General features: G+C 35.2%; 2 pseudogenes; one reads left to right on the forward strand and one right to left on the reverse strand.

Moving 5' to 3' along the window:
* The first annotated feature begins 39768 nt into the window (after positions 1–39768).
* On the forward strand, positions 39769–40706 carry LOC120224897 (annotated as a pseudogene).
* A 21660-nt stretch (positions 40707–62366) lies between these two features.
* Positions 62367–62522, reverse strand: LOC120224898 (annotated as a pseudogene).
* Between the last annotated feature and the right edge of the window lie 9567 nt (positions 62523–72089).

Below are 72089 nucleotides of genomic sequence, written 5' to 3' on the forward strand. Positions count from 1 at the left end.
CACTCCAGCAGGGTCCAGGGGTCCCTGAAAGATGGATGGTGTTGGTGAGGGAGGGATGAGAGAGGCACGAGATTCTTTCTGGTCACCAGACAGGCCTTTCCACACTGCCTGAGACTCAACTTTATTTTATGGTTTAGTGTTTGGGGGAGGGCACAGTAGTGACCTTCTGATGATAAATCCCTTGATCAGTAAAGATTCTCCAGAACATTGATATGCCAAAGGATGGGGAACAGCGCAGAGGTGGCATTAGCAGAGTAAAGGCAAAAGTTAGTTCTTGTGAGCAGGGGTCAACAGCCCACTCATTACTTAATGGGAGGTATTAAGAAAAACAGGTCTTTCAGGAACACAATGTTGCTCCCATAACCACAAAAGAAAAAGTTCCTTTATTAAGTTCCTTCACAAAGTACAATCAGCATATCAAAGCCAGAATGAGTCACTCCTAATACCAATTAACAAGGTGACTTGGGGGTCAGTACTAAAGCCTAATTGGGTGGGGATGGATATCGGGGTCACCATCTGACAGTAAGAGTCCGTGCAACTCACCTTAACTATAAGGAGTTCTTACTCAACCTATGAGTTCAGAAAATGGCACCCAACACCTCCATAACAGAATAAATGATGTAATCCACAAAATTGATGGTGATTGTTAGAGTAGACATAGGAAACTAATACAATACCAAATGAAACTGCAGACAACTAGTGTGCTGTCTCTATTCCCCCTCAGTTACTACATAAGGTATAAAATAGTGTGAGCTATATTTCTTTCTTCAGTGTTGAAAATTAAAGAAAGATATCTTCCCCAGGATGCAGGGGAAAATAATATTAGCTAATTTATATTCAGCTTGTATTTTGTGCCTGGATCTGTGCTTAACACTGTACAGTTTGTCTTATTTAATCCACCCACCAACTCTATGGGGATTATTTCCATTGTAAGTGATATAAACAAAGCATTCAGAGAGATTAAATAAATTGCTTAAAAACTGTTTAGGTTTACCCAGCTGAGCCTGGAACTCACTTCTGTCTTTAGACCATGTTTAGTTTAATCACTACATTAAAATGACTTTTAATCAGATGCATTGTTTCCTCACAACCCAGCCATGGGAAAAATCTGGGTATAATCAGAAAAACAATGATGAAATGTTGTTGAAAAGCCCCTGATCATTTGCCTTGTTTGTATTTTGACATTTAAATAAAAGATTTCCAATGAGGGATATGGGAAAAGAGAAAATAGAATATTCTTACTTACTATCCCTTCCCACCTAGCTAAATTCTCAAAAGGAGATACAGAAATGAGTCTCTGAAATTACTCACCCAATAAGTCCCATAAAAGATAAGACTTTCAGACATTTAGATAGATAAAACTACAGATGATAGTTGGTAGAGACAGAAAGCTAACTTGCTAGCTAGACTCCTTAATTAGATAAGTAGGTATGATTCCTTATTTACATTCCACATTTTTTTGACTTCCAATAAAAACATACTTATCTTTCCTTGTGGAGATGAATTCAATATATTGGGGACTATTCTGTCCAACATTCTTTAGTCTATGTTCAAAAGTGTACTTTTAAACTCTGCTGATGTGCTCTTTCTTCCACAGAATTTGACCTAGCACAATGACACCACACATAAAATGGCTGTGAAATCCGAGCAAGAATGATATATTAAACAGTAGGTTTTTAGAGATTCTAAATTGCAAGCAAAAGAAAAATGTTATACTCTCTTCAGAAAGGAGCACTAGAAGGAGGGTCCTGCTTTCTTTAATCTATGTGGGTTAGACTATAGATTATAAGCATTTGCAGTGTCCTAGAATGTTCTAATAAATTGGTAGAAATACAAACCAATTTTTAAATATATCTTAATGTATATGTACGCATATGTTATATCCTTATAAATTAAAAGTATTACTTTGGGGTGAAAAACAAATAACTCAATTTTGTTTAACAAAAGTAAATATTTCTCATGCTGGGTAGGTGTAATTCCTGTTATATTTGTGGATCAGTAATGTGTGAGAATCACTAAGTGGTATGCTACAATTTAAGAAAACTGGTACTGAGATAATTTAATTAGTTAATTAATTAATTTCAGCTTTAATTGAGATACAAAATTGTAAGAAAAATAAAGTGTATATCATGATGATTTATGTATGTGTCCCTTGTGAAAAGTCTTACCATCTTGTTCATTAACACATCATCACCTCACTTATTTATCTTTTTTGTGTGTAAGAAAATTAAGTTCTACTCTGCTACATATTTCAGTGATAGAATACAGTGTTATTAGCTGTAGTCACCATGTTTATATTAGATGCTAATATAATATTCCTCTTACAACTGAAAGTTTGTACCCTTTTACCAACCTCTCCTATTCCCACCCTTGCTTTACCCTTGGCAACCAACAACAATGTTGTTTTGTATCTTTTAACTTTACATTTTTATTACATTTCACTATGTATATTGGTTTCTAATTTGCATTTTCTCTTAATATAATGCTTTTTAGTCTTTCAGCTTATTGAGACATAATTGTCATATAGTATTGTGTAAGTTTAAGGTGTACCACATGATTTGATCTATGTATACATATTACAAAATGATTACCACAATAAGTTTAGTTAACGTCTATCTCCTTTTGAAATTACAACTTTTTTTTTCATGTGGTGAGTACTTTTAAGATCTATCCTCTTAGCGACGTTATTTTTAAAACTTATTTATTGAGAGAGAGAGAGCAAGCACAGGTGGGGAGGGCAGAGAGAAAGAGAGAGAGAGAGAGAGAGAATCCCAGAATCCCAAGCAGGCTCCATGCTGTCAGTGCCCAACACGGGGCTCAGTCTCACCAACCATGAGATCGTTACCTGAGCTGAAATCGAGTTGGTCGCTTAACTGCCACCCAGGCGCCCCAGCTTTCAAATATACAATGAGACACTATTAACTTTAGTCACCACACTATACATTACATCTCTAAAATGTAATTGTCTTATAACTGGAAGTTTGTACTTTTGACAATCTTCACCCATTTCCCCTGTCTCCACCTCCTGCCTCTAGCCACTGCCAACCCATTCTCTGTATTTATGAGTTCAGGTTTTTTTAGATTTCCCGTCTGAGATTATACAGTACTTGTCTTTCTCTGTCTAACTTGCCTAATATTTCACTTAGAAGTATTTCAAAATATTTCTTTTAAATAGTCTCAAACATATACCAAGTTCATTTTAAGAGATGGGGTGGTAAATAATTTTAATGATCTTTTATGGTTTTTTTTATGCATCTGATTTTTCTACAATAAGGACCTATGTTACTCCTAGCAACTATAAAGAAATTTATTAATTGTTAATAATTCAAGTTTAGCCTTAGTAGGCTAGTAGCTTTAATTCACCCTTTCTAACTGATGAATAGTAAGCCATTGAATAAATGTATCACAATTGGATTTTTTTTCTGTTAGGCAAATTAACATGTTTTCAAATTTTCTATTGCAGTCAGTGCTGCTATGAACATGATTGTACATTTTTCCAGAAACTTTTGCACAGAATTTTCTCTAGGGTTTATAGTCTGTAAGTAAAGGTTATAGTCAACTTTATTAGATAACATTAAATTGCTGTACTTTCTAAAATGGTTGTGTGAATTTACAAGCTCTCAATTGAGACAAATTCTCATTGTTCTATTATCTCATTTACTTTGCCATTGTATGACTAACATTTTTTCCAGCTATGGCTGGAGAGGTGCTATCTGACCCCTATTGTCTCTGGCTTTTCTTTATTTTCTTTATTTATAATGATACAATACTTGCTGATTCTTGTTTGATGTCTGGTGTTCTGTATCTAGTACCCAAGTCACTGAAACAACCGATTCTTTTACACCCAGGCTTTTGTACTGCTTTCAAGTGGTGAAGTGGAGGAAAAGGAAAGCATCTGTCTCATTGTCTACAATGAGCCAATCACTTCCAGGCACTTTACACATATTAGCTCCTTTAATCTTCACACAGCTCCATGAAGTATGTTTTATTATTCAACTCTTACCTACAAAAACCAGAAGCCCTCAGAATTTGCATACAACACCACAAATTTCACAACCAGTGAAATGGAGCCAAAGCTTATGGCCAGGTAGAGCTGTTACTAAAGAGCAGGCTTTCTTCAGGAAAACCAAGTCAAGGTATTGTGGTCTTCCTCTACTCTATTTTTACTGGTAGCACTTCTATAGTTCTTAATTTGCTCCTGAACTGAATCTTGCAATGTTTTTGCTGAGACAGATTAATTGCCCTCACTTTGTTGACCTCCCTGAGGGCAACTGCCACCTCTCCAGGGATGGTATCTCTCACTCCATAGTATGGTAATGATAGAAGTGATGTGAACTGAGGTAGCTTTTGATAAGTGTCACCAAATTAAGAAACATGTTTCTCCTACCTGAGTACATCTCTTTTGCAACTTAGAATTTTTGAATGCATATTACTTCTGGGACTGGGACAAACAAGGTAATGTTTAACTATTTTATCTCCACTATGTTTGGACCATACTAGCAACTTGACTCAAATGAAAAGGGTTGAGATATACCTCTACTCCATTTTCATGAATTTGATGAAGTCTTTTCATTCTAATGCTTTGTAAAAAAACTGTAAATAATAAAGCAGTGATGGTTTGCAGTCTAGTTGGACAATTTTCTATAAGTGAGCTTGCAGCTTTGTGTATAAGTGAGCTTGCAGCTTTGTGTATAAGCATGCATATTTCATTTGTGTATATATATATATATATATATATATATATATATTTTAGGAAAAAATGACCCTCATGACCCTGAGATCAAGGCCTGAGCTGAGATCAAGAGTTGGATGCTCAGCTGACTGAGTTACCCAGGTGCCCCGATACCTATTATATTTTATATAATCTTACAGTATTAGTCATAAAAATTTTAAATTATAATTCTATTTTATTAGTATCAAGAATTAATTGTATTAATTAATAATGAGTTATTAATAATGATAATTATTATATTAACTATTGTAAATATAAATTAATAATTAATAATTCAATTAAATTCATTGGCTATAAAATCATTAATTGAGCCTCCAAATGTATATCAATATGCAGCACAAAAGATCTCCAGTGAGTATTTAAATTCAACCTGCAAATTTGCTTAAACTTGTGAAATTAAATTATATTAAACTAATCCATTCTATTACATAGAGATTTGCTTACAGTAGGCAAAACTTGGGGTTCAAATTTTACTTACTTTTATAACCACATTTACAGTTTATCTTGATTTATATGAGCATAAATAGTTTAAAGCCTTTTTAAAAAATATAAGCACTTTTTGAACTTAACTACAGACTACATTTCTAAAAGGTACAGAAAATTGAAATGATGACTTTGCTTTTCCTCAAAAAGTTAATGTTTATAACTGGAGATTCTATTTCTGTCCAAGGACCCTTAGGCAAAGTTTTTAAAGATCAAAAATACCATATTCAATCAACTCTAAATAAATACTACCCACTACATATTATAACATTTCCCAAAATATATATAACTAGGACACATACATCTTATCAAGTGTCACATAGCCTTTCAAATAACATTTCTCAAGAATATTTAAGAAAGATTTTAAAAAATTATATAACAGAACAGACTAGAAACATAGAAAAAAACAGACTTTAAAATTAGATGGTCTGGATTTCAGTTTTAAGTACTTACTAAAATTTGTCTCTAAGCACTTACTAGCTGGGTAAATTGAATGAGTTGCCTAACCTCCTTGTACCTTATCCATATTTTTATAATAGGGGAATTTATAGATCATATCTCAAAGGACTACTGTGATCATTCACTGAGATAATATGTGTAAATACATAGTGAAGCCCCTGACACATAACTGCTATAAAATGCTAACAATTATAAACTTCTTTCAAAAATTTCTTTTAAATAATGTCAAACATATACCAAGCTGTTTTTTTTTAATACCAAACTCTAAAAAAATTGTTCATTTTAAGGAGATGGGATTGTAAATAATTTTAATTATCTTATGTAGTTTTTTATGCATCTGATTTTTCTATAAGAAACACCCATGTTTACTTCTTCTAGCAACTGTAAAGAAATTTATTAATTATAAATCATTTAGTTCATTAGCAAGTAGGCATGAATCAGTTCATTCAACCTATGGATTAAGTTCTGTGAAGTCTTAACTGAGTCTGTTTAAGTGTGCCAAAATCAGTGGTCTTTCTGTTTGACAACCAATGATTAGACAGAGGACACTCAGGAATCAATTAGTGAGTATAAGATATATACATATATACTCAGGCAAAAATGAAGAGTGTCATCCAGTAAAAATTAACAGCTAACTCTCCAGAAATGAAAAGTTCTAATTTTTAGCATTTGCTCATTGCTGTGGTATAAATATACCCACCATGGCTGATCTCAAGCTATCACATGATGTCACTGAACACAAATTTGGGAAAATATGTGGAGTAGTACACTACTGTATAGTATTTCCACCAAATAGTTTTAATATATGTAAATAAGCTCAAAAGGATAAGTAATAATCAAGTGCAGAAAAATAACTAAAAATTGATGAGGTTTGAGTATGTATTACCTTTGTTTTTAATATATTTAAGTTCAACTTTATGTAATTTAATTTTTAATCATGGTTGTGTTTAATAACTGACTCAGAAAACTCCTGAAAATTTAATTATCTTTCTTATCAGCTGATATGAGTTGACCCCAACAAGCCATTAAGAGTATCTTTAAAATATGTTAGTCTATCCACGTACTTTTTTCTTTAAATGTGAATACTTTTCAAAAAATGTTTTCTATTAGCTAAGAAACAATTTTCATACATACAGAAATGAGACTCATTGTGCTATTTAACAGTATGAGATTTGCTGATTGACATACTGATTGAAGAAGTACTTGTCATTTCCTCTGAATTATGGCTCTTTTATATAAAATGCTAGCTAACCACTCTGAACTGTGAATCTTTTAAAATTTGACTCATAAATACTTCTTGGGGTGACTCAAGAAGTTTATGACTATTTTTAATTAAAATTTGTATTTCTCGATAATTATAGATTTATGTACCATTGTAAGAAAAAAGAATCCAGAGAATCATATAGCCTGTACCCCCATTTGTCTCAATGATATCATCTTGCAATATTCTAGAACAATCCCACAACCAGGATAAGGCATTTATACAATCAGGAGACATATTTTTATTACAAGATTCCCTTCTGTTGCCCTTTTATAGTCACATACACATCCATGTTATACCATCCCTCCCCCCAACCCCTAGAAACTGCTGATCTGTCCTCCGTTTCTGTAATTTTGTCATTTCTATAATGTTATATAAATGGAATAATACAGTGTGTAAGTTTTTATGTTGCTTTTTTTTTCACATAGCATCACCATTCCCTAGAAGTCTGTCTAATTTTCTGTATGCATCAATAGTTCATTCTTTCTTATAGCTGAGCAGTATTCCATAGTGTGCAGGTACCGTAGTTTGTTTGCACATTTACCCTTTGAAGGATGCCTGGGTTGTTACAAGTTCTTAGCCATTATGAATAAAAGATCTATGAACATTCATGTGTAGGGTTTTTTGTGAGCATAAATTTTATTTTTCTGGGAAAAAAGTCCAGGAGTGCCATTGCTGGGCCATATGGCTGTGCATGAATTATTTTTGTTTTTTGTTTTGCTTTGTTTTGTTTTATTAACAGCAGGCAAAAGTTTATTAGGTTATAAGATTAGAAAGGAAGAATAGTAGCAAAGCTCACTTTACAGAGAGGGGACGTTTGAAAGTGAATACAATACCTCTCATAGTTTTTAAAGAAATTGCTAAACTATTTCCATAGTGACTATATCATTTTGCATTCTCACCAGAAATTATAAGCGGTCCAGTTTCTTCACATCCTTGCCACCATTTGATGTTCTCACTACATTTTACTTTGGACACTGTGATTTGGATTTGTAATTTCCTAAAAGCTAATGATGTTGAACCTCTTTTTATATACTCCTTTGCTATCTGTATATCTTCTTTGGTGAAATGCCTTTCCATGCCTTGAGTGCCATTTTCTAACTGGATTGTTGGCATTTTTTTAGTATCTGTATTTTGAAAGTTCTATTTTATATTAGAGATGCTAATTCTTTGTCAGGCATATGCTTTGAAAATATTTTATTCCAGCCTCTGGAATTAACAGGGATTTTCACAGAGCAAACATATTTAATTTTGATCAAATCCAATTTCTTAATTTTTTCTCTTATGAATCATTTTTGAAGGAACGTTTGAGATTGGTTTATGTATAGATCAGAGGTTTTTTCTTGTATGTTCTTTTTCTAAGAGTTTTATATTTTTTAATTTGCTTTTAAGTCTAAGATTCATCTTGAGTTAAATTTTGTAAATGTGTGAAACTTAGATTAATATATACTACTTGGCTAAGTTTATCCCTAAGTATTTTATTCTTTTCAATGCTACTATAAATTAGATTATTTTTTTGTTTATTCATTTTGTCTTTATTTATATGTTTGTTTACTTATGTTTTAAATTTTTATTTAAATTCATTAATTAACTATAGGGTATTATAGTTTCAGATGTAGAATTTAATGATTCATCACTTACCAGTGCTCATCACAAGTGCTGTCCTTAATACTCACCACCTGTTTAACCCAACCCCTGCCTACCTTCCCTCTGGTACCCTCAGTTTGTTCTCTATAGTTAAGAGTTCATTTTATTGTTCATCTCTCTCTTTTACCTCCCTATGTTAACTTGTTTTATTTCTTAATTTCCACATATGAATGAAATCATATGGTACTTGTCTCTTTCTGAGTTATTTCACTTAGCATAGTAGTCTTTAGCTACATCCACATCTTTACACATGGCAAGATTTCACTCTTTTTGTTGGCTTAGTAGCATTCCATTGTGTAATGTTTAATTTATTTTTGAGAGAGAGATAGAGACAGCGTGAGCAGGGGAGGGTCAGAGAGAGAGGGAGTCACAGAATCTGAAGACAGGCTCCAGGCTCTGAGCTAGCTGTCAGCACAGATCCCGACACAGGTCTCAAACCAACTAACTATGAGATCATGACCTGAGTGGAAGTCAGACACTCAACTGACTGAGCCACCCAGGCGCCCCAGCATTCCATTGTATATGTATCACTTCTTTTTTATCCATTCATTAGTCTGTGGTCATTTAAGCTCTTTCCATAGTTTAACTATTGTTGAGAATGCTGCTATAAATATTGGGGTGATGTATCCCTTCAAATCAGTATTTTTATATGCTTTGGATAAATACCTAATAGTGCAATTGCTGGGTGGTAGGGTACTTCTATTTTTACCTTTCTGAGGAACCTCCATATAATTTTCCAGAGTGGCTGCACCAATTTGCATTTCCACCAACAGCTTAAGAGAGTTCGGCTTTCTCTGCATCCTCGCCAACATCTGTTGTTTCCTGTGTTGTTAATTTTAGCCATTCTGACAGGTGTGAAGGAATAGCTCCTTGAAGTTTGATTTATAATTTCCTTTTTAGATAACTCATTGTATTACTGTATAAAAATAGAATTGATTTTTGTATTTTCATTTTGTATTCTACAACTTAACCTAACTGGTTTATCATTTCTAACTTTTTGTGTGTGTGGAGCATCTAGGGTTTGCTGTGTATAATATCATGTACTCTTCAAGCAGAGACAATTTTACTTTTTTCTTATTTTGGTGCCTTTTATTTCTCTTGATTGCCTCATTGCTCTGCCTAGTATGTCCAGGACTATGTTCAGTAGAAGTGGTGAGACTGGGCAGCCTTGTCTTATTCCTCATCTTAAAGGGAAAGCTTTCAGGTTTTTACTGTTGAGTATGATGTTAACTCTGGGTTGTTATATATAGCTTTTATTATATTGAGGTACATTCTTTCTATACCTAATTTGCTGAGAATTCTTACTATGAAGGGCTGCTGAATCTTGTCAAATGCTCTTTGTGTATCAATTGAGATGATCATATGATTTTCTCATTAATTACATTAAGGCAGTATATCATGTTTATTGATTTCTCTATGTCAAGCTATCTTTACATCCCAGGGATAAATTCCGTTTAATCACTGTGTATGATCCTTTTAATATACTGTTGAAAACAACTTGCTAATATTTTGTTGAGGATTTTTACATCTATGTTCCTAAGGGGTGTTGGACTGTAACTTTCTTTTCTTGTGTCCTTGTCTGGCTTTGGTATTTGGCACTGTAAAATAATGCTTATAAAAAGGGTTTGGGAGTGTTTCTTCCTCTTCAATTTTTTGGAAGCATTTAAGAAGGATTGGTGTTAATTCTCCTTTAAATATTTGGTAAAACTCACCAGTGAAGTTATCATGTTGTAGGCTGTCTTTCTTTAGGAGGTTTTAGATTACTGACTCAACCTCTTTACTTGGTTTTGGTCTGTTCAAGTTTTCTATTTCTTTGTTATTCCGTCTTGATAGAGTGTATGTTTCTAGGAATTTCTACATTTCTTATAGATTACCCAATGTGTGGGTGTATGACTATTTGTAAAAGTCTCTTATATTTTTTCCGTATGACGTCAATTGTAATGTCTTCCCTTTCATTTCTGTTTTTATTTATTTGAGTCTTCTCTTTCAATCTTTGTCTAACTAAGGGTTTGTCAATTTTGATTATCTTTCCAGAAAGCCAACTCTTGCTTTCATTGATTTTTTTTTCTTTCCTTTTCTTTCAGCCTGTAGTTTGTTTATTTCTGCCTTAAGCTTTATTATTGTCTTGTTCCTGCTAACTTTGGACTTAATTTGTTATTCCCTTTCTAGTTTCTTGACATGTAATATTACGTTGTTTATTTGAGATCTATTTTTCTTCTCCAATATAAGCATTTATCACTTTCCTCTTAATATTGTTTTTGCTGCATCGCATAAGTTGCTGTTATACTGTGTTATCATTTCCATTTGTCTCAAGCTGTTTTCTGATTTTTCGTGAGATTTCATCTTTGACCCAATGGTTGTTCAGGAGTGTATCATTTAACTTTCACATGGTTTTGAATTTTCCAACTTTCCTTATGTTACTAATTTCTAGTTCTGTATCATTATGGTTAGAAAAGACTTGAGGGGTGGCTCAGTCAGTTAAGGGTCTGACTCTTGATTTTGCCTCAGGTCATGATTTCACAGCATGTGAGTTTAAGCTTCACATCAGGTTCTGTGCTGACAGTGCAGAGCCTGCCTGGGATTCTCTGTCTCCCTTTCTGCCCCTTCCTTGCTTGCACTCTGTCTCTCAAAATAAATATTAAAGAAAAAAAGAAAAGATACTTGATATGATTGAATCTTCTAAATGTATTATAATTTGTTTTGTGGCCTAACATGTGATCTATCCCAGAAAATGTTCCATGTGCACTTGAGAAGAATCTTCATTATGCTGCTGTTTTTATGGAAAATTCTATATGTGCCTGTTAGATGCATTTGATCTATAGTCTGCTATTTCCTTGTTGAATTTCTCAATGTTCTCTTCATTGTTGAAAGTGACATATGAAATGTTCTATTATTGCGTTCCTATTTATTTTCCCCTTCAGTTCTATTAATATTTGCTTTATATATTTAGCTACTCTGTTGTGGGGTACATATATATATATATTTATCAGTTTTATATCTTCCTGATTATTTGAGCATTTTATCATTATGTATAGTACTCCTTAGTCTCTTGTGACCATTTTTTATTTAGTTTGTTTTGTCTGATGTAAGTATCATCACTCCTGCTCTCTTTTGTTTACTCTTTGCATGGGATACATTTTTCCCTCCCTTTACTTTCAGACTTAATCTAAAATAAATCTCTGTAGGCAGCATATAGTTGGGGTTTTTTTTGTCTATTCAGCCACTATTTGTTTAAAGTAATTATTGAAAAGGGAACTGTGCATTGCCATTTTGTTAATTATTTTGTCTTTTTTGTTTCCTCTTTTCCTGTTTTTGCTATCTTCCTTTGTGTTTTATTAATTTTTGTTGTGATATTCTGTGATTCTTTTCTCTATTTCTCATATTTATCATATATATGATATATATGAAGTACATATATATCAAATGTCATATATCATACATATCTCGGTATTTGTGATTACTGTGAGGCTTAAAAGCATCTTGAATTTTTTTATTTCAAATTTTTTCTTTCAGCACTTTGAGTATATCATCCTATTTTCTTCTGGACTACAAGTTTTGTGTTGAAAATTTGCTAATAGGAAGATCCTTTATATGTGATGAGCCAATTTTCTCCTGCTGTTTTCAATTTTTTCTCTATTTTTAAAAATGTTTTTATTTATTTCTGAGAGAGAGGAAGAGGCAGCATGAGCAGGGGAGCGTCAGAGAGTGAGGGAGACACAGAATCTGAAGCAGGCTCCAGGCTCTGAGCTAGCTTTCAGCACAGAGCCTGACACGGGGCTGGAACCCACAAACCATGATATCATGACCTGAGCGGAAGTTGGATGCTTAACCGACTGAGTTCCCCAAATATTTTTTCTTTAACTTAAATAATTTTATTATCTGTCTTGGTGCAAACTGCTTTAAATTTCTCATATTTGGAGTTTCTTGGGCTCTTTGAATCTGGATGGCATTTCCTTCCCCAGATTTGAGAAGTGTTTGGCCACTATTTCCTTAAATGACCTTTCCACTCCTTTATCTCTCTCTTCCTCTGAGATTCTTATGCTACCTATATTCTTTTAGTTCACTTGATGATTTCCCACAAGTCACTTAGGTTTTAGCACTCTTATTTTTTCCTCTTTGTTCTCTGACTGGATAATTTCAATGACCTACCTTCAAGTTTGCTGATTCCTTTGCTTCATCAAGTCTTCTATGTAACTCCATTGAATGAAAAAATTCTAGTTATTGTATTCTTCAGCTTCATACTTTCTCTTTTATTGTTTTGTATGGTTTCTAATTTTTTGTTAGTATTCTCATTTTGTTCACATATTCTTTTTCTTACCTTGTATAGTTGTCTGCCTGTTCATTCTTGCAGCTCACTGAGGTCCTTTAAGACAATTGTTTTTAATTCTTTGTCATATACTTCATAGATCTCCATTCCTTTTGTGTTTGTTCCTGGGGATTTACTATTTTTACTTGTTAATATTGTATTTTCTTGATTCTCTGTGTTTCTTATAACTTTGAGTTCTTGTTTGCACATTTGAAGAAGCAGGAACCTTTTCTAATTTTGAGGACTGGCTTCAGCAAGGAAAAACCTTAACCAGTCAGCCTGGCTAGATTCTGGGAACCTCACAAGCCTTATTATGGATGTGAACATTCTATTCCTCTCCCTGGTTTCTGGGAGAGAAGTTTTAGGGTTTTACATCTTCTCCTAGTCTTGCTGAACCATGTTGGACACTGAGAGCTATCCTTCTTTTTTTTTTTCTCCCGTGGGCAGTACACTGAGATACTGGGATATTGGGCACAAGTACTACTTCTGTCCCCCTCTCCTGAAGAAGTCTCATGGTTATGCACCGCATTCCAGTCCCACAGATCTGATCCAGCTGCTGAGAACTGCACGGTCTTCTGAGATTCATGCCTTCTGTTGAAAAATGCGTCATCTGCTGAGATTTACAGAGGCTGCTGAGATCTGCACTGTCTGCTGATTTCCTTGCCAGCTGCCAACGATTGCGCTGGCTGCTGGGTGCTGAGCTGGCTGCTGAGGGCCACACCAGCTGCTGAGAGCCACCCATGCCTCTTCTTTGTTCTTAGCTGTTCCTAGGCATTCTAGCTATGCCAAATTCCTCAACACTCTGGGTGAAGCAAGACGGGAGAAAATTTCTCAGGCAGCATTCCAAAAGGCTGGCTATGTTGGATGCACCTTTCACTGTCTCTTTTGCCTGCAGGAGAAGTCATTGGAAAATGGGATTTTTCTTGATGCTTAACTCTGCCAACTTGGAGGAGAGGGAACCACAGGTAAAGGTAAATTGCTCTTCTTACTTGTTTCAATGAAGCTGTTCTCAGTCTTGTGCTTTTCTGGGGTACTGCAACTTCTTAACTAGATTCTAGGAATTTTGTAAAGGTATTCTGGCCCATACATGGCTGTTATGTCACTGTCTCTTTGGGGGGATGGCAAGGGCCAGGATTTCCTTTTCTGCCACCTTGTTGACACCAGTCCCTCTCCTCAAAACTTCTTGAGATATATTCTTGTCAAGACCCTTGTCCCACTTAAATCTGAAATGTCATCCTTTTTTACCTCAGAGTTCCTGGTCAAATAAATGTAAATACTCTTCTCAGCAGTATTTCCTCATAGTGCTCTTTCCAGTCACTGAGTATATTGGGGGGCCCTCTGGACTTAGGATATCCAGCACATTCTGATTGTCTCATCTGCTTACAAGGTGGAGCCTTTGGAGCCCCTCCCAAATTTGTCAGGTGGCTCACTCAGAGTGGGGAAGCCCTTCTTGTAGAAATGAAAGCTTGTTGGGAATTTCTGTTTCCTAGATCTTAAATCTGTCAGAAGCCCTCTTTGTCTCTCTTCTGCTTTTCCCACACAGCTTCTCTTCCTATGCAGGTTTTTATACTACATTGAGTTGGCCTTGCTTGCTCACTCTCTGAGGCTCATAGAAATATCTTGTCAGCAACTTTTGTGATAGTTAGTATTTCTTTGCTCCTAGTTGGCCTATCTCTTTTTACGAAGAGACTGGGAAGGTTCATGGTCAGCACTACTTCACCATTATTCCTGCCTTCCACATATTGCTTTTTAAAATAACAATATTAAGTATTTAAAAGCAGCATAAAACATATATGATTAAATAGCACAATACAAAAGTACAATTTGTTCCATCAAAAAACTTCTCTGGAAAAGAGCTGCACAGATCCGACCAGAAGTTGTGAAATTTTAAGCAAAAAAGTGAAGCAATATGAAGATGGATGGTGTCAGAGGCCAGAAAGTTATTAATTCCAAAGGAAAGACTGGGAGATTCTACCTAACACAGAAAATTTATAATTGATTTTGTGTCAGAAGCAATAAGATAGTAATCTGATAGAAGTCTGATGAATTAAAGACAGCCAGAAATAATGTGGGCATAATAGGCAGAGCCCTATAACAGTAGGTCTTTATAAACTGAAATTCAGAATGCTGAAAATAATCTATGGGTGTCAAAATACTCTACCCGAAAGACCTTGCCTAAGGATGTCACCCGTGTGTTAATTCTCTTTAGTCCTAAATACTTGTCACATCATTCAGATTATTGTACCACTTCACTGAGTGTTCACACTGATTGGCAGTCTCCCTATTTTATAGTCTGTTACATCCTGCAGTATTACATATATTTCTAAAATGGGAGCATCCACATGGAGTTAGCATTACAACTGATTATAAAAAATTTTGATTTATTGTGCCAAATGATGTATTGATTATTCTTCATTGTTTCCTTATTCCTCAGTAATTTATATCAAATTGGAAAAGCCCATGAGATTATTTATGGGGTATTTTTTTTTTTTTTTTTTTATTTCTAGGAGAGAGAGAGACAGACAGAGTGAGCAGGGGAGGGTCAGAGAGAGAGGGAGTCACAGACTCTGAAACAGGCTCCAGGCTCTGAGCTGGCAGTCAGCACAGAGCCCAACGCGGGGCTCGAACCCACGAACCGCGAGATCATGACCTAAGCGAAAGTCGGACGCCTAACGACTAAGCCACCCAGGCGCCCCATGAGATTATTTATGATTATTATGTATGTATGGAGGAAATACTATAAACTATACCTCTTCCCAACTTTATGTTTAGTGATATCACATTGGTAACTTGAACTCAGCCATAGTGGTACTATTTATACCCCAAAAACCAGCAAATGCCACAGACAGGTTCCTTCCTTCCTTTCTCCTCTGACCTACCTTCCTTCCTTCCTTCCCTCCTTCCTTCCTTCCTTCCTTCCTTCCTTCCTTCCTTCCTTTCCTTCTTGTGCTGGCAATCTAGTTGTTAAATATTTACTAACAAATCACTAGTGGTTATTAGTGAGGACCAAGAGTATCAGATAGCAAATGACAGCAATTAATTGCCAAAGACAAGGTTGACTGATTTACCATAAAGAACAAAAGGGATATAACAGTAATAAGAATTTCTTGGTTTTCAGGGATTTTTGACAGTGGCTAATTGATCCTGGTGTCCTTAGAAACAACATAAATGGTCATTCAACTAGAGCATTGTATGATCTGTGTAACAGAAAAACAAAACAAAACACTCTGTATCAGGTAGTGAAGAAAATGACTTGAGCTTAACAATGGAGACTCACAGCCATATAAATTTTTGGACCCAGAGCTTTTTGATTGAAGGGGAAATTGAGTTCCTTTGAGGGAAAACCCTGCACTATCATTGCCAGTACATATAGTAAATATTTCAGACCTTGTCCAAAGAGACCCGAGACCACAATAGAGTGACAGTGAACTAAGAAAAAGGAAATACTCAGATCCTTTAGCTCATACCACACATTAGTTCTGAATCTTTGACAGTCCACAAAATTTTACACTAGGCCTTTTTATTAACTTCATTATGTTGATTGGATCCTATGAATAGGAAGCACAAGTACTTTATATGCCTTAATAAAACATATCCAAACTACATAGTAGGAAATAAGCTGCACAAAAGTTTTGGGGCTCTCCAACTCAATAGCATTTCTAGTGTTGTGGGTGGGAGAGTATATGTCTGGAATATGTTGAAATATTCCTCCAAAGTGAAAATCAAATTGGTGTACTTCACACAATCTACCTTGAAATAAGAAGTATGATGCCTGATATGTTTTTGTGGATTTTGGAGGAAACTTATGCCACATTCAACACTGCTACCTCAATGAATCAACAGACTTATCTGTAAGACTACCAGTTTCCACAGAGTAGAACAAAAGAAAGCTTTGAAGGAAGTTAAGGCTTTAGTAAAAGTTGCTCAAATACTTGGCTTTTTGATCCTGCCAATCCAAGGATACTCAGAATGTTCATAGCTGTGGGTATGGTGAATGAAATCTCTGTCATCACCTAAAGGAGAATCACAGCACAAACCTCTAGAATTTTGGAGCAATTCAGTGCATTTCCCTTAGATAACTAATCTCATTTTGGGGAACAGTTTCTGGCTTGCTATTAGGACTTGGAAAAGACTCAGCTCAGCATGGGATCTGAGATTGCTGTTACTAACTAAGTGTTGTCTGCCCCACTTAGCTATAATTTGGGTATGTTGTAGCAATCCATCATCAAGTGGAAGTGGTATATTGGACATTGAGCTCAATCAGGTCCAAAAAGTATAAGTTGTGTCAGGAGACTCAGATTCTTTTGACACTGATTCATCTTCTATCACCGTCTCTCTTTCAGACTGTACCTATGATCTATTGCTGTGTTCCTGACAACTGGTTAACTTAAGAAAACAAAAACAGTATCTTGAGTCCAGTGAACAACGGAGTCTATGCAATATGCTCTTATAATCTAAAAGGGGAAAGCCATAGCATTACATCCCCACTCAGAAGTGATTCTAAAGGACATTGGTTAAAGAAAATCTTACCAATGGGCATAACCTCAAGCAGAAATTTGGTTGTCCACTTTACCTGGAGTGAGAGATGGTCAGAAATATGGATCTACAGAGATCTATCACCAGTTGTTAATGCTTGGATGAATGGGTGGTGACTCAGAAGGAATAGGATTGGAAGACTGGTTACAAGGAACTCTGGGTATGAGGTCAGTGGATGGACTTTTCCAAATGAGTACAGATTATGAATATAGATGTGTCTAATGTGAATATGAATCAAAAGGATCCACAACAGAGGATAATCTTAATTATCATGTGGGTAAACTAACAGATTCTATGGATATGTCACTTTCTTTCCAGTTCTTGGTTAAAGAGTCCATGGAAGGAAAAAAGTAGCCATGGAGATAGGAGTAAAGGCTAAACATGAGTTCAACAATGTGGGATTCTCCTTACCAAGCCTGACCTGACTAACATTGCTGCTCAGTGCCCAACCTATTAATAGCAGGGACCAACATGGAGCCTCTGTTATGGCACCATTCCTCAGAGTGACCAGCTAGCTACCTAGTTAATTACATTATGGATGTGAATTTATCTTACTTGCCTATAATACTTGCATCAGCGCAGTCATCCATAGACTCACAGATCACCTTAATCACTCTTATGGGAATCTCCATAGCACTGTTCCTGATCAAGAAAACTGCACAACAAAAAAAAGTCCAGCAGTGGGTTCATGACTATGAAACTAACTGGTCTTATCACATACCTCATTACCCAGAAGTTGCTGGAATAACTGAAAGGTGGAATAGTTCTACCTCTCTGCTGACTTACCCAGTATCCCCTTCTGCACTAATAGTTTTGAAATTTCCATGAATAAAGGATAGCAAGTAGAGATGAATTTGTTATGTCACTTGGAGTCAAGTAATTATTACTTCCAATATAGGTTTTGTAACCTCTTCCTCAATATATTTTAAATTCTATTTGTAGATTCCTGTCCTCTTTTGCTCACAAACACTCAAAACTGGTTTTAATCTTTTTGCATGTGTTTTAGCTTCATTCTTTTGGCTATCTCTACTGAAATCTGTAGCAATACAATAGTGCCACAGATCAGTTGACAGCTTTCTGTAGAAATTTCATGTTTGGCAGGCTTTCACCTAGAAAAGCCTAGAGGACATTTGTCATCTACCAAGTGAGGTCCTCATAGCTTCTCTTCTCCCACATTCAGAAATAACTTACTGTGAACTTGTACCCTCCTACACTCCATGATTTCAATAAGATTCTCACCCTACTTCCCCAAGGGTTGTTGCTAATCTTAAAACTGTATTAACATTTTTCACATTTAATTTTTTCTGTCTGTTACTCAAGTTATTTTTAAATATTTGTTTATACCCTGTGTTCACATCTCTAAGGACTCGCCATGGGAACATCTGTGATTCATGTACTTGAATGGATTTGGGGGAAAACTGAGCCAAGTAAAGGGAATCATATTTATCTGTCATGTTAAGAATGAAGGTACTTATGTGTTATTATTTTTATCCCTTTTTGTATTTTTAAAGTAGAGCTTACTGGGTATCACATATTAAAAAAAAACAAAACAAAGCACTTTACTGAGGAATGCTTTATTTCTTGCAAAAGGCTTATGATCTTTTGATATAAAAATTTTAACAGTCAAGACTTTTTTCCATTTAAATGTGTTAAAATATTTTTTCATAACATCAAAATCCAGTGGCCTAGTATTAATTTCATATGAAAATAAAACACAGCCATGATAACTTTTTATTGTAAAGGCTAGACATTTCCTATATTTAATATTTTAAACATGCATTTCATTTTTGTTAAATTTTTAAAAGGCATATATAGCTAATCACTGTGCTTATGAGAAGCGCATAAATAAATCCCACAGATTTATTGCTATGCTAATTTTAGTTTAGTTTTATATATAAATCAAGCCTGTACTCTGGGTTTTTGTCTAGTTTCGAATGATAAACATTATAGGAAATATTAGTGTTAAGCTGGCCTGCATTGCCAAATCTTGGTGACTGATTGGATACATGCATTATTCGAACGCGAACACTTAGAGTACTCGAACCTTAGAGTAAAGGAAAGCTTTAACCTGAGGATGACAGAATAACAGGTGTACACTGGGAAATGCCCAGACCAACTGGGACATAAGTTTACTGTAGAAATGAGGGGTAAACGACCCATGAATGTTAAGGATGAAGTCTGGAATTATTTATGCTAATAGACCTGTGTATCTGTCCCAACACTTCTCTGATTTTGTTGGGTATAGAGAAAATTCCTTTCTTTTGACTACACGCTTGAGTCTCCATAATGTTCCTGTCACTGAATTGATAAACAATAAAGACAGTGAAGGAAACATTTCATATCCAGGGGTCATTTAAACTATTTTCCCCGGGCCTTGACAGGGGGAAATTTAGAGCCTGTGGCAAGGAAAGCACTTCTCTAAGAGAATTTGTTTGCACCAGGATTAGTTTAGACCTTCTACTCTGGAAGCACTTATGCTTCATCTATGAGTTATCTTTTTAAAGTGGTGTAGATCAAGTCAGGAAGAGTCCAAGCAGACTTTTGCACCCTCTCTCCTTCCCCTGTCCCAACTTAACATCCTTAACCCATTATTACAAGCATTTCGTGGTAACTTCTCACCTTGCTCGCCCCTTCCTTGCTTCATATACTTGATGAATAAACACATGACCAACTGAATTTCTCTTTTCACCTGTCCCTCACCCACAAAGTGAGAAGGACTACAGAAAATGACACAAACCATGCTGCTTTTCAGTTCATGGTGACAAACCTCAAATGAGCTCATAGAGCTGCCCAGAAATCATTATTATCTTAGTTTGTTCTTCTCCAACTCTATTCAGTATCACAGACTTTTCTCATTACACTTTCAGCATGTTCTGCCCCTCATTCAGTATTTGCTAATGATCTTGCTTCCTAAACTACTGTGCAATCAGAGACAGTCAGAAAAGGGCTTCCATAAACTTCTACACCACGTCCACCCATCTAATATTCTGTACCCCCTAATGTTGCCTTCCTTCTTCAACGTGTAGATAACGCGTCCATGTTTTCCCCATGAATACTTGATCCCCTCTCCTATTACATATTCAAGACATTTTTGTTGAAGACCAAGCTCTGTGCTAGGGAGCTAAAATATGTAATGTAAAGACAGAGTCTGGATACAAAGAGGTAAGATAATTTATTACTTTGCTTGGCAAAAGAGGCTGCAGTCAATAAGGTTTCAAAAAACTGCAAGCCCTCCCTGAGAAAGCGGCTGGGGGTTTTATAGAGAAATACAGGATCTAACCAGTTGTGAGAGGAATTGCTTATGTGCTGCAGTCTTCCTTTCTCACGTGATCTCATGGTACCTGGTTCCTGAAACAAAAGGGAGGGGAGGTTTATGGAAGGAGGAAAAAAGTTACCTTAAAATTGAGTTTCACTGAAATATTAGTGCAGCAATTTTGGTTTTTGTTCAAGTTTGTGCTTTTAAGCCATTTCAGTATCTCTGTAGCAATTCTCATCAACTTTGTCCATTTTTCTCTAAACGAAGCTCTTCCTCAACTGTGCTATTATTTATTGAATCTCAAAAACCAAGATTTTCTTGACTTCATTTACCCCTCCAGCAACTGTCATAATCTATATGTAATTATTGTAGTTTATACTTAGGAAAATAATCTGGAAAATTATATGACCAAACTTTTAAAAGGGGCATCTAAGGTAATGGAATTATCAGATAATTAATTTCTTAATCATATGTGATCTTAATCATATGTGACTATAAGTTTTAGTGTCTTTCAGTTATGTTTTTGTGTGTGTACACATGATAGTTATGTAACCATGAAATGGAAAATATATGTCCCATTATGCTTTGAAATATAAATACACTTAAGGAATATCATTTACAAATGCTGAGATGAGAGTTCTTTCAATTAACAGATTCATAAAGGTAGTGCCTTAATGGGATGACTCTGCATCAGATGGGAGCCACCAAATGTGGGGGATGATCCAGTGGAAGCTGGTGGCATGGGGGGGTGAAGGTATTCACCTGAGGCAGAACACAGGAGATGGAGGTTTACAAAATTCACACCAAAGGAGCAGTGGACAGGACAGCAGAGGAGAGGCTGTCTGTAAGGACACAGTTGGAAGGGGTTGCTTTTAAGGAGAGAAGATGAGGAAGTATCTTGACCTATGGAATTTCCCCCGTTTTTGGTAACTGTGCCTGGTTGTAAGTAGCCCATTAGTCATTTAGGGCCAGTGGATATTCTGAGGTGGGTCACCTGATGGGCCTGACTGTATTCAGCCAGGTGGTCACTGTGGCCCTTTCCATTCCATTGCTCAACCCTACTTGCCTGAAAGTGATTTCCACGATAAATTTATACTCTGTCAGGTTATTATTAGCTAAATGACCTAGGCAGGAAGGATCATTTTTATGAAATTAAGATGACCAAAAATAATAGGACACCAGTACCTCCACGAACGAGAGCAGTTCTTAAGGAAAACAGAATTTGTCATCCCAAAATATGCCTCTTTGACATAAGGATTATTTTAGGCAAAGTATTTTTCAGAAAGAGCAAACCTAGGAGAAGCTCTGAAAACTAAGCAGAAGTTCCCTGTGGTATCTAAATAGAGGATCTGTCTAATTGGATGGAGACCCCAAATGCGGGGTGATGATCTCGTGGAAGCCAGTGCCGCAGGAGGTGAAAGGATTCACCTGAGGCAGAACTAAGGAGCTAGTTTACTGAATACACCGCAAGGGAGAAGTAGGCAGGACTGCAAAGGCGAAGCTGTCTGCAAGGAGGCAGTGGATGGGGGCTGTATTTAAAGGGGGGAGATGAAGAGGTAGTCACATCTGGATCACATCTCTGGTAGTCACATCTGGTAGTCACATCTCTGGAATGTTCCCTTTTTTTGGTAACTGTGCCTCATTTGAAGTAGCCCATTGGACATTTAGGGCCTATGGATATTTTGAGGTGGGTCCCCTGTTGGGCCTTTCTGTATTCAGCCAGGTGGCTCCTGCGGGCCCTTTCCACATTCCATCACTCAATCCAGTTTGCCTCAAAGTGGCCTCTACATTACCCTTTTGTAAGAGACACTTACATTTAGAAGGGAAATCTGAGAGTGTCTCTCTCTACCGGGAAGAAGAGGATGACTAAATTCTCCAGAAAGTGTTATCATTGGAGAAGGTAGAAACTTAAATCTTCTTAACAGCCATACCCTGGTTTACTGTGCTTTGCCTAAAAATGTCCCAGAACTGGCTTCCCATCCCCCAATATGTTCTATTTGGCTTTAGCTGGAGATAGTATTTAAGGTGGTGGCTTGGTCCATTTTGAAGAGTTACTCAGCTTCTCTGGGATTCTCCCATGTATACAGGAGTAAAGGGATGCAGGAAGAGACACCCCAAAATGTGCCACATTAGCATAAAGATTATTTCACATTTAAAGTAATGAAAACCAGGGCGGTTGGGTGGTCTCTGTCAGTAAAGCATCCGACTCTTAATTTTTGGCTCTGGTCAAGATCTGAAGGTTTGTGAGATGGAGCCCCATGTTAGGTTCTGCACTGATAATGCAGAGCCTGCTTGGGATATTCTCTCTCATTCTCTCTCTCTGTTCCTCCCCTAACTCTTTCTTAAAAAGAAATGTAATAAAAACCCACAAATGCAGGAAAGGTGCTCTCCCACCCCCATAACTGCCTAAATTTACATTGGAAAGGAGACCCTGCAATAGGAAGAGAAACATTAACAGAGGCCTCTTTACTGAAGGAACTTATCTGAATAATAGAACAATCTTGTTTTTCCAAACATCTCCTTTCACTTCCTTGTTAATAAGTTTTCTCTCTTTTTGTGTTCTCAGACCCCTACCCCTTTCCCTTTTTGTGTTCTCAGACCCTTACCCCTTTCCTTGAATTATATAAGGTTCATGCTGCCTCATTGTTAATGTCATGTCTTTGAGGATTCACAGTATGTACGTGTATTAAATTTTATTTTTGTTATGCCCAGAGCGCGATCCCCCCCCAATCCCAAGACCACCAAGGAGTCTGAGTCACATCTGCAAAAGCAAAGGGCGTTTATTCGGGTTTAAGCTCGGGCTCAAGCTCCGGCTCCCAGACCTCACCAACGCAGTGGATCCGTGCTGAGCGCCCCTGACAATGGAGGGGTAAGGTTTTTATTTCAGACAGGGCAGGAAAGGGGTGATGGGCGGAAACTACAACGTGATAGGACAGGGTGGCAGCGGAGGTCGTGCGGCGCAGAGGGATTCGTGAGTTTACAACTAGGTGGGCCCGAGAAGCGCCCTGAACGACCTGTACTTCCCAATCCCCAGTGATTGGTTTGGGCAGGGTGAATGGCGATTGTTTAAGCCTGCTGAGTCATGCCTCAGAAATTTGGGCCTCTTAATTTCTGGGGCCTCCTGAAGCCGGTCATGGCGCTGGTTTGATTCTTCAATTTTCTCCTATTAAAATTATGTCAATTTGATTCTAAGTTCAGCTAGAAGGACCAAAGGGCAGAGGAAGGTCTTCCTCCCCAACAGGAAGTATACATGTTACCAAATTTCTGTTTGTTTTTCTCCTGTTAATCCGTCTTTTATTGCATGGAGGTTTCAGCCAAAAACCTAGAAGGATAGAGGAAAAATTATTTTTCTCTCTCTATAATTCTGTGGAATAATAAGACAGGTTTCTTTGAAGAGTTAACATGGAAATTTTGCCTTTATTATTACAATATTATCATCAAAAGGAAATGGCTTGTTTGTTTTGCCCTGAAGGTCAATTATTTGTGATACCCTCCAGTACCATTTAATTTAAACTAGGCTTATAGTATAAGAAACTAGCATTGTTCCAGACTTTACTAGCACTTGTTTCAATTAAAAATCTGTAACTACTATTTATTTTAAAATGCTGAAAAAGGTTAATAATCAAGTTAACTTCTTAAATTGCATTGTTTTTTGAAGGTTTGTGTCAATCTTTAATTGTTACTTCAAGTTCACATGATGAATGAAAGTTGAATAGGCTTTATTAGACACACATTTGAGACTTCCCTTGTCTAAACACATCAGGAACACTTATGACTTTGAATAGTAATCATGGATTTATGTTACCTTAACAGTTTTAAGTGTTTACTTGATTTTTTATTTTGTATCCAGTCGAACCAGATGACAGTTGTCTACACATAATTCAAGTAACCAAAACATAAAAACGATTAGCTTTATTCACATCAAAATAGAATATGGAGCCCTGTCCAGAGAAAAATTTGATGACTGAAACCTACACAACCATGACCTGTATATTCCGAACAGAGAAACTCATGAGAACAGGGAAAATAAGTTTTCATGCAATCTTGTTCTCACAACTGCATGTAAATGTAAATTTACCTGAAAATTAAGCTGAAATATATTAAGAAGATATATGGTATTGTACTATTGGAGACAATTTACATTATTATTTCACATAAAAAATGAGGACATAATTTTAAACTATTTTTATGCTCCAAATATGATCTACTAATAAAATGACTTGTACATCTGAGGAGTATTACTACTAAATAATTGCTATACTGTGTAATCTTAAGAAATCTCATTTGAAAAATGTTTAAGGAAGTAACTGTATTCCTGTGTGATCTGTTTATTTCTTCTGAGCAATACCATGCTATTAAGAAGCATTATCATAAATGCAAACATAATTAGCATCTTTAACATGTGTGCTACAATTAACCAATGATACTGGATCTGAACACTTGTGATTTCACTTAAAAAAAGTGGAAAAGTAATTCATATAGTAAGCTTCTAAGTGCTATAGTAAGGCTTTATTAATTCCAAACTCCAACTCTGTATTTTTGTAATTGTTGTTGCTGTTTTTTAATTTATTGCTTTCATAATGTAAATAGAGCATCCCAAACCATACAACATTGGATGACAGCTTACTAAGAAACATTTTAATACATTTTATTGCACAGAATTCTATAACCTTTATCAGACTAACCAATGATAATTAAAATTTAGAAGTAAATGTTCAAAGCTAGACATGAATATGAACAGGAAGGAAATAGGTAAAGAATCATTCAATGCCTCTGTGGAAGAATATTCTTGCTTTACTTGTGTGAAAAAAACTTGCAACATTTTACCAACTTGGAAGCAGAAGGCCCATGTTTGTTTCCAATTTGGGTAGGATCAAAATAGGACCCCAGTAAGACCTCACTCATCACTCTCAAACAGTATTTATGTAATGACCACAAGAGTAAGCCATCACATCAGGAAATTATTATCCTCAAGTTAATCCACCTACACAAAAACTTTCTGAGATCTAGTTTGTATTTTGCACCATTCCAGAAGGCATTAAGAAAAAAGGAGCAAACATGTTTTAAAAGAAATACTTTTTCAAAAGGTCTTGATAACTTTCAATCTAATGAGAATACTTTAAGCACTACTTTTCAGCTTTTGGCAATAGCCATTTAAATAAAAGAATATCTAAACCAATTCTGCTGTTACGTAGTATCCACAAAGGCATCTTTTGAGCTTTAATTTGATCATACAAACTTTGGAGATTAGCAGGTGAAAACATTTCTATTTTTGCAGACAGATTCACTAAACAATGTACCACGTGGGGAGAAAAACACTTAAGTTTTATAGATACATCAGTAAATGCAATCAAAATATATTTCAGGCAGTCTTGCAAATGTCTTACATGCTTTTCCAAGCTCTAGGCTATTGGTCAATCTCTCCCTTTCTGACATTTGAAGAACCTGTTTTGAAAATACCATTACTTGGGGAGAAATACCTGGGAAGATATTGAACAAAGTCCAGAGCATTCAACCTTTGTGAGACATAAGCTGTATCTGCCCACTTGGGTATATTCTTTACCTCTAGTCACTACTCATTATTTCCTCTAGTCCTACAGGGAGGTTTAAGGATGTCCTAGCCTGTATTACAGCTCAAATAAAGCATATTCTCTGGAAGAACTGCTGCACTTGATGTGAAAAATGTTGGGGTTCGGAGCCAATGTTTAACAAATAATTCTGGAGGCATCTTCAGTGTAAAAAAGATGTTCTATTAAGGCACAGGGACAGGACCCATGGGCACGAAAAGCTGCCCTGGGGTTGTGAGGAGTGGCCTATTATATACATTCAAGTTGGAAGGGGGTTAGGGATAGCATAAGTGTCTAAGGAATTTGGAAGCAAGGTTTCCAGGACCTTGAGGGGCTAGCTGTTATTAGGATAAGGCCATTTACTACTGTCTCCTGAACCTTTAGTCATGAGACCCTTCAGATGTATATCAGTGGACCATATGTGCAGAGGATGATGGCTAACACAGCTTGGGAAGTAGAGAAAAAGGAAGTTTTGAAAGGAATTGTATATGTTCAAGGAGACTTACAGGATCTGGAGGGATCCTGGGCTAATGTTTAAGCTAAGATTGTCTTTGCCTTTAGCAAAGTATTCACATGGAGGCAGTTGAGTGCCTCCAGGAAGGTCACTCCGCCTGTCTCAAGGACTTGCCAATGGGCAATAGGTTGTAAGGAAATGTAATTTTTTTTCTGCCTTTGTTCTCCATATTACACTTAACTGACTTATGCACTCTGGTGATTCATAATTGTGCACCTGTTAACAACAGAGTAAATTAAATAAAAAATAATTAAAAATAAAAGTAAACATGCCAATGAATTTTTGAGGAATATTCCAAACTACAAGTATATGAAAAATAGATCAAACCTTTTTGATGGATGAGCGCAAAACATTTAGAGTTAGAATTTTTTTTTATATTTAAAAAAAAATTTTTTTTTAATGTTTTATTTATTTCTAGGAGAGAGAGAGAGAGACAGCGTGAGCAGGGGAGGGTCAGAGAGAGAGGGAGTCACAGACTGAAACAGGCTCCAGGCTCTGAGCTGTCAGTCAGCACAGAGCCCCACGCGGAGCTCGAACCCAGGAACCGCGAGATCATGACCTAAGCGAAAGTCGGACGCTCAACCGACTAAGCCACCCAGGCGCCCCTAGAATTTTTTTAAGACAATTATCCAAATTGGTTGTGTGGAAATCTATGTTGTTTGCAAACTTCTATATCTTCACCTATGCAATAGAAATAATTTCTTTACCTATTTTTCAGTGATGTTCAAAGAATGAGAGTACATAAATACAAATCATTCATATTTAAAAGAGTATAAAATAAAATGAAGCATCGTTTGGGTTTTGTTATAGAATGAGGTGTATTCATTCATCTAGGTGAATAATATGATCAATCAACTTTCTTCCCTTTTGTATTTTAATAGAAACATTTAAAAACTGCATTGCATGCTCTCTACAACAAATGGATTGTGGAACACTTTGCACATTTTAAAGTATCAATGTCATCATTAAAAATATCTTCTTATTGTTTGTTCTTCGATGGAAAGATGTCCAAAGGGACTATTAGACTTCTAAGATATTTTGCGTCTATGATTCTGAAGTCTATTTTGTACAACTTTCTTTCTTTTCTCTCACATTTATGCAATGAACAATTTTTTTTTCACTGCATGTGTACTTAGGACCTACTTTTAAAATCTCTTCTCTAGTAGCACTTTTGTACTATGTAGCTTCAAATCTACTGTGAGCAGGAAAAAGAGAGTTAATTTTACTAAATGTGTGGCCAAATAAGAGAGAATATATGTTAATTAAAAACAAAAGAACTGGAGCATCTGGTTGGCTCAGTCAGCGGAGCCTGTGACTCCTGATCTCAGGTTTGTGATTTTGAGCCCCACTTTGGCTGTAGAGATTACTTAAAAATTTAAAAAAAATACTTAAACAACTAAAAGACTTGTGTATGAAATAAGGTGAGATTTAGAACTTCATATGCATCCTGTTTTTGTTGACCCTTTTGATGTCTCATTTTCTAGTTTATATTTCTCAACAGACTTTCCTATAGTTGATAATGTTCTATATATTAAATTCTATTTTATTCAACAATCTCTGAGGTCACATTCTGTTTAGCAAAACATAATGTTAAGGTCTATGAATGATGGAAATATGACAAAAGAAATCACGCAAAGGATTTATAATAAGGACAGAGATAAGCTTCCTTAATAATAGAATATTTATTGAGTTATAATATATAATGCCTTCTTTCAGGAGGTCACAATCTATAGACAGAAATGTCTCTTAACCACAATAAATAAATATTAAAACAGACATATAAAATAGTGGTCTGAGGAGGAGAGATAAGAGTGAAGATAAGCAAGTAGAATTTTAAATTCAAAATGAAAAGCGAGGATATTTTAGTTTTAGGGATTAATTCAGAAATTCATAAACCAGAGGGTGTTATGCTGAGCGAAATAAGTCAGGCAGAGAAGGACAGATACCGTATGTTTGCACGTATAGGAGGATTAGGAGGAACTTGACGGAGCAACAGGCGGAAATGGTGGGGGAAAGGGAGAGAGGCAAACCATGAGAGACTCTTGAATGCTGACAAAAACTGAGGACTGATGGATGTGGGGGGGAGGGGGGGATGGGCATGGAGGAGGGCACTTGTGGGGATGAGCACTGAGTGTTATGTGGAAACTAATTAGACAATAAACTATTTGTAAAAAAAACAAAAAAATAAAAAAAAATAAAGAACTTTGTAAACTGGGAAAAAAAAATAAAAAGCCATAGAGTAAGTATAAAAAAAAAAAAAAGAAATTCATAAACCACCTAACCAGTGCACAATTAAGTGATTTTCTTTCTAGCTGTGCATGTCCCACCCGTAAAAAACTAGGATTTGGCCACCTTTCTTTTACAAACCCTAGCTAGATACTTTGAAGTATTTATCTTTTGTCAGGGAAATGAACTCATTCATGTTCATTATAATTTTCTCATTAGCTCAAATATTTTCTACTACAAATTTCTTATTAGATGTTTTTAAAACATATATTTGGCTTAGCAAGTTTCTTTTTAATTACATCCTCACTAATTTAAATGTTCCATCATGTACCTCTATTTGTCTACTATTTATCATTTTATCTTTAAAGGAATATTAAATCTATATTTTTCTACCATTAAATTTCTTTATGAGATTGAGTTACTTACATTCTTCTCTTTTCACCATTGAGATGAAACTTTTACATGGCTTTGATTCTCCCAGTGATGTTTAATTGCAAAAACTTTAGGACTTTTAGTCTAAAGTTACTGTTTTTTCCCTAACTTTAGTGTGTGTGTGTTTGTGTTAGTGCGTGCATGTGTGAGATCTTTATTTAACACATTTTACCAATCCTCAGTTGTACTATCATGATTATATTCATATACATCAATCTATCATTCTTTCTATATTTACTGTTCATCATTATTCATTATGACCTTTGTCTTTTCTTTTCTTGGAAATTTTTCCTGATTTAATTCAATTAGAATAGTTTCCTAAGGAATTTCCTCATGTGGGGTACAGAAGTGACATCCATTCTGAGTCCCTCTATGTTAACAAAATATTTATTTAGCTCTCAATATGAGACTACTCTGGGTGTAGACTACCTGAATTGCACTGTTTTTCTTCACTGAGGTCTATAAGTTCTACTCACTTAGATTCTAGCAATGTAGACAGTAAATGAAAACAAAGGTTTCATTTTCTTAAGTCAAATATTCTTTCTGTCCATAAGCAGTATGTATTATTTACAGTTAGGCTCAACTTTAAGAAATATAGTACAGAAAAATAATAGCTTAAAACAATAAATGTTCATTTTTCTCTCATGTAAAAGAAATTGAGAGATGAAAAGTCCAGTGATATCTCCTTCTAGATGTGTATATCTCATCTAGATATATGTGACTCATGTATACCTATCATGGGTACATATCATTTCAGGGACTGGAAGTCTTTCATGCATTTCTCTAGTATTCCCTAGGAAACAGATCTTGCCCTCATGGTCCAGTATAGCTGCTAAAGCTCCAGTTATCAGATTATCATTTCAAGAAACAAGTAGAAAAAGGAGATGAAAATGGCATTTTTTTTTAAATCAACCTTATTAAGGTACAAATTTCATGAAATAAAATGCACCTATTTTTAGTTTTCAGGTCAATGAATTTATCTGTATGAGCACCACTACAAGCAAAATTTCAAACATTTCCATCACTCCAAAAGTTCTCTAATGCCTAACCACTTAGCTACTTCAACCCCAGTTCAAAGCAAATACTGATATGATTTTTATTCATATAGGATAGTATTGACTATTCAAGAATTTCATACATATGAAATCATACAGTATGTATTATTTTGCATCTGATTTCTTTTTCATGTAATGGTTTTGAGATATATCAATTTTATTATATATTGGGAGTCTGTACCTTTTAATTGCTAAATAGCCTTTTTATTTTTAAGTTGTTCCATTTACATTCCCCCCCCCCCCCCGCCCCGGTAATTGGTTTTTGCCTGGTGCTGTGGTGTATCACCCTATGAAGTTTAATATTCAACCTATGACTCAAAGAAAATTCCATGCAGAGTTCTGGAGTTATTTTTTACATATCTCACTCCTCTCTAGAATAATGCTCTACAAATTTCAGATACCTAACAATTTCTATCTTTTCAACTCAGTGAGATAGCTGATGTCTGTTTGAATTTTTCCTTTCCACACTAATATCTACATAGTACTCCCAGGTAGAAAGCTGGGACAATTGTTGGACTTGCCTTATTTGTTTTCATTCTCTCTGGGATTATAATTCTATGGTGCCTCTAATTTAATGTCTACAAACAGATGCTTAGTTATTTAATTCAGTTTTCTAGTTGACTTTGTTTGTAAAGCTAGTTTGTTACTAGTTATTGCATATTGAATAGAAGCTAAGAGAAAACCCCTTGCCATTTAAGTAGATGTTCTGGAAGTTCCATTTAATGTATCAGCTTATATTTCATTGATTAGAATTTAATTCATGGCTACATTCAATATACAAAGGAGACTTAGGCATAGAGTAATATATGTAGGTGACAATATACTCAGCAGAAATATAAGGTTCTTTTACTAAAGAAGTAGGGGAGAGAGGAAATTAAAAGGCAATTGGAAGGCACAATTACATGAAGCCTATATGATTTTCTGTTTATTTTAGGTTACGTATATAGGAATATTGTCAAGGAAAATATATATAAACCTTTTGGAAGAGTGGAGAGAAAATAAGAAGCAATAAAATTATAACACACAAAGAAAGCTCAACTATCTCATCTAGTAATCAAAGAAATGAAAATAAAACCACAGCCGTATAGGGGCAGACATTGAAATGTCTGGCAATAAAATATCAGAAAGGATATGAAACAGTGTAAACTCTCATAAACTTCTAGTTGAAGTTAAAATTGGTACCACCATTTCGAAATACAATTTAGAAATATCTAGTATAGATGAATGTATGCATAATATATATTCCAGCCATTCCATTTCTAGGAATTTGCCTGAAAGAAACTCTTTCACAGGAATACAAGGAGACCTATATGAGGACATTAATAGCAGCATTCTTTGTAATAGCCAAAAAAAAAACCCCAAAAAACAAAACAAAAACAAAAAATTAAGTGCACACACAAAAAGATAAATTGTGGTATACAATTGCATTTCAACCAATGAAATACTTGGTAACAGGACAAATGAACTAAGAACTTCCATGGACCATAATTTTCTCTGTTAACTCATGTTAGTATGTGTGAAACTTCTCAACACAGAGGTAAACTTATTGGTGTTTCGTGGCCAGCATTGGTTTGAGAAATGGTGGAAACTGGGATGAGAGTTTCTTCTCCAGAGGGTCAAGGTCATTAGTTTAGGAAATTGTGTTTAGGCTACTCTACTCCCAGGTGCAAATGTATCAGTTATTCTCAGCCAACTACTATAATTCTCCTCCAGTGTTTCCATTTCTACTAAGAGCTAGTCTCCACAAATCCACAAGAGTAACACATCATCCTTGCTCCAAATAAACTGTCATGCAGATCAACTCACTCCCTTCCTCCCACTCAATATTAATATAATGCTTCTATCCATAAATTTTGCTTCAGATGCCATTGGCAATATAAGACTTTTAAAGTACTGGAGGCTTTTCTATGTGCTATCTACCAAGTTTTATTTTAAAGATCTCAACCATATGCAACAAATGCCATATATGCTATTTCCTTCAGGCTCTAACAATCAGCCATGATTGGATAAGCAGTGGGGAGTGGTAAGGGACAAGGTACCAGGCTTTTGTTGAGGCTGCCATCTTCCTACAGTTTATAAATTTATAACTCTTATTCTGCTTTCTAATCTATAGATGATACCAAATGTAAATCATCACAGTCTCCTAAGACTTCAGAGATGGCATTTTAGGCTTTTACTAAATATTATGAGAAATCGTTATTTTGAAAGTATCAATGGTATTAAAAACCCACATCCTCCTAAGTATCTGTTTTACTAATGACATGCCTGTACATTTTTTCATGTGCATTCTCAGCCATGCCCACTGCCAAGTGACACTCCAGTGTCTCTTTGCCCAAGCAATTTTATAGGCAGTCTTCAATGATTATCTAATGATTGCTGCTTTCCCAATTTCATCCACTCTGCATAATCACTGGAAAGATTTAGTTTTAATGTCAATAATAGAGATCTAGTTTCACCAAGAGCAATGTAGTTCACACAAATCACTGTATTTTTTGCATGCCCAATATAGATTCTCCTAAACAAAATAAATCAAAACATAATAACATACAACCTCCAAAAGTGCAGATAATCTTCCAAAACAATTCCAGAAATATACAGCAAGACTTTATGCTATCTACGTATTTAAAATTACTGATGGAGAGGACCAATGAAAAAAAATCTGTTTTGGCCATTACTGAATAGCATTGGAGTTGTTAAAAAAAATAAGCCAACACATTTTTTGAAAAGGAACATCCATTGGCATTAGCTAATCTGAATCTATCCTTCAAATTTCAAATCAAGTAAGTGAAAATAATAATCCAGATGAATTCGCAATAAAAATTAGGCAGTATGTCTGTTTTTAACATTGACAGCTCCCAATATTTCCAATTTTATGAATAGTTTACATCACAAATGTGTTGAAAAGGTAAAACACACACACAAAAAAAAACACAATGCCATATATATTGAAAAAATAGATTTATGGAGAAATGGCATTTTGTGCACCATGTCTGGAGCAATACTTGAGTCTCATAAACCTGGAATACTCCATTCTGAATATCTTCTATATAGCTTCTCTTCCGAGATCTCTGAATAGTTCTGTTTTATTTTTATTTTTTTAACACTTATTTTCTTAATGTTTATTTATTTTTGAGAGAGTGCAAGAAGGGGAGGGGGAGAGAGTGGGGGACAGAGGATCCAAAGTGGGCTCTGCACTGACAGCAGCGAGCCTATGTGGGACTCAAACTCATGAACCATGTGATCATGACCTAAGCCGAAGTCAGACATTCAACCAACTGAGCCACCAAGGTGCCCCTTCTGAAGTTATGTTTCATACTTTCACACTTTTAATAGGTAATTATTATAAAATAGCAAAACCTATTGATATTAAAAAAGCATTGTTTCAATGCAGTGGTTTCTGGACTTTGTTTCACATTAGTATCAAATGGTTTTAAAAACCTAGTGCCCATGCTGAACCTCAAACTAATTAAATCAGAATGTGTGGGAAACAATGCAGGTATCAACAGTTTCTTTTTTCTTTTCTTTTCTTTTTTTTAGGTATCAACAGTTTCTAAAGGTTCCCCAGATGATTCCAATATGCAGTATGGTTTGGGAATGACTGTTTTAATGTCTCTATCATGGAATAGTTCAAATATATGGCATTTTTATTTTAGGTATACATTGTTGCCCCTAACATAATGTTTCAAGAATTTCTGGGGACTACTGGGTGGCTCAGTCAGTTGAGCATCTCATTCTTGATTTTGGCTTAGGTCTTGATCCCAGAGTCATGCGATCGAGCTCCATGTGGAGCAAGCTTAAGATTCTTTTTTTCTCTCCCTCTGCCCCTCTCCTCTGTGCTCTCTCTCTCTCTCAAAAAAAAAAAAAAATTCTGAATCAAGTGTTATGAGGTAGAGCCCAGCTATTAGTATTTTTTCAAAGTTCTCCAAATTAGCCTAGTTTTCAAAATTGAGTTTGAGAATTCTGCCCCAAAGTGCTCAGTAACATCCTCCAAGGCTACGCAAATGACCAGATGCAAACAAATGATCAAGTAAACTTAAGTAATTTGAGTATTATTTTCATGTACCTAATTTAGTATAATATACTAAATTATCTTCAAATATTTGTTTCCACAGGAATGTCTCTTGAAAAAGTATTAATATTATATATATATATTATATTTAGATGATTATATTTTCAGTGATGGGACAAACTTCAAATCAACACAAGATAAATAAATACTCAAATCAAAAATGAAGTTAAAATTCTACTGAGAGAAATGAAGAGAAATTCTCTACAACTGCTCAATGTGTCTTGGACTATTCCACTGCCTCTTACTGCCTGCTGGAACTGAAAAGTTAATAGCTAAACAGCAAGGCTTATAATCTCCAGTGAGCACAGAATTTGATGGCTATGAGCTTGAATTCAGTTGAAAGTCCTGAGATTCCAGCACATGATCAAAATAGCATTAAAAATGAATTCTCCTTTTTTTCATAATGCAATAAAGTCTGTATGTCACATCTAGAAATATCTGCCTTTATTTCAAACATATTTTCAATCAAAGAATTAAAGTCACTTGAATATTTACAGATAGGTAATTTGAAATCCTAGGTTTTACAAGAAGGGAAACAGAGTTACAAAAGATATGATTAATTTGAGATATGATTAATCTAGGACCCTGATTTTCTGACTCTTCCTATGATAGTATCGTCATAGGCCAGACAATGGAAGATTATAAACCGGGCACAAGCTGATGGAAAATGATGTCTTCCAAATTATACATGCTATATTTATAATGCAGCTGAGCCTGAAAAATCCATCTGAATTAATCGATGAACGAGGAGTACACAATAAATCACCAAGTGCTTCCCTTACACTTTGGTTCAAAAAAAAATTATTTTCTTTGAGAGACATTAGGGGATTTATTCTATTGTCATTGTGTTTCTAGACATCCAAATACAAAGTAGAGCATCCCCTTCAGAACATGGGTAGTATGACTGTTGTGCAACCAGAACACACCTGGTCAATTATGTTGGCTTTTAATGGCAATGATTGGATTAGCTGTGGCTTCTGGGGACTAGTTAATGAATACAGAGTGACTGGTTAAAGCTCTCACCTTATCATTTATTAAATATTTTGTATATTACTCCTGCTAACAAAGTTATTAAAAAGCACATGACTACAAAAATGCTCTAAAGAATACACAAAAATTTAATAAATAGAACAAAAAAAAAACAATAAAGACAAAAGGTTGACACCCCTGAAATTTTAATCGTTAAATTGCAAGAAGATGCTAGGCCTTGTTGAAACAAGTATGTGCTAGTAGTTAAGAATTTAAAAAGTAGGCTTTGAAATATGAAATAATTTACACAAAAAGGGGAGAGGATATTATAAGGCATTTGCATTATTTTTACAGTGTAGTTAAATAGTAATCACATTTAAATACACACAGTGCTAGAATGCATCCAAGCTTTTCAAGTCAATGCTTACATTTATGGTTTCTGAAGATTTCTAAAGCATAATAAACTACTTTGACCCTCATAAATGACACTTACAAATGTAGTACATAAATTGAACAATTGCATGCTTAGAATTCATTTTATTTTGTTACAAATGTATCTCACTCTGTACATCATTTGGAAATTTATTTAGATTTTATAGTCCTAAACACCTGATTGATTATTCTACACAATGAATGGTTGATAAACCATTCATAAAGTCAACAGAATTTATAATAATAATTTGGTATCGCTAAACAAGGTCCAAAGCTAACCAGGAATAAATGAGAATCCTCTAACTAATGTCTTTAATACCACAATATCCTATGTCATAATATAATTATGTGACCATTAGTGTGGTGTTTAGAACAGTGTAAGATACCAGCTGATACTGATAAATATTTTCAAGTGTTGAAGATTAAAGAAGCATCATTGTGACCCAACTGGTAAGAACTTTTGGGCCGCTGTAGTGTTATCTGTTTCCTGCTTAAATTTTCACCATGTTTTGTTTTTAGATCAATCAATCAGTGTCATATGAACTCTAAGCAAAACCAGACAAAACTTGTTGTTTTCAATACTTGATGGACTTTACAGTAACATGTGGTAAATAGTGCCCCACAAAATGCTCCTTGATTCCAATACTCTAGTGACTTAAGGGCCTACAGGCATCTGGTCTTCTATCCAGTTCATTAGATGGCTCAATTTTAATGCAGACTTTATTTGTAAAGTTCAATTTGTTGAATTAAACTAAAGTGAAAATGAAACGATATCTGTGGTAAAAATGCTATTCATAAATATGAAGCTGATGATGATGAGTGGTAAGATTAAAGAAGGATTGTCTCCAGGTTCCAGTGGGAATTGTAAATACTTGCTGAAATACTCACAGAACTGGATTTTCCAGAAGCAAAAGTGGAATGTTTCAACAAATTTGTGATTTCACCTGCTAATCAATCCAGCAAAGTATTAACAATGGGATGATGTGATAGTGACAAATTATGCTTAAAATAAGACAATATTTCTCCATCACTTCCCACTTCTATTGAGATGAAACTGTGTCATTTTTAAAATGAAAAAAATTCAGTCTAAACTATCTTGTTGGCAAGTTAGAAAATGTACCTTTGTTGCCAACCGGCAATACAAGTTAAAACTCAAACTTTCTCCAAGTGACATATTTCCCAAATTCTCAAACATCAACACACACTTCAAGATCCATGATAGCATTCCAAGCAAGGTCAAGGTAGGATATTGACTGGAAGAAAAGAGGGAGGCAATTCCATCCCTCATAGAAGAAATGACACAAACAAGGGCTTAAAGATAGCTAAGTGGAAAGTACATTTGGAAACTGGAGCACGATTCAGTGTGCCCAATGGGTAGGGCTCTCATGGTTGGAAATAAAAATGAGAAAGCAGTTTCTGTACTGATAGTCAAAACCTCACATGTGAGACTAAGGAATTCTGAGTTTATTTTGTGGGATATGTGAATCATTGAAGGGTTTTGAATAGAGTGAGGAAACAAATCTGAACAAAGTCAGGGTGTCTAGAGAGATCACATTGGCTTGAACCATGTATGAAAGATCAAAGAAGTCTTGTATTTTAATCTTGTCAAATGTTTGCTAAAGGTTTGAAGTACTCGATGAAGATGTAACAAAAGCATCATCCCTAGTGAGAGGATATGGCCCATCTTGACTCAGCCTTTATTTAGCATTTGGAATCACAAAGTAGAAAGGGGTTTCTGAAGAGAGTGATGAAATTAAAAAGCTGTATGATTACTAGAGAATATTTTTGGTTTCCAACTTAGTATCAGTGCAAGGTTAATCCTAATATTGAACATAATACTGTCTTTTCAGACTTGTGATTCTAATAACAGACCTAATAGATGAGTTCCCAAGGCAACCTGAATATAAAACCAAAGATACTTCTAAATAAGTTCTCTTCCTTTTCTCATATAGGAAAGTGGCATTTATAGCAGAGATAGAAAAAAGAAAAAATACCTAACATCTTTGAGCTTTGAGAGTTGGAAATAAAAGGTTCACATTTTAAAACAAAACAAATAAGCTTTACTTTCATATAGTTTTGCATCCAAATACATTTCTTATTAAAAGAACTTAAAAACTGTTCTAAAGAATGAAACTATTAATGATATCTAATAGGTATGCTGTAAAAGCTTTAGGAAGGTAATATACAGTGACCTTGGATTAACTGATGAACTAAGAAATTCTAAAAGGAAACATGGTAATCCTGTGGCATGCAAATATGGAGATGTTGGTTTTATTTCAAATAAGCTGACCACTCAAGAGAAGTAAAGCCTCTGTAGTAAATGGTCCCTCTGAAGAGGCAATGTGATTTGGAGGTCTAAGACTGAGATCAGGATCACCACATTCATTAACAAAAGTTTTTCTTGGTCAAGGACAATGTCCTTCCTATCTTCCCAACAATGTGTTAAAAGGATCAAATATTTGAATATAAAAGTGATATTTCAATTATTATATTCTTTCTTTAAAAATGTTTATTTTGAGAGAGAGTGTGTGTGTGTGGGCATATGTGTACACAAGTGGTGGGGAGGAAGCAGAGAGAGAGCAAGAGAGACAGTGAGAGAGAGAATCCCAAGCAGGCTCCACTCTGTTAAAGCAAAGCCCATTGAGGGGCTGGATCCCGCAAACTGCGAGATCATGACCTGAGGCAAAAACAAGAGTCAGATGCCCACCTGACTGAGCCACCCAGGCACCCATCATTTGTTATATATTCTTGAGTGAAAGTTAATATTCCATAAGAATATTTTTAAAAGAAATAAAATCATTACTATTATTAATAATAATAGATATAAAATATATACAGCTATATATTTTATAGATTTTATATACATAAAAGCTATTATGACAAGTGCCTTTCATAATGTATTTGTCTAAACCCATAGGATATACAACATCAAGGATGAACCCAATGAGGGATGCCTGGGTGGCTCAGTTGATAAGCGTCTGACTTTGGCTTAGGTCATGATCTAATGGTTCATGAATTCCAGCCTCATGTCAGACTCTGTGCTGATGTAGTAAAGTCTCTACCCTAAGGAAAGAAAAAGAAAACTCCCTCAAGGCAACCTGGCTATACTGGAAGTACATGACAACATCCCTCACGACCCTGTAACATGAGACCACTTAATCAGACTGCCTGTTTGTGTGTTACCATATATGGGAGACAAAGAAGTAAAAATATATATAAAAAAACTATTCGTTATGTGGTGTTTGGGGCTCAGTTCTTTGGGTATGAACCCAACTGAGTGGTGCCGGCAGGAATAATGTTGCTTCTTGGAAAGAAAAGCCTTTGTGTCACAACTCTCTCTGTGAGAATCCTGTTACACCAACAGCTCAGAGCCTGGAGCTTGCTTCAGATTCTGTGTCTTCCTCTCTCTCTGCCCCTCCCTTACACATGTTCTGTCTCTCTTTCCCTCAAAAATAAATTTAAAAAGACATTAAAAAAAAGAATGAGCTCAATGTAAACTATGGACTGTGGATGATTATGATGTATCAATGTAGGCTCATTAGTTATAACAAATGTACTCTGGCAGGGGATGTTGATAATGGGGGAGACTGTACATGTGTTGCGTTATAGCCTACATTGCAAACTTTCAAAGTAATTCTTTCCTCAAAATGCATAATTTTTTCCTTCAAAGTTTTCAACACCAATATCTGAACCATTAGAATCTTGGCGTCAGACGTTCCACCTTCATAGTCTTAATGTTCACTTTAAAAACTTTCTATGATTCGCTTTCTGCCTGTGGATGCTGCCGAGTAAGCATTGTTAAAGTGTCCCCTCCTACTGCTGTCATGTCTAAGCCAGAGTCTCCTAAGGAGACTGAATAGCTGTGGAAGCTCTTCATCAGAGGTTTGAACTTTGAAACAGAGACTCAGGCTCTCATCCATTTGAGGGGCCATTTTAAGTAATGGGGAAGGCTTATAGACCGTGTGGTAAAATGAGAGAGCCAAACAGCAAACGCCCCAGAGACTTCGGTTTTTTTTCACGTATGCCACTGTGTAGGAGGTGCGTGAATGCAAGGCCGCACAAGGTGGGTGGAAGAGTTGTCGAACCAAAGGGGGCTGTCTCAAGAGAAGATTCTCAAAGACCCGGTGTCCCCTTAACTGTAAAAAAGTTTTTTGTTGGTGTCTTAGAAAAAAACACTGAAGAACATCTAAGAGATCATTTTGAACAATATGAGAAAATTGAACTGATTGAAATCATGACTGCCTGAGGCAGTGTCAAAAGGAAAGGTTTTGCTCTTGTAACATTTGATGACTGTGACTCCATAGACAAGACTGTCATTCAAAAATACCATTCTGTGAATGGCCACAATAGTGAAGTAAGGAGAACCCTATTAAGCAAGAGATGACTAATGCTTCGTCCAGTCAAGGAGGTCCAAGTGGTTCTGGAAACTTTGGTGATGGGTGATGAAGGTGTTTTTGAAGGGAATGACAACTTTGGTCATGGAGGAAGCTTCAGTGGGCAAGGTGGCTTTGGTGGCAGTGGGGATGGCTGTAATGGATGCGGTAAAGATGGAAGCAACTTTGGAGGTGGCAGAAGCTGTAACAATTTTGGTAATCACAACAATCAATTTTCAAATTTTGGATCCATGAAAGGAGGAGATTTTGGAGGCAAAAGCTCTGGCCCCTATGGTGGTAGAGGCCAATATTCTGTCAAACCACAAAACCAAGGTGGCAATGGGAGTTCTAGCAGCAGCAGTAGCTATGGCAGTAGCAGAAGGTTTTAATTACTGCTAGGAAACAAAGCTAACATGAAAGAATAGCCAGAGAAGTGACAGGGAAGCCACAGGTTACAACAGATCTGTGAACTCAGCCAAGCACAGTGCTGACAGGGCCTAGACATATTTTTAGAAAATACTCATGTGCATGAGCAAAACACTTGAGGAGTGTAATTATGATTCAATGTATAACAGGTTATCTCATTTTTTGTTCTGTGGGAAGTGTAGAGCATTCCAAAAGAGGGTTTTAATGTAGATTATTTTTTGCACCCTCCCACTCATGCTGTTGATTGCTAAATGTGATACTCTGATCATGACGCTAAATACATACACACACACACACACACACACACATATAACGTGCTGTGTAAAGTTAGTCTACTCTGAAGCCATCTTGATAAACTACCCCAACAGTGTGAGGTTAGAATTCCTTCAGGGCCATGCCAAACTTCATTTGAAATTTATTGGCAACCTGCTTGGGCACTGTCTCCAAAAACCTTGCTGTAGTTGAAATGTCAGTTAATGTGTTGTGACTTGGCATTTACCATCAAAAGGGTTACCCTAGCAAAGTCCTGGAGTTTATTTGGTTATCAACATGATTTTGCCACTTCCTATGCAATATATTGAAATTGAATTATGGGATAAGATAAAATTCAGATAGGGAAATAAAACTTTCTATGATTAATTGAATATATCATAAATTATTATCTTTGCCAATTTGTACTAGCTAACTGTATCTACTTATTTACTCATGATTGTGCATTTAAATTAAGAATCTACTGACTGACTGCAGGCTGAACATAAAGAAACTTTAGAGATTCAAAATAGAAAAAAACATTTCTTCTACCCTCTCCACAACAATAAATGAGTGAGCAATATTTCAGGCTACATTATATGTAGAATTTTTAAAATAACTTCTTAAGATCTAGTCCCCATTTGAGTTGTAAAAAAGTGATAAGCTAAATAAGTTTTAAATGACTTTTGAGAACTTTGAATTAATATTTATTGAGCTTTTATATTCTTTCAAACCTACACTTGAGTCAGTTTATCATCGATACTTAAAGAAAATTTAATTACTGTAGAAAATAATTTGGCTGTAACTGCACACAGAAAAAGGGACCAGACCAGTCACCATTGTTTTGATTCCCTCATGGAAATTCTTGCCATTTCATCTCCTTTCCTTACTTTCTGAATACTTGGAGAAATAAATCAGAGGTAGAAGTGGTATGAGGAATAAAAATGAGCCTAGTTATTACAGTGACAGGAGTGAAGCTTTTCAAATATTAAGGATAATAGAGTACTTTATTCCTAAACTTTTTCCTTCTCAAATTTCCTCTAATCGTTCAGATTAGAAGAATTGTGGAACTTTATCAATTTTCTTTCCTCTTTCCTACCCCTATCACAACTTGGTCATCAAATGCTCTTTTTATTATTTTGCTTTATTTACAGTTTAGAGAAGAAGAAATACTTTGGATAAGAATCACAGTTACACTGTTTTGCTTACTAAGATCTAAATGAAAACCACATCTCAAGTGCCTTATTAATCATCTGAGTTAGAAAATTTTGGACAAGCGATAATCGCAGTTCTCATAACACGAAATCCGTGTGTGCACATACATAAGCTGTTAAATGAGAAACAGAAAGATTTGACTGTATTTGTAATTATTCACCAGATACACAAACTGTTTTACCAAGGAAGTTTATAATATAAAGAAAAGTAATGTGGATTTAGGATGTCACTGTGTCCATTCAGATCAGTAGAGGTTAGTGGTCATTTTAAGGCTAAAACAACAAACATTTAAAACAAATCCTCTCTGCTAACTCATGCCCTGATAAGCCAGAGTGGAATTAGGCATTTCTGTAATTTCTGGACTGCCACATTAAGTTATGTGCATGCAAAATCAGGTTGTATTAGAGCTCGTGTACCAAGAGCCTCAGGGGACTGAAAGTAATTGCTCTATTTAGAAGGTGGAATGCAGTTTTGGGTCTTCTATTCCTACTGCATTAGGACCAGGGCTGTACCAACTTGCTATAATTTAAAGCCATTATTGAAATCCTCATAGCATGAGATAATTCCTTTTGCATCTTTGAAAGCCTTGATATAAAGCAGCTTATGTCCTAGGATGTTTCCCACAATGACATAGCTGTTCGCATAATGTGTAGCCCAGAAAATATGTTCCGTTATTATCGAATGCTTATTGAGTAGTTATAATGCCTAATTTTTGGTATATATTCAATATGAGCGCAGCTGAGGAGGACCATCAAACTTGATGAAAAGACAAAATCAACCTAATCAGGTGTTAGTTTGAGATGCATCATAACAACTTCTCTCTTTAATGAAAGAGAACTTGATTATATCACACAAAGAACTTTACCAAATTTCATGATAACAGTTTACATAATTTCTTGAAAATCCTGTTTTAGTGATAACTAGCTGAAGCCCTATCTGAAGCCACCAAATTCATATTTTCCATTTTACTGCATGTGCTTCAAAAGGCCAATTTTATAATGAAGACTTGCGCTGTAATGTTATGGACTTATGTAAAACAGACAGACCACAGAATAGTTCTGTTAATACTATTTATCGGATTTGAATCACATATCAGTCAGGACTCCAATCAGGAATAGATGGTAAACTCAAAGAGATAATTTGAGGAACACTCACATGAGATTCATTTGCAAATATGTGAAGTTTGTAGAACAGAAGAAGCACAGTAACCCAGCATAATAGCATCTAAGTTTTTACCACTGCTGGGACAAGGGGACAAGGGAAGCACAGAGTTCTTGGGTCTCCGAAGCAGACTTATGAAGACTCATCCGTGGCCTTCAGTGAAAGGACACATTCAGCTCAATGCAAATACTTACTGGGGGAAGCCCAGAGCAAAAATTACCCTGACCTCCTTCTCCCTTCCTTCAATCTCATGCTGACCTTTCTAAACCCAAGAGAAGCCAGGGGACATGGGTATAATTTCTTTTAAATGTATTTATTTATTTTGAGAGAGATAGTGTACAGGATGGGCAGAGAGAGAGAATCTCAAGCAGGATCCATACTGTCAGTGTTCCTGAGATGGAGGCCTCTAGGGGGCTCTGCACTGACAGCTTGGAGCCATCTCCTCTAAGCCTTCTGAACTAGGTAAGTGTAAAGTACTAAGCAAAACACATAACAAACAGACACACACACACAAAAACAAAACAAAACAACAACAACAAAAAAAACAAACCCAACTCTCACTTCTTAAGGACAGGGTTAACTTCTGCAAAAAGCAAAGAGATCAAAGAAAAAGTTAGAAGTAAAATGTCAGATCTTAATAATTTCAGAGAGATAGTATTTCTCACACCAAAACAAATTGTATCCTGTGCACTGCATGCCACTAAATAAAGTTTTTAAAAAATCATGTAGAGGCACCTGGGTGGCTCAGTCAGTTAAGCATCTGACTTCAGCTTAGGTCATGATCTCAACAGTCCGTGGATTCGAGCCCCGCATCGGGCTCTGTGCAGACAGCTCAGAGCCTAGAGCCTGCTTCAGATCCTGCGTCTCCCTCTCTCTCTGACCCTTGCCGCTCTCTGTCTCTCAAAATAAAGACATTAAAAAAATAAAAATAAATTAAAAATTTTAAAAATCATGTAGATGAAATGCTTTATTCTATATCATGTCCCCTGGGAGTTAATAAGGGTTTACAACATACTTCTAAACTCTAGACATTGGACCCACTATTGGGCTTACTGCTGAAATGTAAATGAATAAAATATTTGGGAAAGAAGAGGCACAATGTACCAAAGCAATGTTGATCTCATTGTAGGTGTCAATTAGACATTATCTTTGTTTTTAATTTATTTTTATATAAAATGGTTCAAAATTTTATAACATAGCAGTGTAATTCTTGCCCTTTCCAGGAGTAGAGAAAAGCAATTGGTGTTTAGATTTGAACGTTGTGATACTGTGGGATAAAATATAGAGAAGAAACATGTGATGCTCCCCCAAATGCTAGTTATTATGAACATATTGTAGAGACAAAACACTTACTGATATTTCACTTCTAGGCGATCCCTTATAGCTATCAGGGAGGTATTTCAGCTGTCTGTTGATATACTGACATTAAATCTGGTATTATAGATAGCTGCACACTACCAAGGAATCCATAAAATCATGATATATATGGAGAATACAATTTAAACATCAGTTTAAGCATGTATTCATATTTACTAAACATAGAGTAAATCCTTTGAGGATTTACTAAACATAGAGAATCCTTTGAGGATTCCTTTCTGAGTAGGCAAAGTATAGCACACGTGTTTAGTTATGTGACACTATATGGGCTGGATTTATCCCCTTTTGGGATGAAAGTCCTTTTGGGCTGTTGAGATGGCTCGCAGCTTCTGCCTCCTCTTCATGAGCTCTTTATTTAGGCCAGCAGTGAAGAATCAATGCACTCTGTGAGACAAAGCTGGTGGGAAGTATTGGCAGAGTCAATATCATGGTTAAATTTCTTTTAAAGCCTTTGATTTGGTTGGCAGTGCATCCCCTATGAAGTTGACCTTTGTGTTGCCTTCAGAACATGCTGAAGTTGACTTTCTTCATAAAGGCCACATTCTTGCCGAGGAACAGAGAGGGCCCCAAAGCTTTGCTGTACAGACAGCTGTGGGGAGAACACAAAGGCATTAATTAAGATGGTAAGTAAGCCTGGTCTGGCTCAGAGCTTTAATAATAGGTGGAAATAGCTCTCTGGGATTGCAAAATTCTAGATACATTTTGTCCTCAGGTCACTTTAGGGCTCCCAGTGCCTTCTCAGAAACCTACTGCCCTTTATTTCAGTCAGAGTATCTTTTAACAACACACTTTTTTTTGTTGTTAAAACAGGGAACCAACATTCCCTGACCTTAACTTTGAAGTACGATTAGTTCCTTAAGCCTTTTGCATTTATTTGCATAACTAAACTGAAGATGGAGAGGAGTCAGTAAATTAATATTTGTTAAACAACTATTGTCCCAAGTTGACAAAAGGTTAAGTATTTAATTCAGAGGAAATGCTTGAGGAAAAGATCAGAAAATTAATTATAACTCATTCCGTATTTGTCTCTAGGAGACAAAACAGAAAAATAATTAACAGAGGAAAATATATGAGCTAATGAAAATTATATAAAACAATATACTATTTCTTTATATTAAAATATTTAATTATGATTTAAATAATAATTGTCTTGCCAAAAAAAGGTAAATTGTAATTTGTGGGCTTCCCCTCATTTGCCCTGGCATTTGTCTGTTTTTCCAAAGCCCCTCAATATATATGTATATACCTTCATTTCCATTCGCTTTTCAGAAAAGATTAAAATACAGAAATTCACGGGTGTTTTATTGATTGTAATTAAGTGCAACTCCATCCTCAGGGTATTAAGAGAGGTATAGTATGCTCACCAGTAAGCTGTCTTTCAATGATTTTCAGGATGGATTATTGTTAGGATTGTTTATTGTAGACAATTAAATCCACTTCAGGCTTATAGGTAGGTGTTAAAGTGTATCTCAGAGGGTCAGTTTTCTAAGCTTCTTTCCCAAACTAAATGTTTTAAATTCCTTCTTGCTTTAAATCTTAGGCTTGTTTTACTTTTGTACTTGTAAACTAGATTTCTCCCAAATGATTATAATTATTACTTAATAATTTAGTTTAATTAAAAAACAACTGTAAAAAGATAAATGATCCAAACATAAGAAAATGAAACTCTTATTTTTAACCTGGTCTTGTATATTTAACAACTCTCTTTAGCAAATTAATATTGGTGAAATCATAGCAAATATATTTAGCATAAGTCTGAGAGACACTGTTCTGCATGGTAAATTGTTTTGCTTGAAAATAACAGGGTATGGTATGGAAGACACTTTTTTCAATGATTTTTTTTTTTTTTTAGGAGCTTGAAACAAAAGTCAAGTCATGAGTTGTTTATATAACATTGGGGACAGTTTTTTCAATATATATAGAAGGATTTTCAGAGTTGAAATATATTTAGGTACCATGCTCATTCATTTTTCTTGTCTTTTAATTTTGATAGTTCATTTTAATAAAGTTAACTCTTTCTCAGGAAATGTTACCATTTGATATAAGTTGGAGTTTTTTGTACATTACTACATTTTTAAATGTTTGTTTTGAGAGAGAATATGAGCATGGGAAAGGACAGAAAGAGAGGAGGAGAGAGAATCCCAAGCAGGTTCTGTGCTGTCAGCATAGAGCCCAATGGGGGGGCTCAATCTCCCGAGTGGTGAGATCATGACCTGAACCAAAGTAAGACCTTCATGCTCATCGAACTGAGCCACCCAGGCACCCCTACATGACTACATATTTAAATACTGCAATACTATCAGGGTTTCTCATGTCTCATTTCTCTTTCTAGTCCCCAGTATATCTCAAATTCTCACATATCTTGATTATCAAATATACATGGATGACTCACAAAGTCTTATTTTCTGCTCATCTCTCTTTCTCTTAAGTTCCAGACGATAGCTTCTTAGTGGAAATGTTCACATGACTATCTTCTAGATACATTAAATTTGACTGTCCAAACTAAACCTCCTTCATTCCACCTCCTCTGTATTCCTCAGTTCAGTGAGTGGTATCATGTTTCACTCAGTTCCAAGACCAGGAACCTAAGAGCTATTTTTTATTTTTCCTTCTACCTTCTTGCCCTATACTTATTTGATCATAGAGTCCTGTTGATTGTACCCCGTAGACCATCATGATTAAAATAGTCTCTTGCCAGATTCCCTGGCTACCATTTTGGCTTTCTCTAAGTCACTCATTGAATGGTACCAGTATGATCGTCCTGAAATTAAACTATGACCATGACACTTTTTTGCCTCAAATCCCCTAGGCTGCCTAAAATTACATGTATACTCATGGGATATTATGAGACCTTTCAGCACTTGACCAGTGGTTCGTCTTTACATTGTTCTCTGGGCATTACCCTTCCTTTTGCCAAAATGTAGCCATAGGGAACTCATTCAGCTCTGCAGCTGTGTCAGCTCTGTCTCACTGCAGTGTCTTTCAACAGGCAATCCCCATGTATGCCCAGAATATTTTTCACGCTCCTCTCCTTTCCTTCCCATTCACTGGCCTGTCTATATTAGATATCTGTCTCGGTCTGTGTGTCAATTCCTCTAGAAGATTTGCTATGGCCTCTTCTAAAATCTCTTCAGGTTCAGATAAAGCTCCCTTCAATGTGCTCCCACTGCACACTGCATTCTTCTCAATATCCGTCATATTTTAATTAAACTATTTCTTCAGTTGCTTATTAAGTTAATTATTATAGGTTTCTCCCACTGGATTTTAATCTTCATTCAAAATTTTGTCAATCTTTTAAAAAAATATTTATTTCTCCTTTGCCCAGGACAATGATCATATAGATGTGTTTAGTGAATATTTATTGACTGTATGAATGGTTGAATATTGGAATGGTGAATCTCACTGTATATAATTAATAAACAGTTTTGCTAGAAACTGTCTATGTATCCTGATACTTGCTTCTGTCTCAATTCTAAACAAAGTCTACAAAGTCTAATGAATAAAAATTGACTCAGAAATATTACATTTAAATATAATATTTAAATAGCATAAATTTGATATTATTTTTAGAAATATATGTAGGACCTAGCTGCAAACTTATTACAAAAATACTAATAGATATCTTGTTAAATTGACCAAATAGAATTTTTAAGTTCATTTTTGATTGAAAATTAGCTAAATATAGTAATTCTTTTCTTTTTTTTTTAATTAGGGCATATGGTTCAGTGTCTTACATTTATTCCAAACATGATCATTTTTATCGTATCAAGTTTTATTTGAGTGAGACAATATTACCATTTACAACATAAGCAAAGAAAGAATTTAGCTAATTGGCTATTTTTCACGAAGCTCCAAATATTGTTCTGTTTTGATTTTGTTAAAAACATTTTCTCTCTGATGAATTCGCTCAGCATAACAATTTTATATGAGATAACAAATGTATCACCTACATTACTTATTTTCCTTTTACAGACACAAGAACAACTTTTATTTTGGGGAGATATCCAAATCTAACTTTGAAAAGGACTAATCTCTGTTCATAAAACTAGTTCCAAGAAGACAATGACAGCTTGAAATATTGCTGTGGGGATTGTCCAAAAGGAATTAGGTTTTGGGAGTATTGGCATGTGTGTGTTAGAAAATTATAGACAAGTTTTCATAGTTTAACGTTTTGTCCATGTATAAGGATATTTTCACCAAAGAACGTTTTCATCTTCCCCAAGGAACTAATGCATTAATTATCACGACCCTTATAGACTAGAACCATGAACAACCAGTGTAAAATTTAACTGGTGGTATAATAGTTATTTTGTCATGATGTGAATAAGAAAGTACATACAAAGAATAATGCAGGGTACTGTAATAATCTTGGCATTATGAAATTCCAAATTCCAACTAAACCTTAATATTTACTCTGTTACTTTTATTTAAGATAGGATTTTTCTTAGAATTCTTCATAAATTCTGACCATTGGCAACCCACTGTCATAATTTTCTAAACAACTAATTGTGTTATTTATATCTACTGTATATGTCATTTATAAAGTTTATTTTTTGAAGATGATATGGTCATTTAAATTGAAAACCCAGAACAATGAACAAACTATTGAAATAAATATTTGGCTAAATTAACTAGACACAATCAACATTTATTTTAAAAAGTAAGGAATTTTTCTATACACTAACAATAATCAACTATAAAAATACTAAAAATAAAAATAACAGTAAGATAACTATTGTAATGATCTTTAAAGAATATAATAAGAGACATAAATATATGAGGAACTTTATCATGATCATGAATTTAAAGAATTTAATTTCCTTTTGAGAAATTAGGAAATAAAAAAGGGCAGACATATTTTATGAATATTAAGACATATTATAAAGCCATAGTTATTAAAAGTGTGTTATTGATTCCAAGACACTATAATAATAGAAGAGAATAGTAAGTCTTACTTGGTATATAAGAGAAGGAACCGCACAAATTTATATTAAAAAGTAGCATTAGATGATTGCATTGAGAAAGTTGATACACCATATGGGAAAAATTTCAGAATTTCTACATCACATATACATATATTAAAATTAAAATATCCAAGTTATTTAATATCTAACTATAAGAGGTTAAAAACAAAAAATCTAATGGAAGAAAACAGAGGAGAGTATCATAATGGTTTTTAAATACACCCAAAAGCCAATCTATAGGAACAAAAGGAAAGTAAATTGTCAAGTTGGCAGGGGATATTTACAACATCAACAACTGCAAAAGATTAATAGCTGAAACAGGAAAAAAAGTCTGCTAATCTGTTAAAATTTTTTAAAAAATCGCATATATATAATATATATTATATAATACATATATATTAGCTATATATATATATATATTAGCAAAGAATATGAATATCAGTTTATAAGAGGGGAAACCTAAATGGCAGATATGCACATGGGAAAGGTATATGTCTTTATTTATTTTTTATTTTTTTGGAGAGATACACATTTTAAAGATCACAAGAGCACAAGGTAATTCAGTGAAATACCACTTTATATCCTTAATGTTGACAAAAATTAGAAATACAGATAGCATTAGGAGTTGTAAAGATCATGGGAATATATACCTATGTGAAATATATATATAAAATATGTATAATATATAGGAAATATGTATATGTATAATATATACAAAATATATAAATATGAAATATATGTTATGTATATACACATATATATTTTAGTATATACTAGTATATATTTAGTATTTATTACATATATATAACATGTGTAGCATCCAGCTATTCTATGCTGAATATAGACCCCAGAGCAGTGTTCACACTGGTTTCCAAAGAGACATGAATGAGATTATTCTAAGCTGAGTGGTTTTTGAGAGCAAAGAATTAGAGACAGCCTAAGTGTCACTAAGGATAATTATAGTTAATATATTGTAAATTTACAATATGCACTAATACAAAGTGGTGAAAAGAACCATGTAAATAAGACAACGTGGCTAAATATAAAGAAGAATGTTAAGGTAAAATGTGAAAGAGAATATTTGTAGTGCTATACCAGTTATGAGAATTCTGTTGACCCAAAATGTATATTATTTGTTCCAGAATAACAACTTTGAACATAAATGACAGGTAGATATATTGCAAGATGTACATTAAATTTTCTAAGGTTGGTGCCTCTTATGATAAAGAGAGGAAAGTGGAATCAAGAGATACAAGCAAGCATTGCAGATTATGTAGGAATCAATGATAAGGACATAGCAATAGGCTGAAGAATATGGTCAGTGTGGTCCTGTGTACTTAGGATCTTAATTGAGTGAATAATAAATAGAAAGCCTTTTTTTAAAAATTTGAAGCTATATACTGGGAAGTTATTTTCATTCTTATTACTTACTAAATGTTTCTAGTAGGGAATAAAGTAAATGACTACATTTGGGGAAAATTAAATTTAAAGATTTAATACAACTAAGCCGAAAAATATTATACCCATCTAAACACTAGTGCTTCCACATAACAATGCTTAGTCAGGTATCATTGGCTGAGTAATATAGCTCTGATGTAAATATTAACTGACTCTTATTAAATAACTTCTAATACTAATTATAATCATTATTAAGAATGGAAAATTTCAGTTTACAGAAAGGTAACTAGAATGCACTAAAAAATAAAGCTTCAAACTGTAAAAAAGCAAGAGTTTACATAAATTCTAAGGAAAAACTTGCAAATATCCATTGAAGTGGGAGATATTAACACACATCTTACAAGTTTTGATAGTTCAGTTAAAATCAGTGAACTTTTTCAAAGATTCGAAATATGTAAAAAGTTTGAGTTTTGGGGAGTTATAGTCTTATAAAAAATCACTTACCAAAACCAATTAAAAAAGAAATAACATGACACCTAGGCCTTAATACAATAAAATATGTATACACAAAAAATTTTATTGAAAGACATTATAGGTAATGTCTTCATAAGAAGTAAAATTCCATATCATAAAGATGTCATTCTCTCCAATGGTCAATAGATTTAATGTAATTCTAATGGGGTTTTGAGGACTAATAATAGTAAAGATGCCCCTGAAAAAGAAAAGTAAGATTATGTTATAAATCTCATTGAGGCCATGTGGCATTGGCACAGGAATAGACAAGTACTGATAGAATGAAAAAGATATAGCAGAAAGAGACTTAAGATGGACATATAAGAGAGGTGACATTGAAGGGTGCTTGGGAATAAATAGATCTGTAAATAAATGAAGCTTATTTATTGTATATTATTTTAAAAATAAATGAAATGGGCTTTCTAACTCCTACCATACATCAAAATTATTTTTAATGGACCAAAGTCTTTAATGCTTATGTTAAAATGGAAACATTTTGGGGCACCTGGGTGGCTTAGTCGGTTAAGCGTCCGACTTTCGCTTAGGTCATGATCTCGCGGTTCGTGGGTTCGAGCCCCGCGTCAGGTTCTGTGCTGACTGCCAGCTCAGAGCCTAGAGCCTGTTTCAGTCTATGACTCCATCTCTCTCTGACCCTCCCCTGCTCACACTGTCTCTCTCTCTCTCTCTTAGAAATAAATAAAACATTAAAAAAAAATTTAAAAAAAAAAGGAAACATTTTTAAAAGGGAACAAATTATATGAAGCAGTATTTCATAGAAGAGTTGATAGAAATGATCCAGACACATACTAAATATATTAAATTTCATTAAGGATCATGTTTTAACATTGTAACATTATTTAGCACAGACTAGTAGGACAAAACTTAAGAAGCATGGTAATTTCCAATATAGGATCAATGGAGACTCTTATGCAATTCTAATGGGAGTTTAGTTTGGTATTAATTGGTATCCATGAAAATGTGGATCTTCCTATTATCATCCCTAGCAATTTCACTACAAAGTGTGTATAAGAGATTCTAGGGCATGCATTAAAGAACATATACAAGAATGCCTTTTGCATTATTGTTCATAATAGCAAAATTTAAAAATAAACCAGTTTCCTCAATTGTAGATGGATAAATAAAATTGTATCTTTTTAAAGAATAAAATAGTATAGAACAGTGAAAGTAAACATATGCACCCATATTAAAACTCTTAAAGAAAAGGGAGGAGAAAAAGTGGTAACAGTCAGGAGAAAAGAAAGGGAATGAAAAAGACAAGTTCAGGTAGTTCAAGTTCCTCTTGAGAGGAAGTAGAGGGATTGGAATGGGGAGTGAACCTGTAGATTTTTGTAATTCTCATGGTATCCTGGTTCTTGGGCTGGATGCTAAGTTCTGAGGTTTTCCTTTTGTTGTGAATGTTATAGTTTAGACATATATACTACACACGCTTTCCTTGGTATAAATTGAACATTAGTATGCAATGTAAACAATCTAAAAATAATGCCAAATGTAATTCACCTTCATATTTCCAGCTCATAAACAGTACCAGCACATAATAGATCCTTCATACATATTTGATAAACCAAAGCAAGGACCATTAAAAACACATTTTAAATATTTACAGTGGAAGGAGAAAGACTTCAAAATACATATGAAAAGACGGAGGGCAACAGAGTGTAGAACAATGAAGCATTTTGATGGAGAACAAAGCCCAAGTTAGGGCATAAAAGAAAGTCTATGACTGAGAGGCATTTCTTAAAACATTGAATCCACTTAACCAGATGTCATTTCACTTACAGTAAAAAGAGCTGTGGAGCTCTTTGTATTTATAATCTTAAAATCTTCTTCTTAGGGGAAGAAGACTAAGGCCAAACAGAAATAAGCATCATCAAAATCTAAGACCCAGAGTTTATTTGTAAAACATGTTACAGGAAATTCAATTCATAAAACAACCTTTTCAGGCATAGGTCATCAGAATTTTAAGATTCTTGACAATTATCAAATGCCCTTTCAAGTAAAGTGCTGAACTGGCTTTTAGGTAGATTGAAATTCTCAGTACCAAGATATCAATTACTCCACTTTTATTTTAGGTGGACAAAGGGAAATTAAAACTAATTACTGTGTTTGTGTGAGTGGTACGATTTGTTGGAGGTCTGTAAATGAATAATGTGCAACTGATAATTCAGAGAAAAAGTCTTTATCAAATGGATATATTTCTTTGGAGTGGTTTAGCAAATATGTGATTATTTTACATAAAACTTTTGGCTAAGCCACAGAAAGAGCTATATTACAGTCTAAAAATATACTCCTAACAGAAATCACATAATATTGCAAGGCTTTCCTTTCTCATCATACCCAGCAAGCTTTTTGCTGCATAATTTAGTGGTTAAGAGCCCTTCTTAAGAGCCAGGCTACCATAGTCCAAATCTTGTCTATAGAAGAACTATCTATGACTTTGGGCAAATATCTTAATTTCTCTGTGCATGAGTATCCTCATCTGAAATGGGAAATGATAATAGCACTTAATTCATAGTTATTGTGAGAATTGGTGTCTGACATATGGTAGAAAAATCAATAAATAATTGTTCCTTAAATAATTTCATGGTGTTATAATAAACAAGAGCTAATTTGTCAAATAGTATCGAATACCACCTTTGAGTCTTTATTCATATTGCCAGACACAGTGCTTGGTATGTAGTGGACACTTAGTAAAGAACTACAGAATAAATACATTTGGGGATGCTTTTTATCACTTTCTCAGTGAAAGTCTTCTCAACAATTTACAGGGATTGACTGTAAAGAAAAAACAGCACTGAGACATGGCTGGTGCTGGGAGCAGGGCAAAATTCTGAGTTGAGAATTTATAATAAATGTTACAAACATTCCCCTCTCTATCATATTATGATCTCTACATTTCACACTGATAAAAGCTAATAGGCTATTCTGAAATCCACAAAAGTCTTGGTTCATTCAAATAACATTTATCAAGAAGGTTCTAGACAGCAGACTAAATTATACTGAGGTCAATAAACATACTGTGCCAGTTTAGCTGTTACAGACACAGGTGGGAAAATAGGCAATCACAAGAGTATCATTTGTTAATAGTTTTTCTGGAAAATCAAAAAAATTGAATCCACTGAAGTAGGAAAGGAACTGTTTATTTTTATTTCTATTACTTGATATCTGGGCAGAGAAGCAAATTACCTTATCTCGACATTTATTTGTGATATAGTGGTGTGTGGTTGAGTCAAAGGGAAAATACTTTCCTGTAAGAGGTCCTACTGTAAACATTTAGAATTTTCCTGGTAAAAGATGTAATTCCTTTTAATCCTTTCCCTTTTCTCTAATCAGGAGTTATCCTCGGGGTGCCTGGTGACTCCGTTGGTTGAGCGTCCAGTTTCGTCTCAGGTCATGATCTTGAGGTTGATGAGTTCGAGCCCCGCCTTGGGCTCTGTGCTAACAGGTCAGAGCCTCAAGCCTGCTTCAGATTCTGTGTCTCCCTCTCTCTCTGACCTTCCCCTGCTCACACTGTCTCTCTCTCTCAAAAATAAATAAACATTAAAAAATTTTTAAAAGGAAGTTATTCTCAATTATTAGGACCAAGGACACTAGTTTATAGATCCTAAGAGTGTTTCTAGAAAAATGACATCTTTTATGCCATCATAAAGATTAATTTGTTGAAGGAATCTTGGTGAGAATTGGAAGTCACATAAACTTACCTTCTCTGCCATTTAGCATGCACTATATAGAATGTGTATAAAATTAAACCTATGTGGTATTAAAAATTAGTATGTGTATACATGTCCACACTGTATAGGCTATTCATGGTATTGACTTTAATGGTGCACTTGGTTGGATTAAATTTGAGTACAAAGTGAATTTAATAGCTATGATTGCTTATGCCATTTCCTGAGGTTAAGCTAGTTTCTTTTGAAAGGATCTGGCTATTGCAGATATTGAATTCAATGTTTGTTCACTTAATCAAGGTTTTATTACTCAGTCTTTAAAAAACTATTCCACATGAAAATATCATTCCCTTCTCCCTTCCTTCTCAGCAGCCACCAACCCAGGAAAAGGGGGATTTAAAGCTGTTTCCAGAAAACAGACAAAATATTATGATACAGCATGGTCTGGCTTTCACTTCTTAAAAGCTGAAACGTGCCTTTGCTAACTTGCAGTAAGCCATGAAATAATTATGTTGTGTGCTAAATGGCACTTTTCACTTTTCATTTGTGCTTCAACACTCAGTTTTCAGTAGAACATTTAGAGAGGATCAGCATTCTTTGGAAACTAAAAACACACCGCAGGTCAGCGCTGCACAGCCTGATGGGAAAAGAATGCGGTCCACAAAGGTGGTCTTTGTGAGACATGACGACACGCCGGTATCTGTTACAGAATTGGCAGGTTCACCGCTTCCCCTAGTGTCTGCTTCTGAAACACTAAACTCATCTGAGTTGCAAGGCACGACTCAAGGAAACAAGTAGGCTTTTAAGGCACCCAACTGGTTGCTCGAGAACAAGGATTAATTTCACACATTAAGGTGAAATCCTTCAGCAAAGGGGCTTGATGTTGTGCAGTATACTGGTTTTGGTAAAGGACCATTCAATTTATTGATTTATTTTTATGGGACTCAACTCCTAAGGTTCAAAGTGATCTTTGGAATAGTGGAAACATTGACAATTTCTAGAAATGCATTGACTGCACTTATCGCCTTATTCTTTTCAACGAGTCTTGAACTGCTTTATCCACAGAGATAGCAACAATTACTAACATTTTATGCTTGATGTTTGTTTCTTCAGGACCTTTTTGAAAATGAGGCACTTAGAAGTTCTGTAAGCTTCATGCATTAAAATGACTTTATTCGTATATGAAAATATTTTCTATTTGGAAAAAAACCTATGGTATTTATACTTTATGTATCAAATTGAATTCTTTTCCACTTCAAGTTCACAGGATACTTATTTTGCCAAATTTGGCACTGAAGTTGAGTGACCTAAACTATCACAGTTGATTTTAAATAAGAGTCCAATTCCAATGGTTATAACATGGATTTCTAGTTCTTTCTTCTTTTTTAAAATTCTTTTTTAAACAGTTTATTTATTTATTTAGAGAGAGACAGAGAGAGTGGGGGAAGGGAAGGGAGAGGCAGGGGGAGAGGATTGCAAGCAGGCTCCACACTGTCAGTACTAAATCCCATGCAGGGCTCAAACTCCCCAACCGTGAGACCATGACCTGAGCCAAAATCAAGAGTGGTACTCTTAACCAACTGAGCCACCCAGGTGTCCCTGGTTCGTTCTTTTTTAATTCAGTGCTTATTATGTCATTTGATTCTTTTTCCATTTTAAAATATTTCTTCTCTCAATTTATATTTACCACAATTTCAACCATGGTGGAATCTCAGGAATTTTCTGTGTTAGATTTATGAGGTAGCAAATATCTTCAGCACCTTATTTTTGAGGCAATTCAAAATAGTTTAAAAGTAGTGACTTACTATGCATTACTGTGAAAAAATGATACCATTTTTATTGATTTTATTGATATCATTTTATGGTGGTTAAAATAAAAGATGTTATCACCTTATAACTGACTGGAAGGTGTTCTTCTATACTATCGTATAACTTTATATAGATTATATTCTATTTTTTTCTGTAGTTTTCTTCTATTGTTTTCCCAATGACTAATGTAATAGAATTATAGAAAATTATAAAGGAATTTTGTCAACCTCTAATTCCACTGTTAGTACTATTTCTTTTTCTGAACTATATTCCACAGCTTTATTTGTGTTTAAATTTTTAAAACTATTATCTATATTCTATTTGCCACTCTTCTTTATCACTTTTTATGTAGGAAAGATTATTCTGGTTAAGAGCAAGTGTTTATATTTAATATTAATTTAATTTAATTTCTTGATATCATGTCCAGTTATTGTTTTGATACATTTTTTAAAAATTTATTTACTATATAAGTAGATCAAGAGAAAAACCCAATGTTTTTGTAGCTGGCAACCCACACTTGCTTTTGCCAAGAGCTGCAGGCTATAGTTACATTCCTCTTTTATCTGGTTTGAGGATGAAATGGATGCTACTCATCTCTGGGAGGTCATGGATTTCAGACGGTGGGACCATATAATTTATCTCCCACATAAGAATATTTCTGACACTGAAAAAAGACACTAGAAGTAAATCATTCTGGACAATAAATCAAAACTGTTATTTCCTTGGGAGAACTGAGATATATGGTCCTTCTAGTTTTAAGTAAGTTCATAGTATTCTGTTATTTTTTAAACCATTTTCTTAGTCAAGTAAAAGAACCAGAAATCCCCTTGTGTTTAATTTTATGCTGCATAGCACCACATTGTCAGCACCATTAGAGAGGAGGCACTGACCACTTGGTAAGAAGTGAGCCAGGGTTGGCCTTATTAAGCAGACATCAGCTTAGAGAAGTATAAACTACAAACTCCTGTGTAAGATTTTTCAGTTCTCTTTTTATTTTTATTTATTTATTTATTTATTTATTTATTTATTTATTTATTTATTTTACAAATAGTTTATTGTCAAGTTGGTTTCCATATAACACCCAGTGCTCATCCCCACAAGTGTCCCCCTCCATGCCCACCTCCCCCCTTGCCCCCCACACCCATCAGTCCTCAGTTTGTTCCCAGCATTCAAGAGTCTCTCATGGTTTGCCTCTACCCCTTTCCCCCACCATTTCCCCGCTTCTTCTTCTTCTTTTTTTTTTTCCTTTCATAAAGCCTTTACTTTGAGACATAATGGAAAAATCTGACAGGTATACATGAAAAGACAGACATGGTCACAGTTAAGAGACAATCTAACCAAGAGCTTTAATGCCTGTCAGCTAATGTTGAAGCTAAAGTTCTGAGGGTGACATGCTGCAGAGCTGAAAGGAATGGCAATTAATATTCCTCTCCTTCCTTTCACCCTCTCTTTCAACAGAATCCTCCATTAAGTTCCTCCTAATCCTCTTATACGTGCAAACATATGATAATTGTCCTTCTCTGCCTGACTTATTTCGCTGAGCATAACACCCTCCAGGTCCATCCACGTTGCTACACATGGCCAGATTTCATTGTTTCTCATTGCCATGTAGTATTCCATGGTATAGATAAACCACATCTTTTTGATCCATTCGTCCGATGATGGACACTTAGTCTCTTTCCATGTTTTAGCTATTGTGGAGACTGCTGCTATGAACACTGGGGCACATGTGCCCCTATGCCTCAGCATTTCTGTATCCCTTGGGTAAATTCCTAGCAGTGCTATTGCTGGGTCATAGGGTAGTTCTATTGTTAGTTTCCTGAGGAACCTCCACACTGTTTTCCAGAGGGGCTGTACCAGTTTACATTCCCACCAACAGTGCAGGAGGGTGCCCGTTTCTCCACATCCTCGCCAGCATCTAGAGTTCTCTTTTTAAAGGTAAAAGTTAAAGCAGTGTTATAAGAGGTGTAGACTCTCGTGCATTCTTTGGTCTTTATAATAGAGACCTTAAGTGCTGTCAGTACTTTTCACCAGCCATCGAGATCAGAGAGAATCTTGTAGGATTCATTCACTTCTTCGAATGAGGTTAAAAGGACAAGTGCATTCTGCAACAGATGATCTTTAAGGAAGAACTGTCTTTTTCAAATGATAAGATACATTCATGAGGTGTAGCACATGCACCTAATATTCTAGAGGCGCCTGGAATGCTCAATCAGTTGAGCAACCAACTCGGCTCAGGTCATGATCTCACGTTGAAAGCAAGCGTGGCATTGGGCTCTCAGCTGTCAGAATGGAGCCTGCCTCAGAACCTCTGTCCCCCTCTCTCTCTGCCCCTTCTGCACTCATGCTCTTTTTCTCTCAAAAATAAACACTAAAATAAATAAATATTCTAGAAATGAGAGCGCTGAGGCTTTTTCACATTACAGCCCACCATCACAATTGTAAAGTATTTATTGCATTTCCTCCACAATCTCTTGCTATGGTGACTTGGCAAGGTACAGACTCTCACACGACAGAGGCTAGGCACTAGAAGTCCTTTTTTTACAAGTACGGTGCATATGTTGGAGAGCAAATTTAAAGCACGGTTCCTGGAAGTGAGTTCTGCATTTAAATTAGAAAAATAAGTACAAATGTGACAAATGTGACACAAATTCAGACGGCGCAGAGTGACTGGTAGTAAGAAACTGGAAAAGAGAGAATGGAGATAGAATGTCACGAAGTATTGGAAAAGCAAGGTGAGCCCTAAAAGGTTGATATCAGATGTTTGGAATTGATTTGAAATGACATAAAAGTCTAAACATAGATGAATGTGAAGTATCTGTTCTCAGGATATGCCTGGAGCATTTATTGAAGCCAAGATTTACGAATATGACAAAAGAGTTTAAAGAAATCAACCTAAACTATGGGGTGATAAATTAATACATTTTACTTCTGTGAATAATTTACTTATAAATATATTCGTCGATATTTAATTACTATAAACTGGAATTTGCATATTACATGACAGTTCTCTCTCTTCAAAGAATTGGTGGTTGTCCTTTGTCATTCTGGTAGTGATAATTGGAAGTCTCCTTTTAAGTGCTTACTTTCATTCACAGTTATTCTCAGCCTACTAATTTCATTTTTCAAAATGATTTTTAGAAATAATGTATGGAAATCAGTATCACCATTGCTTTGCTTCCTTCAATGATCACTGCATATTTGTATGTACTATTTTTGATTGGGTTGTTTTTTTTTTTTCTTTACATAGTTAGAGAGTTCTCTATATATTCTGGATGCATATCCTTTATCAGATACATGCTTCACAAAATTGTTCTTGAATTCTGTGATTCATATTTTCATTTTTGTGACAGTGTAACTTAATTAGGAACATTTTTTAATATGTTGATGAAGTTGCCTGATGAAATTCTTTTATGTATTGTATTTTTACTGTAATATTTAAGGCATTTTGTCTAACTCAGGAATATAAAGACTTAATCTTCTGTGTTTTTCCTAGAACTTTTATATTTTTAGTTTAAAAACATTTTTAATGTTTATTTATTCATGAGAGAGAGACAGAGAGTGAGCACGAGCAGGGGAGGAGCAGAGAGTGAGGAAGAGAGAATCTGAAGCAGGCTCTGTTGTCACTGCAAAGCCCAATGTGGGGTTCGAACCCACGAACCAAGAGATCCTGACCTAAGCCAAAGTCAGATGCTTAAATGACTGTCAGGCACCTTAGTGTTTTTAGTTTTATATTTAGATCTATGATTATTTGATTACGTTTTTGTATATGGTGCAAAGTAGGTGCCAAAGTTTCTTTTTCTGCATGTGGATTTCCAGTTTTTCCAGCATCATTTGTTGAAAATGCTATACTTTCTCCAAGGAATTTTGCACCATTGTCAAAAGTCAGTTGTCCATTATCTCATGATACTTTCTATGTCCTTTATTCTGTTGATCTATTTATGCCAATGCATTAACCTTACAGTTTTGTTCTTTTTCAAAGTTATTTTAGCTATTCTAGTCCCTTTGCATTTCCAAATGAATTTTAGACAGTGTTCAATTTCTATAAGAAAGTCTATTTAAATTTTATAACAATGGTGTTGAATCTATAGACCAATTTAAGAAAAAAGTTGGCTTAGTCGGTTAAGCGTCCGACGTTCGCTTAGGTCATGATCTCGCGGTTCGTGGGTTCGAGCCCCGCGTCAGGTTCTGTGCTGACTGCCAGCTCAGAGCCTGGAGCCTGTTTCAGTCTGTGACTCCCTCTCTTTCTGACCCTCCCCTGCTCATGCTGTCTCTCTCTCTCTCTCCTAGAAAAAAAAATTAAAAAAAAAAGAAAAAAATTGGCATTTTAACAATGTTGAGCTTTCCAACTCATAAATATGAGTATCTATCTCCATTTTTTAGCTCTTTATTTTTTCTCAGTGTTTTATAGTTTTCAATGCAAATGTCCTGTACTTTTGCCAGTGTTATTCCTAAGTAATTCATATTTTGAAGCAATTAAAAATGACACTGTTGAATATTTTAATTCCTGGTTGTTAGTTGTTATATAAAAATATACTTGATATTTGTGTCTGTGTGTGTGTGTATGTGTGTATGCGTGTACATATACCTATGCGTATACTTAGCTTTACAATCCAGGTAAACTTTCTGAGCAGTTCTAGTGGCTTTTCTTAGTAGATCTTATCAGATGTCCTACACAGACGACCGTATTCTCTGTGAATATAAGCAATTTACATCTTTTTCTAATAGAGACCTGTCTTACTTCTCTCTCTCTCTCTTTAACTTCTTGGACCATGTTCATAGATAAAAGGTCACAGCAGATACCCTAGCCTTTCTTGATCTTAGGAGGAAACAGTATTCATTTTCTCATCATTAAGTACAACTAGGTTTTTTATATATACTTTATCAGGTTTATCAGGTTGAGGACAATTCCCTTTTATCCATAGTTTCACTGAGAATTTTAAAAAGAATGTATGTTAGGTTTGTCAAATGCTTCTTCTGAATCTACTGAGATTTTTATATGGTTTCCTTTCTTAATTTGTTAATATGGTGAGTTACACTGATTGATTTTCAAGTATTAAAACACTTTACATGCCTGGAATAAACATCTCTCCTTTTCATGTATTGTTGGATTCAGTTTGGCTAACATTTTGTTTAGAATTTTTGTGTCTTTGTTCATGAAGAATGTTGAGCTTTAGTTTTCTTTTCTTGTAATGTCTTTGTATGGTTTTGGCTTCAGAGTAATCCTGACCTCAATGAATAAGTTGAGAAGTACTCAGAAGTACTCAAAAATTTCCTTTTGAAATTTTTGCAAGATTTCCTATGGAATTGGTGATATTTATTACTTAAACGTTTGCTACAATTCAATTAGCAATAATCGTGCCTTGGATAAACCTCATTGGCTACGATACTGCCACTGCGCAAAGCTATGTTTGCTACAATTCAATAAGTGTTCTTTGTAAGAAGGTTTTTAACCACAAGTTCAATGCCTTTAATAGGTAGAAAGCCATTGACATCTATTTCTCCTTTGCTTTTGAACTTGGCATATCAAGGAATTTGTCCATTTCAGGTCATTTGTTTTTTTAAATATAAACTTTTGTATTTGTTCTTAACATTAAATTTTCTCTTTGGGAATTGCTATTTTGTGAGAATATTTGTTTTTTAAAAATATTTTTTAATGTTTATTTTTGGGAGAGAGAGAAAGAAAGAAGAGGGGGGAAGGTAGAGAAAGGGAGACACAGAATATGAAACAGGCTCCAGGCTCTGAGCGACATGTCAGCACAGAGCTCAAACCTACAAACCAAGAGATCATAACCTGAGCCAAAGTCAAACACTTTACCCACTGAGCCACCCAGGTGCCCCTCACAGAATAGATCTGTGAACTCCTTTTTCAAATCTACTTATACTTGTCTCATTCCTAAATTTGTCTGTTTCTAATTTATGCTTTTATTTCATCTCTTGTATAACCATCTTAATTTATTTTAGCCTCTCTTAATTATCTTTTAGTTTTTCTTGTATTTCTTTTTGGTGGGCATATCTTTCTGACTCTCTTCCTTTTCTGTAGAGACAGTTTTTTTAAATTATAATAGCACTTTTTATTATAATAGCTTCATATATGATACATTATAATATTGTGTTGCTTATATTTAAGATGCATTTTCGTATGATCTTAAAGAAAGATAATAGGGGCACCTAGATGGCTCAGTCGGTTAAGTGTCTGACTTCAGCTCAGGTCATGATCTTGAAGTTCATGAGTTTGAGCCCCGTACTGGCTCTGTGCTGATAGCTCAGAGCCTGGAGTCTGTTTCAGATTCTGTGTCTTTCTCTCTCTGCCTTTCCCCTGCTCACACTCTGTCTTTCTCTTTCTTTCTCTCCCTCTCAAAAATAAATAAACATTATAAACATTGGGGTACATGTACTCCTATGAATCAACACTCCTGTATTCTTTAGATAAATTCCTGGTAGTGCTATTGCTGGGTCATAGGGTAGTTCTATTTTTTATTTTTTTAGGAACCTCCATGCTATTTTCCAGAGTGGCTGCACCAGTTTGCATTCCCACCAACAATGTAAGAGGGTTCCCGTTTCTCCACATCCTCGCCTGCATCTGTTGTTTGCTGAGGTGTTTATTTTAGCCACTTTGACTGGTGTGAGGTGGTATATCTCAGTGTGGTTTTGATTTATATTTTCTGATGATGAGTGATGTTGAGCATCTTTTCATGTGTCTGTTGTCATCTGGATTTCTTCTTAGGAAAAATGTCTATTTGTGTCTTTTGGCCATTTCTTCACTGGATTATTTATTTTTCTGGTGTGGAGTTTGGTAAGTTCTTTATAGATTTTGGATACTAACTGTTTATCCAATATGTCATTCGCAAATATCTCTTCCCATTCTGTCAGTTGCCTTTTAGTTTTGTGGATTGTTTCCTTTGCAATGCAGAAGGGTTTTTGTTTTTTGTTTTTTGTTTTTTTTAATCTTGATGAGGTCCCAATAGTTCATTTTCACCTTTAATTCCCTTGCCTTTGGAGATGTGTCTAGCAAGACATTGCTGCAGCTGAAGTCAAAAAAGTTGGTGCTGGTTTTCTCCTCTAAGGTTTTGATGGTTTCCTGTTGCACATTTAGGTCTTTTGTGTATGGTGTAAGAAAGTGGTCTAGTTTCATTCCTCCACATGTTGCTGGCCAGTTCTCCCAGCACCATTTGCTAAAGAGACTGTCTTTTTTCCACTGATACTCTTTCCTGCTTTGTCAAAGACTAATTGGCCATACATTTGTGAGTCTAATTCTGGGTTCTCTATTCTATTCTATTGGTCTATGTGTCCGTTTTTGTGCCAGTACCATACTGTCTTGATGATTACAGCTTTGTAGTAGAGGCTAAAGTCTTGGATTGTGAGGCCTCCTGCTTTGGTTTTCTATTTTTAACATTACTTTGGCTATTTGGGGTCTTTTGTGGTTCCATGTACATTTTACCATTGTTTTAGCTTTGGGGAGAATGCTGGTGCAATTTTGATTGGGTTTGCATTGAATGTGTAGATTACTTTGGGTAGTATTGACATTTTAACAAGATTCGTTCTTCCAATCCATGAGCATGGAATGTTTTTTCATTTCTTTGTGTCTTCTTCAGTTTCCTTCATAAGTTTTCCATAGTTTTCAGCATACAGATGTTTTGCATCTTTGGTTAGGTATTTTTTGGTTCTTGGTGCAATTGTGAATGGGATTGATTTCTTGATTTCTCTTTCTGTTGCTTTATTATTGGTGTATAGAAATTCAACTGATTTCTTTACATTGATTTTGTACCCTGCGACTTTTCTGAATTCATGTCTCAGTTCTAGCAACTTTTTGGTGGAGTCTTTCAGGTTTTCCATGTTCATAGCAGCACTTTCAACAATAGCCAAATTATGGAAAGAGCCTAAATGTCCAACTGATGAATGGATAAAGAAGATGTGGCTTGGGGCACCTGGGTGGCTCAGTTGGTTAAGTGTCCAACTTTGGCTCAGGTTAAAATCTCACAGTTTGTGGGTTTGAGCCTTGCATAGGGCTCTGTGCTGACAGCTAGCTCAGAGCCTAGAACCTGTTTCAGATTCTGTGTCTCCATCTCTCTCCACCCCTCCGCCTGCTTGTGCTCTGTCTCTGTCTCAAAAAAAAAAAAAAAAAAAAGATGTGACTTATATATACAATAGAATACTACTTGGCAATGAGAAAGAATGAAATACTGCCATTTGTAGTACCGTGGATTGAACTGGAAGGTCTTATGCTAAGTGAAATAAGTCAGTCAGAGAGATAGATATCATATGTTTTCACTCATATGTCAAACTGGAGAAATTTAACACAGGACCATGGGGGAAGGGAAGGGGAGTAAATAGGTACAAACAGAGAGGGAGGAGGCAAACTCTAAGAGACTCTTAAATGAAGAGAGAACAAACTGAGGGTTGATGGGGGTAGAGGAGAGGGGAAAGTGGGTGATGGGCATTGGGGAGGGCACTTGTTGGGATGAGCACTGGGTGTTGTATGTAAGTGATGAATCATGGGAATCCTCCTTCCAAACCAAGAGCATGCTGTATACACTGTATGTTAGCCAAGTTGACAATAAATTATATTAAAAAAAGATACCATAGCGTAATGCAAAAATAAATAAATAAACATTAAAAACTTTTTTAAAAAAAGTAATAGACCGTAATATCTTTTGTAAGTTCTAGGGTTTGTTTTTCAGTTGTTACACTTGTCTCTTTGAACCTATCTTTATAATTTCCTCTCTTACAACAATTCCCTATGGAGCGTCTCTTTCTCTTGTCTCTAGAATGTCTTCTGGCTCAATTATATTTTATTTTTCAGTTAGACTCTGTTTTAAAGAGGATTACATTTGTGAAGATTCTCCAGAAAAACAGAACTAATAGGAGATTGTGTCACCTATCATCTATCATCTAGCTAAAGAGAGACATTGTAAGGAATTGGCTTACATTATTATGGAGGCTGACAAGTCCCAAGATCTTCAGAGTGAAGTGCAAACTGGAAACCCAGGAGAACTGATAGTGTAGTTCCCAGTCTGCAGCTGATAAACTGGAGATCCAGGAAGAGCCACTGCTTCAGTTCAAAGAAAAACGTGATGTCCCAGTTTGAAGGCAGTCAGGCAGGAGGAATATTCTCTTTCTCAGGTGGTCAAATATTTGGATGAGGCCCACTCACCTTGGGGAGGGCAATGTGCTTTATTCAGTCTACTGATTTAAATGTTAATCTCATCCAAAAACACCCTCACAGAAACACTCAGAATAATATTTGACCAAGTATCTGGACACTTCATGGCCTGGTCAGATTAACGCATAAATGTAACCATTATAAATTCTTTGATTGTTTTCTAATGTTCTTTTAGCTCAGAACAATCTAGCTTTTCAGAGGTCTCCTTGTATCCTTACATCATAGCCTGCAGTGTCCTCTCCCAATTTTGGGTTCTATTTGCTTACTGGACTTTGCACGCAGAGTCAATAAACAAGGAACAGGTATCTTTTGGCAGTTTCTGGGTTCTCCAGCTTTCAGGTCTTTGCCTTCCCTTGGTTCCTTCTATAGCTGCTCATATCACACAGGCTTTGTGCCAGCAATGACTACTCATATTTTGAAGTTGTGGTGGGATCACTTTTAAACTTACATTTTCTGTGTGTGGGCTTATGTTTTGCTATCTTAGTTACTGTGTTGTTTTCATGGACTGAAATGGGAAAAAATCAAATGTTATGCCTCGTTCCTCTTCATGCCTATAAATATATTGAGTGCTAGCTTTCTGTTTTTCTTAGTGTTGGGGCAGCAGTGAGAAAAGGCAAAAGTGTCTTTATGAGGCAGATATCCTAATGGGAAGAGAGGAGAATTTGGTAGAAAATTTAAATAAGTAATAATATTTCTGGTACCACTAAGTGCTATGTGGAAAAGTAAAGTAAGTTAGAAGAACAAAGAATCCAGAGAGAGGTTATGGTGGATAGGGTAGTCAGATGGATAGGACAGTCAGATGGAACTTCTCTGAGACAGTGATTTTTCAGCTGAGACCAAATGAAACAGAGATATGAAGATTGAGAACTTCAGACACAGAGAGAATATAGTTTAACAGTTGTGAGGTGGGATTATATTTGGCAGGACAAAGTCCAGAATGCCTAGAGCACAGAGAAGGAGACTAAATATAACTCCTAAGTCTCTTATGAATTGGATTCACATGAACCAGTCCAAGAGAGACTAATTATCTCAAAATGTACTTACTGAATTTAGTTTCTAAATGTCTTAAGTGGAAGACTAGACCATAGTTGGTGTTATCCAATTAAAGTATTACCCCTAGAAGACCCTGACTAAACAGCCAGCCAAACATCTGTAATCACATTCTTTCCTAGAGTCCATTTCAGGGACCCTGACTTAAAAGCAACAGTCATTTTCATGGATTTTAAACTGTACATATAGACATGTAGCTATGTTATAAAACATTAGGCCTGTTGTATACAAGAAGTCCCTTGGAAGGAAATGTTGGCTCTCTTTAGTGAAGAAAATCTGGAGCCAAAACTAAATAAGAATATTTTCTTTATAGATTATAACTTGGCTTTGATTTCTTATGATAAAATTCTTGATCCTCAGAGTGAGAGATTATTAGAAACCTTGAACTTACTATCCCAGCTCCCAAGAATCAGTACTAATTCAAACCAAGTTTAAATCTATTTTTCAAATTCAGAACAGGGTAAAAAATTTCTTTTTTGTGCTTAGATAAAATTACATTTAAAAAATAATTTGTCTATATTGTCTACATTTTTTTTTCTTGGTAACACATGCTCACTTCCTTTCACATATATCTTTGTGGTTGCTCCATGTGGTCTTTCTCAGAGAAAGATATTATCAGGTTTCAAAAAAATAACTCATACAAGTATACAATTCCTTTCTTAGTTCTTCTATGAAAGAAGAAAAATACATTGTCAGAATTGGCAATTCTCTTTGGCTTATCATTCATGAACTTTTTCCCTTGAAATATGCTGACAGAGAGAATTAGAAACATTGACTCAATGGAAATCTCACTTTACAAGCCAATTTGAGATTGTTCATAAGAATAATCAAGGTAATTTTATATGTAAGGTTGAATTTATGCATAGAGTCTCAATTTAATGGATTATATTTTATATGTTTTTGAAAATGTGATTCCTGAATTAAGCACATAAAAAAACAAAAAATAATTTTATATTCTGCCAAGACAACTGTATTTTATAAAGGCCAAAGAGATTAAAATGGGAATAGAAAGTAATTTAAGAACTTGAGAAATGAAAGAGAATTTTGATTGCCTGACATAAAAATTGAGATAATCTTTTCCTTGTCAAAAAGAGAATAATAAATAAACTTGATTTACAGTATTTCAAGTCTACTGTGGTGATTGGGAACTTTGGTGATTTCAAGTCTACTGTGGTGATTGGGAACTTATATATATATATCTTTTTCTTTTTCTTTCTTTCTTCATTACTTTCTCCCTTTTCTGACTATAGTCTGTAACATGCAACCCACAGACGGCTTAGAGAATGAAGGAAGTTCAGAGCTACTTGTTTCAAGAATCCTGCTGAAGGAATTTACATTTTAATTACGTTATTTATGAATTCCACCACTTCTTTTGTAAAAGTGAATTAGAATGAACACAGAACACCTTTATTTCCATCTCTTAATAATTTAACACTGGATCTTGGAACAGAAGCTAGTTTTGAAAATTGATTAAAAGAAAGCTGTTAAAGACAAAAAATTCTATTGATCTTTGGGGAAATCCAGGGCAATAAATGTCTTCACACATAAGTGGGAGTACTGATGTTCTACTCGGAATATTTTAGTTATACATCAAAATTAATGTCTGTGGTCTTTAGACCTAGGGAGTTTGCACAATTCTAGGCCCATGCCTCTCTTTATTTTCCATCCTCCTCCCCCTGTCTATTTGTACTTCTAGAGGAACTTTGTGTTCTCATCAAATGAGTCAGACCAGATGGGAACATTAATTTTTAATGAATGTGTGTCAATCCAAAACTGAAGGGGTTCTGCCATTCTGGAGAGCATATATCCTAGCAGGCTTAGTGTTTTGGCAGGAAGTCCTCTGTCTTCAGATACTTCTACTACCTAGTTTCTGATTTACTAAATTATTTTATTAAGGAATAATGTCTTTCAATCCACCATTGGAAATAAAATCTAAAATCCAAATCTCCCTAGAACTATCAACAGGCTAAGTTTAAATAATAAACATAAGTAACCAAAATAACCAAAGTTGATGCTTTCCTTCAGATCAGATTTCAAAAGAGTAGGATAAGGGCACTCAAAATTTAACAGATACCTTCAGGATGCTAAAAAAAAAACAAAACAAAAAAAAAACCACAATGCTTTCCTTTTAGAGGTAATTTGAGATTTGTTCAAATCTAGTTGTTTGGGCATGAAAGAAGGAAATTTTCACCTCTCGTAGACTCTAAACAAATGCAGTCCATAGGTCCCATCCAAGGTCCATGTTGATGAAGTTCCATGTAAAACAAAATTAGAGAGCCACAAATTCTGTATTCCAGACTCAGTGGTGCCCTTTCTTTACCCTAATACCCTTAATAGTCACTTAAGATTTTAATGTTTTTCACCTATAGAATGAGTCTCAAATTCTAACTGTTAGGCATGTAAACAGTGGAACAAAACAGGGTCAACCTGCAGTTAACATTTGAAATTGCATATGGCTTGTGGTCTGTTAAACCTGTGGGACAATCCTAGTCAACTACTTTACAGATGTAGCGTATCACACAGATCAGATGCCCACATCCAGATATGAGGCAGAGAAAGGATGAAACCTATTCACTCTTTGCTTATAATTGAATAAAAGAGTACCAAGATTTTGTACCGTAATTGAGAAAAGTAAATCATGAGAAAATAGTTCTTTGATGTTTTCCCCCAATTGCCTCTGGGTGTTTTTACATAAAATATATTCTTCTAATTGACTTTTTCTTTAATTATAACTAAGCATGAGTTTAATTCCTTGGAGAATTTTGCCTCTGTGTGTGCTATGTTCATGTCCAATAGATACAGATATGAAGCAAGGATGAAGCAATTATTTTTTAATACAATTATTTAGACATTTTAAATGCACAAAAGTGGTTGGAAAAATTTTTCTTTGGAAACATTCTGTAACATTGAGAGGTTAAACTTGGATTCATCTTGAAAAACCGAATCCAAACAATGCTGAGTACAGGATATAAAAAAGTCCATCTGGCCACATTGAGGAAGAAAAAACAACTAAACAGTCTGGAAGGGAGTGAAGGAGAAGCCGGACTTCAGGCTCCATCATACTCTGGAAAGACGGAGCCATGACCTGACCTTGGGGCCTTCAGCCTGCCAAGCAGTAACAATGAGGGGAGAGATCCAGACTTACTTAGACATGGTTCAGTTGGAGACAGCTTGTCCTATTGTTTGTGTTAAAGCAAAGAAAAGCTGAGGGCCATTCTAAACTGCTTCAGTCTGGATAAAGTTTTCAAAGATTATTTAAATATGTATTATTAATCTGGAATATCTGAGGACTGATTGGGATAAAACTTAAATATAGAGAAACCCCATTTTGGAACGAAGAAAATGAGAGGGAAGTGTATAAGTCATCTTTAAAATACATTATGTTTGTGAAGAGATAAACCATAACTGAGTCTATGGCCTAGTAGATTGTCAAGCATTCTTTATTTCATGTGTTTTTAATGGGGTCATTTGGATGCATGCCCCATTGATTCATAGAGAAGGGAAAAAAGGGAATCAAAGTAATATGACTGCCTCTGGAGAAATGTGGTTTGAGTCCTTAAGAAATGAGTATATATTTTTCTCCAACTATAAAAAGAGTTTAAAAAAAGAGTAACCATATCTAATGCCTACTATTTTCAATGCTCCCCTTCATACCTGCTTATGCCTCATAAGTAATCAAATTTTGTACTAGTAAACAGGAATGGCACCAGCCCCAGAGGCAATTCGCCTATAGGCTGGATAAGGACTATGGAATGGCCTGCTATGAGAACTCTACCCAAAGACTGTGCTCGGCCTCAAGTAGTGATCAGTTATGTCAACCAAACCATCTATTGCAAGATATGTCATTAATTAACAAATAGGGACAAATGGTTTACTGTCCCATGAGCTACAAGACACAGAGAAATCAATAAGCAAAAGCTATAACAAATGAGAAGTTGGACGACAATTGGAATAATAAGCAAGGAGAAATCACGAAGCAACTAGGAGAAAGCAGAAAGCTGTTAGTGGTAGCAGTGGTGTTCTGCCAAAATATATGAAATATCTGCTTTTATGTGTGTAATACAGTAAAATATCAACAGCTTAATATGATTTAATCATGAAAAATGACTTATAATCAGAAAGTAGTTGGATCAATGTAGTGGTTGAAAGTACAGGCCAGATTGCTTCTAGAGTTGCCAAGGTACCACCAGAATTCCCGATACTAGGTTATATCTGGTATTTTTATCCAAGACAAAGAGTAAAAGATGGCACTCTAACTCTCCATTTGAGTGTCTTTGTTCCATAAGATCTAAAGGATCTGACATAGTCATCTGATATAAATGTGAAATCTGTTAATATTTTTATGTATCTCCCTCCCCCAATCACCAGGAAATAATCACCTAAAGCAAAGAACATGCCACTCTTTGAAGGTATACCATGGCCTTCTAATACCTTCAGTGTGGTATGGTAGTATCCTAGACATAACAAGATTTCAAGAATCCAAGAAGAATCAGTAGAGAGTCCTGAAAACTCAGTATTTATCTTCCAGCAAGAGAAGTAAATTGTATGAGGTCGTTCACAATTCTCACAGGCAAAATTTATTTGCCTGGAAAAGGCCCAAATTCTGTAGCTAGGGATCTCATGAGGCCAACATACTTTAACCAAAGGAATCACCACAGTAATAACCTATAAAGCCACTGGAAGCAGTGTTGCTGAGAGAAAAACCTCTGGGAGTGGAAATGTGAGTCCAGGTGTACAGGGAATGTAAAAAATGTTAATGGG

This window comes from Hyaena hyaena, unplaced genomic scaffold (genome assembly GCF_003009895.1).
Source record: "Hyaena hyaena isolate Hyena2069 unplaced genomic scaffold, ASM300989v1 scaffold_1285, whole genome shotgun sequence".
In the NCBI taxonomy this organism is placed as follows: domain Eukaryota; kingdom Metazoa; phylum Chordata; class Mammalia; order Carnivora; family Hyaenidae; genus Hyaena; species Hyaena hyaena.